This window comes from Chenopodium album, chromosome 3, assembly GCF_948465745.1.
Source record: "Chenopodium album chromosome 3, dcCheAlbu1.1, whole genome shotgun sequence".
Lineage (NCBI taxonomy): Eukaryota > Viridiplantae > Streptophyta > Magnoliopsida > Caryophyllales > Amaranthaceae > Chenopodium > Chenopodium album.
This window is the reverse complement of record NC_137836.1, coordinates 20,962,086-21,034,174: the sequence shown is the minus strand read 5'-3', so window position 1 is coordinate 21,034,174 and position 72,089 is coordinate 20,962,086. Positions and strand designations below refer to the sequence as shown.

At 36.2% G+C, this 72,089-nt stretch overlaps 2 protein-coding genes, 3 long non-coding RNA genes and 1 other non-coding gene across 8 annotated transcripts in view; 4 read left to right on the top strand and 2 right to left on the bottom strand.

Annotated features, from left to right (window-relative positions):
- LOC145624926 (uncharacterized) overlaps nucleotides 1-2,691 on the bottom strand; it is a 2,752-nt gene extending 61 nt beyond the window's left edge. The window contains exons 1-4 of the mRNA XM_081678012.1: nucleotides 2,168-2,691; nucleotides 1,617-2,011; nucleotides 877-1,124; nucleotides 195-822 (exon numbers count right to left, since the gene is read on the bottom strand). Of these exons, the coding sequence (XP_081534138.1) occupies nucleotides 195-822; nucleotides 877-1,124; nucleotides 1,617-2,011; nucleotides 2,168-2,691 (1,795 nt within the window). The remainder of the gene's footprint in view (nucleotides 1-194; nucleotides 823-876; nucleotides 1,125-1,616; nucleotides 2,012-2,167) is intronic.
- LOC145625656 (small nucleolar RNA R71) lies at nucleotides 2,036-2,142 on the top strand. The gene has a single exon (XR_014110566.1). It is a non-coding gene; the product is annotated as a small nucleolar RNA R71 (small nucleolar RNA).
- Nucleotides 2,692-22,959: 20,268 nt separating the features above from the next.
- On the bottom strand, nucleotides 22,960-32,183 carry LOC145623892 (protoporphyrinogen oxidase 1, chloroplastic-like). 3 transcript variants are annotated; one of them, XM_081676793.1, is made up of 11 exons: nucleotides 32,003-32,183; nucleotides 31,006-31,479; nucleotides 30,724-30,909; nucleotides 30,546-30,630; nucleotides 29,847-29,994; nucleotides 29,654-29,734; nucleotides 29,296-29,467; nucleotides 24,103-24,262; nucleotides 23,902-24,005; nucleotides 23,296-23,675; nucleotides 22,960-23,170 (listed from the first exon to the last, which is right to left on the bottom strand). In XM_081676793.1, the coding sequence occupies exons 2-10, from the start codon at nucleotides 31,462-31,464 to the stop codon at nucleotides 23,376-23,378; spliced, it is 1,695 nt and encodes a 564-aa protein (XP_081532919.1). In that variant the 5' UTR covers nucleotides 31,465-31,479; nucleotides 32,003-32,183; the 3' UTR covers nucleotides 22,960-23,170; nucleotides 23,296-23,375. The 3 variants fall into 3 exon arrangements, with proteins under 3 accessions (XP_081532919.1, XP_081532918.1, XP_081532920.1); XM_081676792.1 differs by having other exon boundaries at nucleotides 31,006-31,472; XM_081676794.1 differs by having other exon boundaries at nucleotides 31,006-31,468.
- A 6,630-nt stretch (nucleotides 32,184-38,813) lies between these two features.
- LOC145612553 (uncharacterized) lies at nucleotides 38,814-44,931 on the top strand. Its single transcript, XR_014106641.1, has 6 exons — nucleotides 38,814-39,103; nucleotides 39,413-39,610; nucleotides 42,559-42,913; nucleotides 43,380-43,624; nucleotides 44,456-44,572; nucleotides 44,657-44,931. It is a non-coding gene; the product is annotated as an uncharacterized LOC145612553 (long non-coding RNA).
- Nucleotides 44,932-54,934: 10,003 nt separating this feature from the next.
- Nucleotides 54,935-58,001, top strand: LOC145612545 (uncharacterized). Its single transcript, XR_014106637.1, has 3 exons — nucleotides 54,935-55,844; nucleotides 57,199-57,317; nucleotides 57,511-58,001. It is a non-coding gene; the product is annotated as an uncharacterized LOC145612545 (long non-coding RNA).
- Nucleotides 58,002-61,654: 3,653 nt separating this feature from the next.
- LOC145612537 (uncharacterized) lies at nucleotides 61,655-62,742 on the top strand. Its single transcript, XR_014106635.1, has 2 exons — nucleotides 61,655-61,856; nucleotides 62,380-62,742. It is a non-coding gene; the product is annotated as an uncharacterized LOC145612537 (long non-coding RNA).
- The last annotated feature ends 9,347 nt before the right edge of the window (nucleotides 62,743-72,089 follow it).

The window sequence follows — 72,089 nt, the reverse complement described above, 5'->3', positions numbered from 1 at the left end:
AGAAAAGTTAGTAATAGTAAGAGTGATGGAAATTAAATAATAGTTTGTGAGAGAGAGAGAGAGAGTTGAGAAACTTGGGTTGCCTCCCGGAAGCGCTCTTTTAACGTCACTAGCTTGACGACATTGTGCTATCCATATTTAGGGAGGGTCAAGGCACACCTTTTTTACCCATCTCATTGTTCCCACACACTTGCCTTTTTCCTTAGGCAAAATAATCACATTGCTATCATCACTAGAAATGCAACCAAATAATTTCTCCATCAACTTGATCTTGTTTCTTTTTTTCTTCTTGACCCCCTTTTGCTTTTTCACCTCCGAAGCATGAGTCAATTCTTGTGACTCCTCCATGTCTTCTTTCAAAGTACTAGCCAAAACATCGATCCGATGAACTTGTTTCATTATGGGCTCACTTGAAATTTTCGGAAATGAGAAGAAAATATTTTCATTCCCAACATGCAAGCTAAGTCGTCCCTGTTTCATGTCAATGTTAACACCCGCGGTTTTCAAAAAGGGCTTACCCAATATGAGAGGTACTTTGGAATCCTCATCTATCTCCATGATTACAAAATCGCATTGCACAAGAGCTTTCCCCACTTGAATCGGGATGTCCTTTAAGACTCCCAATGGGATTCTAACCGAGTGGTCGGCTAGTTGGATTGACATTTTGGTGGGACTTATCTCCCCAAGATTCAACCTTGTAGCCATAGAGAGAGGCATAAGGCTAACACTAGCCCCAAGGTCACACAACGCATTTGTTGATTCAAGATCCCCAACCATCACCGGTATAGCAAAACTACCGGGGTCACCAAACTTCTCGAGAAGCTAATTTTTAGGAATATCACTTATCTCCGTTGGAAGGGAGATAGATTCACTCACCTCAAGCCTACTCTTTTTAGAAAGAAAATCCTTCAAAAACTTTGCATATGTAGGCATTTGTGATAAAGCATGAAGAAGTGGAATGTTTGATTGAAGTCCTTCCATTTCATCAAGGAACTTGGAAAGTTTCTCATTTAGCTTCTTCTCTATCATTCGATGAGGGAATGGAATACGAGGCTCATATGCCTTTATTGGAGCTTGGTTTTGCACTTCTCCCTCTTCTCCCTCTTCTCTTGGTTCCTTACTCACTTCATTTTCAAACTCACTTTCATCTACCTAACAATCTCCCTCATCTCCCTTTTTCGTGACCTCTTCTCTCATAATTGGAGCTTCATACCCTCCTTCCAAAATCAAGGTGATTGATTTCGCATGCTCTTTTGGATTTATTACCGTTGTGCTTGGAAATTGACCGTCGGGGTTAGAAGGGCATCCAACTTGATGCGCGATTTGAGATAATTGACTTTCAATCATCTTATTGTGTTCTTGGAGTTGTTGAATTGAGCTACTAACTTCTCCATTGATCTTGATTTGTTGGGTCATGAAGGTTTCTAAAACGGATTCAATGTTAGATTTTTTAGGAGGAGGGGCTTGATTGTATTGGGTTCTTTGTTGGACATTGTCTCTTTGGTTGGGGTGGCGATAGGGAGCTTGTTGTTGTGAATGGGGTTTATTGATATTGTTTTGAGGAGGGGGAGCGTGGTTGGGTTGTTTCCACCCCGTGTTTTGTTGGGGTTTCCAACCTTGATTGTAGGGTTGAGAGTATTGATCGTTTCTTTGCCCAATAGCCGCAGCTTGCTCTTGGTTAGTTGAGTTGCAATAGGAGGACAAGTGATCATTTCCTCCACAAGTTTCACAAGACATGACTTGTTGTGAAGAAGAGCTTGGAGATGTAAGCATGGCTTGATCTAGCTTGTGAGCTAGCATGTCAAACTTCGATGCAATAAGGTCTATCGCAATAAGGTCGTGGATTCCGCCCTTCTTTGCTTGAGGTTGCCGTCTATCACCTCCGTATGCATAGTGCTTTGCCACTTCTTCAATCATCTTGTATGCATCATCCACCGATAGCTTTTTAAGGCTACCACCGGCCCTGTTATCAAGGTTGGCCCTTGAAGTAGGAGTGAGACCATCATAAAAGCTTTGAACAATGATCCATGATGTGAAACCATGGTGTGGGCATTTTCTAGTGTAGTCCTTGAAACGCTCCCAAGCTTCACTTAAGGTTTCATCAATCTCTTGGTTGAAATTGGTGATTTTCCTTCTTAGTTCGGCGGTCTTTTCGGGTGGACAATACTTTCCAAGGAAAGCTCTAGTGACTTCATCCCATGTGGTCAATGATCCCTCTTCTACTGTTCTCAACCAATGCTTTGCTTTGTCACGGAGGGAGAATTGAAACATGTGCATACGGATGAACTCTTCCGTAATGTTGTTTTGCTTGATGGTTGTGCACAATTCGAGAAAGTTGTCCAAATGAGCAAAAGGAAAATCATGAGAACTCCCACCAAATTGATCACTTTGTATCATCCGGATGAGTTGAGGTGAAAGCTCAAAATTATTTGCATTCGTAGTAGGGAGACGTATGCCACTCCGAAGTGTGAAGGCATTGGGGTGGTCATAATCTCGTAACAATGGTGGAGGAGGATTGTTATCACCCATGTTATCTTCTTCGTTGGTTGCAAAGATTTCCTCCGGATCGGAATCCGAATATACAATAGAGAACTCGGGTGTGCCTTGCAAAAGCCTCCTCACGTTTCTCAAAGTCCTATTTAACTCTGGATCAACGGGAATAAGCGGTGATTGCTTACTCTTCCGTGTCATGCAAGGTCAAACAAAGCTAAGAAAAAGTTAGCAATGACTATCACAAGTTGAAAACACAAATATACAAAAATAAATAAGAAAAATTATGATACAAATATACACACTTAGACTCATTCAACAATAATACATTCAATGTGACTTTGCCTCCCCGGCAACGGCGCCAAAATTTGATAGGTCGTCGGCGAGCCTACCAAAGATAAAGTCCTATCTTGGTCTCACTAGCTAATAGCAAGGGTAAGAAAGGGTCGAACCCAAGAGAGGCGTTGAATCAACCACCGATATACTACCGCATAAATAAGCTAAATGAAGTTGAAATTGGTTTGGTTTTATGTAACAAGTACTAGTTCAAGTCAACTAAAGCTAGGGGAAGTTAACAATATTTAGAGAGTTCTAGGGCTTGGGATATACCACTCAATTTTGTCAAAAATCACAATTAGCAAGTAGCAAACAATGGTAATTTGAGGGGATAATATAGGGGAAGTCATCTAAAGCACCCAACTACTCTCTCAAGCTAGAGGGATTACTCGAATTATGAATACAACCTACTCTCGTGGTTACAAAGCATAAAACAAGTATTAAAGCATAATCACGATGACAAAAACATTCCCTTGACTGAAAATTCCTATTCTCATGGCATTTCAAGTCAATTAAGAATAAGGGATCTAACTCAAGTTCATCTCTCGATCCTTCGTTGAGAAAGCTTAGATAATAGTTCTAGCAATGGACATATACAAGAACTAAGCAATTAAACCACTTAAGCTCAACTAATTAACACCCAAAAATTACCAAATTAACACATGCAACAAGTAATTAGTGACTACATTGAGGGTTTTACCCAAACCCTAGAAAATTAGACTACTCACAATCCATAGAGATTAAAGCAATTAAGGATTTCAAGTAACTCATGAACAAGAATTAACTAAAGATTAAGCTAAATTACAATCTAAGCATACAAGAATTAAGCAAGATAATTAACAATCAAAGCAATTAAAATGGAAGAGAAGAGTGAGAAAATGTTACTAGAAGCTTCAACTTGAATATCAATGGTGGAACTTGTCTTCTACAATGATTGAGAATGAAATTTCCAAGCTAATAATTATTATCTAACTAATTATTTGAGAATATTTGTGTTTCTACAATTGCAAACTAAGAGGAAGCACTAAAAACTTAGCTCCCGTACAAATGAGCTCCAAGGGTTATTTATAAAGACCCCCAAATAAAAAGGACGGAGAAAACAAGAGTCGGGCACGGCTACAGGTCAGCACGGACGTGCTGAGGTTGGCACGGACGTGCAGCTATACCTGCACGGGCGTGCTGAGCTTGGCACGGGCGTGCACTGGGAGGCAGAAGGTACTATTTTCGTCAGGGCATCCTGCACGGACGTGCCAAATAAGGCACGGACGTGCAGGCCTTGTTCAGTAGAATCAGTTTTGAAATTAATTTGGGCTGAGCACCTGCACGGACGTGCTGAACTTTGCACGGATGTGCAGGCTTTGAAAGCAGTAGGAAGTAGATTTTGGTCGTGCTGGAACACTTCTGCACGGACGTGCCATACTTTGCACGTCCGTGCAGACTCTTTAAGGCCTTTATCTTCACTTTTCTTCGGTTTTGCTCCATTGTTTCGGCTTCTAACCTGGGTTTATCATCCAAATACCTCAAATGGTCGTCTTTGAACCTAAAAACCCAACAAAAACACTAACAACCCGTGAAGCAAGGGATACACAAAAGTTGAACAAAAATAGGTTAAAAGTGAACCAAAATGCCAATATACCAAGTAAACAAGGTTTGAAATCACTCTAAAATCGTATCAAATAACAAGTGATCAACGGGTGTGTTGGATTTAATGAAAGTGTTAACCAAAGATCAGTAGAAAGTTGTTTATGCTGTTAAATTTCAAAGCTTGCATCACATAAAGCTGGATGAATTTCCAAGGGGGATGCTCTGATGGTTGTGCATGTGTTTTGATCCTTCTATTATAATGTTTGTACTGCCAAGTGGGGATCATATTTATTTAACTGCATCTTATGTACATAATGTTTTTTGAATCCCAATGAGCAAATTAGCTGTTCTAGAGACTGTTGTACATTCAGAGTTGAAGAAGTCTTTGAATATGATTTATGGTGGGGTAAGTCAGAAATTTATTGTGAAGCAGTTGTCTGAAATGTTGACATCTGATCCACAAACGAAATTAGAAAATGATGATTTTAAATAATGTTTTGTGATGTATTTAATGACTACATTGCTAACGCGAACTTCTAATAGATTCAATGTTATGAAGCTTGTTGAAGCTTTAGAAAATATGGACATGATTAGCAAATATAACTAGTGTCAATATTTTCTTGATGATTTGGCTGAAAAATGAAGAATTATAATCCAAAGCAGAAGTATGTTGCTTGGTGTATTTTGTTGCTGCAAATGTGTTATTTCCATAGGCTGCAATTGAGAGGTAATGCTGGTGCTTGTCTCACTTCTCTATCATTGATTAAACACTAGAGTATTGAAGACTTCATAAATAGATTGCTTGCTGAAAATGATAATCATGGTGATGGTGTATTGGATAACACAACATATCCAATTACTGGAGTTGGTTCTGTTCTAGAGCTAGAACCTTTTGTTTATGAGGATCAAGAGGTAGAAGAGGAGAATTGAAAGGAGGAAAAGAAGATTGAGAAGGATCAAGGGTAACAGAGGGGGATAGAAAGGAGGAACAGAAGGTTGAGAAGGATTAACAGAAAAACGGTGAAAAGAAAGAAGAGAATAAGTTAGGAAAGAATAAGAGATAGATGAACAAAGGAGTTGTAGTTGAAAATAAAATTAAAAAAAATTGTTGATGTAAGAAAGAAAAAAGGTGCAAAAGAAGCTTCTGCAGTTTCTGATGTGGAAGGGAAGAAGAAAGGAGAGAAAGTATCTGAAAAGAAAAAAGAGAAGGAAAACTTGCTGATGTTTCAGTACAGAATATAAAATCAACAGTGCGTGAAGTGGCAACATTGCCTGAAGTGGCAATGAATCAAGTTGGTTCTAGAAGGTTTGCCACTTTCGAACTTCTCGAAGAAATTCAATCAAATGAAGAAATCAATCAAGTTGTCAAGAATGTAAGTACAATTCTACTTTATTATTCATTTGTTGTTTCTTGATTTATTTTTCTTGTTTATTTTAGGTTTTTGGTTGTTGAGGTTACTTGTTTTTTTGTTGGGGTTATTTGTTAATTTTTTCCCTGTGGTTACTTGTTTTTTCTTGGGTTACTTTTTTTAGTTTTCACTGGGGTTACTTGCTTCTTTATTAGGGGTTACTTCAATTTATTTTTGTTGGGTTACCCATTTTTTTCCTAGGGTTACAATTTTTTTTTTTTTGGTTACTATTGTTTGTATTCACTAGGGTTACTTGTTTCTTATTAGGGGTTACTTGCTTCTTTATTAGGGGTTACTTCAACTTATTTTTTTGTTGGGGTTACTTATTTTTTTCTTAGGGTTACTTCTTTTTTTTTCTGGTTACTATTGTTTGTATTCACTGGGGTTACTTGTTTCTTACATAGAGGTTTCTTCAATTTCAATATATATTCTATTGGGGTTACTTAATTCCTTATTTTTGTTTATTTATATTGGGGTTACTTAATTTATATTGATCATTTATTTCTTCTTGTTTTTATATTGTTTTATATAGGATGTTGAGGAAAACTATAAGTTGTTGAAGACAAATATGAGATTACTTAGTTATCAATTTGAGAACCATATTGATTCGATTAAGGTGCAGTCAGCTGTTGTAGCAGAAGATTCTAAGTTTCTCAAAAGAGATAGATAACCTGAGCTTTCTCAGTTTGATCCACTATTCAATGTGTTGGGGTTTAGTGAGTCCGACTCACCGCGGAAACAAACCCAAAAATAAGACCGCACTCGCAATAAATTAAACCATAAACATAATTAACTTAATGACAAGATTTAGATAATAAGATTACCTTTGAAGCTCTCTTTGCCCGACCACTTAGGCTCTTACTTGAAAGCTAGCCTCGAAAAGACGAAGGCCTCCAACGATGATCCACCCGCAACACGATCACCAACTAGGTCCAATGTCTTGGGGTTAGAAAGACCCGACCGAAGAACCCAAGTAATTGAGTTCAAAGGCTTTCACAAAGGTGATACCACTATAAGAAAAAAGCAAAAAGGCACCCCCTAATTGCCACCGGTTCAATCCAAACCGGTGGCAAAAATAGGCTAAAAAATGGGCGGGTAAATGAACCAGTTATAATCACACCGGTTCACTTCAAACTTGTGGAAAAAACATATAGCCCACCGATTCAAAGTGAACCGGTGCCATTTATTATTTAAAAAAAAAAACCCGCCCCCTAAATCCCCCCAACCCTAACTCTCTTTCTCTCTCAGCCACTCCTCTTTCTCTCTCCACTCCTCCTCTTTCCTTCTCTTTCTCTCTCCTCTTCCTGCTCACCCCGTCTTTCTCATCTCCTCCTTCTCTTTCTCATCTAGATCTCCTTCTACCACGTCTCCTTCTCCCTCGTTTCCACCACGAAGACCACCATGTCTCCTTCTCTTTCATTCGAAGACCACCACGAACACATGCAACATCGTTCCCCCACCACCAAGATCGTTCTCCTTCGATTTCAATTTCTGGTTTTTTTTTCGAGTTCTGGTTTTTTTTTTCAATTTCAATTTTTTTTTTTTGATTTTGATTTTTTTTTTTCGATTTCTGGTTTTTTTTCCTATTTCAATTCGATTTTAATCGATTTTTTTTTTTGATTTTTTTTTTTCGATTTCAATTTTGATTTTTTTTTCGATTTCTGGTTTTTTATTTGAATTTAATATATATTTTTTTCGATTTCTGTTTTTTTTATTTCAATTTTGATTTTTTTTTCGATTTCAAATTTTTTTTTCGATTTCTGGTTTTTTTTTCGATTTTAATAGATTTGAATTTTTGGTTTTTTCTGGGTTTTTTTCTGTGTTTGAATTTTTGGGATTGAATTTCTAGGTTTTTTTTCGAACCTTATTTATAATAATCGGTTTTTTTTTGCTTTAATTGGTGCAGGTTTATTGATTTAGTTCTTAAATCGAAGAATCAAGATGCAAGAATATTTATTTAGATGTGTATGGGTTTTTTTTATTTATATTGTAATTTTTTTATTTATATTGTAATTTTTTTTTATTTATATGTTGTAATTGAACTATTTTATTGATCTCTATTGTAAATTTTTTTTATTATATATTGTAAATTTTCGATTATATTGATTGATATTCGATTTATATTTTGATGTTCTTATTTATTTTAGTCGATTTAATTTTTAAGTGAAAAAAGACAAAAAAATAAATATAATAATAATAATATTTTGGGCACTTTTGGCACCGGTTAACCGGTGCCAATAACCATTTTTGCCACCGGTTTGAACCGGTGGCTTTTAATGCAAGCAATTGGCACCCCCCAAATTGGCACCGGTTCAAAACTGGTGCCATTGAGGGGTTTTGAACCAGTGCCAATTTCGTTTTTTCACCTAGTGGTATTTCAAGAGTTTCCCGCCAAATGAAATGAATAAAATTAAGGCAACAAAAAGCGTTGCTAAATTTGAGTATGTGGACATGCAAAAGCGTCGCTAAAAAACTACACAAATTTGGGATAATGCGCGAAATAAGTATTTTTCGACACTTTGTATATTTGTTAGGACACATAAAAGCGTCAATATTCTCGACACTTTTTGTGTCCCTCAAAATTCTCGACTCGCATATTCTCGACGATTTTTAGCAGCGTCGAGAAATATTTTTGCGACGCTTTTTAGCGTTGAAAAAAGGCCTAAAAAGCGTCCAAAACACAAGCTTTTTGTAGTAGTTATTTATAGAGAATTCCAAGACACATTCCACTCTCCCATCAATGTGGGAGAAATGGTAAAAATCAATTTCCCATTTTATTTTTAAATCAAAATAAAAGAAAATTTCAACGCAATAATTAATTAACAAGTGACAACAAGGAGGGAGAGGGTAGGTGAGGACCTTAAGGGGAGGGGACCATTTCCTTCCTCCCCAAACTTCCCCAAACCGCCACACTCAAGCCACCCGAGCCAACCACGTGGCGCCCAGCCTTAGGCACCAAGGCACGCCTAGCGGCCTGATACCTGGATGGGCCTGCTGCGTGCGCGTTGTGCGTGCGGGCTGGTCGAAGCCTCAGCCTTGGCTTTTCCATGCACATATGCAGGCTGCTGGTCGTGGCCTGCTGCTAGCTGCTATATGATGCGCACGCTAGTGCTGCTAGCTGCTACGCGTGCTAGCACTAGGTTTGCACGGGGCATTCTGATGCTATGGGTATTTTGGTAATTATTGATTAATTTATTGATTTTTACCGTCTTGTCTCTTATTCATTAGACTCGACTTGCGACGCTTGGTCTAGACGCTCCCAACTCAATTTCTGACGTCAATGTTCATAAAACTGGAGCGACTCATTAATTCCTTCCAAATTAATTCGTTGTGTCGGATCGTTAGTTGTTGGGTGTGACCCGAAGGGTTCAGTCAAGATTAAGTTGTAATATTAATTTTACATTAATATTACTTATCAGAAGAGGCCTCCAACTAGGCATTCCGATCACTTGACCTCACTGAATAATTAGCTTTCTAATAATTACGAACCCTCTATCGGAATAATACACTTGTTCGAAGGACACCATTCCTATCAGTTAAAAATGGTTGGGTCGGATTTTTTACCAAATTTGTCTTGATAAGTTGCTGTGGAAAAAAAAAATTTAATAAAAAATAAAAAAGAAAAAGAAATAATTAGAAGAAAAATTTGTCAAAAATAAGCTAAACCTATGTGCAATTTGCTTAAAATAAGTTACTTTTTGATTAACCGAAACTAAGTTGATCTTTGTAGGATATTTTCACAAATGAGTCATGACTTGTTAGCCTTGGAGGTAACATGTTGCTAAGTTAAGTATTCCCATGTGTTCTAATGTTATTGGTTAATAAAGTTTAAAATCTTTAATCCAAATTAATTTTTTATATTAATTTTTTTAAAAATATTCTTGCCCTCACAGTACCCTACTCCTCACCAGCCGCCGCCGATTCAACCGTCACCAACCGTCGGCCCTTTTCTCTCTTTCCCCCTCCCACCAACACCTCTATTCCTCGCCCATCTGTCTCTTTTTTTAATTTCGGGTTGGATTGATTTGGGGTGTGGATTGGATTTTTTATGGTCAGGAGTGGGTTTCAGTTGATTTCGGTACACATGGGCATTAAGAAAGGAGGCAGAGAAAGTGGTTTATCGGTGTCTATGGAAGAGATCGAAATGGCTTAGGGATAGAAAGAACGGGAAGTTGCGTGCGGCGGTGGTGGGATTCCATACTTCTCTACTATGAGATTCTTTACCAATCCTTTCCAACTTGATAAACCATACACCATTAACAGAATGGATTGTGAACCTTAGGGAGAGGAGTTAGTATGGGGGAGAGTTAGAATCCCTAAATTATGAGATTACATTAATTAAAACCTCAATCAAACAAAAAGGAAAATTTGCAATTATTAATCCCAACTTTGAGCCATTTACTTTCATTAATCCCAAATATCGATTATTCCTGAATAATCCTAACTTTAGGGGTGTTTTCTTTTATTAGGTCCAAATTACCGGTGACCTGAAGAAAAGCTAAACTCTTTTTTTTTGTTTTTTCATATTGCCACATTTCAGCTTTTAAATGGTCAAAATAATAAAAAATCTTTTAACAAATAAATCTTAAAACTACTCCCTCCCTCCCAGCCCGCAAACACCGGCACCGGCACCACCTCTCTTAGCCGGCAACCTACCTCATCCCGATGAACCACCCAACCCAAACCCTTGCCCAAGAACCTGAAACCCCTCCCAACCCGCAACCACCAAGTTAACCCCTTGATATGTCCAATTTATATAGTGTTTTACCCCCGTCCCATGGTCATAATTAGTAGTGTTTTTGGCTCTTTAGGGCCACTTTTATTACTAATTAGTGTTTTCTAGTGTTTTTGTAGTTTTGTAGGAAATTTCACACTTAGAGTGTATTCCGGGTTTTTCACGAAGCAACTACGAGCGTTAGAAGGACACGGCCATCCTTGAAGCCCAGGATCGGTGAGAGCCGATGATTAAGCGCTCGGTATGTGATACCGGGGCAATTGGATCAAGTAATCAAGACCCGATGAGGAAATCCGGATTGGGCCGAGGAATCAAGCCCAATCGAAATCCAAGCCTCGAAGAAGAAGTCGGGCCCGATCGAGCAAGCATACGCCCGATCAGGCGGGCGCGCGCAATGCAGTCTCAAGGAAGAAGTCGCGCCCGATCGGGTGAGCGAAGGCTCGATCGGGCGCAGCATACCAGCAAGGGGCATAGTGAAAAGGCGGGCCCGGTCGGGCAGCCCTTCGCCCGATCGGGCGCGTGTTTTTCTAAGTACCTGATTAGTTTTGTTTTAGTTTTTGTTTTAGGAGTGTTTAAGTACGAATTTTGTACGTAATTTTGGATTACCTTCTCTTTTAGATTTTCTCTCTCTACTTAGGATATTCTCTCTCTTAAATTCTCTCTCAACTTTGTTCTTAATTACATTCATTAATCCAGATTTCTTTTGGTAACAATTTCTTCTGTTTTAATTTCAGTTATTTTATTTAATTCTTTCATTATGTCTTGCTTTATTGATTTGATTAGTTTAGATTTAATTATACTTGATTAGTTTTATTTCTAGGGTTTATGGGGATATAATAAATAATTTAAAGGGGTAAATTTGTGATTGTTGATTATCAATGCTTGGTTAATTTCCTATTGATTGATTTAATGCTATGCAATTAGGTTTGGCCAGATTTAATTGTATGAGTTTAGCAATATTAATTCGAGATTCGACAGATGAGAATTGATGTTTAAGCTTAGTTTCAATAGGCGGACTAATTTATAAATTGTTAAGTCGAGATTCGACATATGAGATTTAATACCGGTAAATTAACTCTGTGATTATAATACGTAGAGAAAGCCCTTTATAATCTGATTAATCAATGCTTGATGATTGCTTATTATGATTTGCCCTGGAATATTGTTTATTAGTGAACCTATGCCCTAGGCCTTTTATATTAAATTTCTCCCTACTTTATTTTCTCTGATCATATTCTCCGTAGTATAGTCTTTAATTACAACAATATTGGTTACCTTGATAATTTAGATTATAATAATTAATTAGGAGTAGAAAGACTTGTTTCCCTGTGGATTCGACCCTACTTTCCTTTCTGCATTAGTTAGAAGACTTATGTAATGCATTAGTTAGAGGACTTAGGTAATACTTTTGAAGAGTAAGTTTGATAAACAATTTGGTAAGTTCTTAGAGGTTGTGAAAAACCTGCAGGTAACAGTTCCTTTCACTAATTTAATCACTCAAGTTCCTGCATATGCTAAATTTATGAAAGACATTCTGACTAGGAAAAGGGCCTTTAATGAAGTAGAAACTGTAGCTTCCACAGAGGAGTGTAGCGCTCTATTGCAAAATAAATCCCCTCCTAAATTAAAGGATGCCGGTAGTTTTTCTACCCCTTGTCATATAGGGAATGTTTTTATTGATAAAGCTTTGTGTGATTTGGGTGCTAGTGTCAGTGTTATGCCATCGTCTGTCTGTGCTAAACTTAATATGGGAGAATTAAAAGTTACTAATATAACTTTGCAAATGGCAGATCGTTATGTAAAATACCCCTTAGGTATTTTAGAGGATGTCCCTGTCAGAGTTGGTAAATTTTTTATTCCTGTTGATTTTGTTGTTTTAGACATGGCAGAGGATACGCAAATACTTATTGTATTAGGTAGGCCTTTTCTACATACTGCAGGAGCCATTATTGATGTGAAAAGTGGCAAACTAACCCTTTCTGTTGGTGATGATAATGTTACTTTTAATCTAGGGAAAGTTTTGAAAGGACCTATGCTAGAGGAAAATTGTTGTTATATTGATATAATGGATGATATTTGTGATGATAGCTTGCCACAGGTTCTTCCAAGGGATACCTTGGAGGAAATTCTTTGCGGGAATTTATCTATAGACAATGCAAGCGTTTGGGGTAATGAGGTACAAGATATTGAAAGAGCTCTTTCCTTAAAAGAGTTAGGCCCCAAGGAAACAATGAAGGTAGTAAATTTAGTTCAAGAATCAAAACCTGCAGAGGTCGAGAAACCTAAACTAAAACCTCTCCCTTCTCATTTAAAATATATTTTTCTAGATGAACAGGAACTATACCCCGTGATCATCAGTACTGCACTTAATGACCTACAAACTTCCCAAATTCTAAGGGTTCTTCAACCCCATAAGAAAGCTATTGGGTACAGTATTGATGATCTCAAGGGTATTAGCCCTGATTTTTGTATGCACAAGATACATCTAGAGGACAACTATAAGCCCTGCATTCAACCCCAAAGAAGATTGAATCCTAACATGCAGGAAGTAGTCAAGAAAGAGGTTATGAAACTACTTGATGCAGGTATTATCTATCCTATTTCAAACTCCAAATGGGTAAGTCATGTGCAGGTAGTGCCTAAAAAAGGTGGGATGACTGTGATAAATAATGAAAAAAATGAATTAATTCCCACTAGAACTGTAACAGGGTGGCGTATGTGCATTGATTATCGTAGACTAAATATCGCCACTAAAAAGGACCACTTCCCTCTTCCCTTTATAGATCAAATGCTTGAGAGGTTAGCTAACCATAAGTTCTTTTGCTATTTGGATGGGTACTCGGGATTTTTCCAAATTCCGATTCACCCTGAAGATCAGGAAAATATAACTTTTACATGCCCTTATGGCACCTTTGCATATCGTAGAATGCCTTTCGGTTTATATAATGCTCCCGCTACCTTTCAACGTTGTATGATGAGCATCTTTTCTGATTTCATAGAGTCTATTATGGAAGTCTTTATGGATGATTTTAGCGTGTATGGTTCTTCATTTGATTCATGTCAAATTAATCTCGCTAAAATTTTAAAACGATGTGAAGAATGCAACTTAGTTCTAAATTGGGAGAAATGTGACTTTATGGTGACAGAGGGAGTAGTTCTAGGTCACATTGTATCTGATAAGGGCATACAAGTAGACAAAGCTAAAATTTCAGTGATTGAGCAATTACCTCCCCCAGTCAATGTTAAGGGAGTTAGAAGTTTCTTGGGTCATGCGGGGTTTTATCGCCACTTTATCAAAGATTTTTCTAAAATTGCTAAACCACTGACTCAGCTTTTGCTCAAGGATGCTCCTTTTATTTTTACTGACGAGTGTCTTAAGGCTTTCAACAGGATCAAGCAGGCTTTGATATCGGCACCCATTATATGTGCTCCCGATTGGAATCTTCCTTTCAAGATCATGTGTGATGCAAGCGACTTTGCACTAGGAGCCGTGCTCGGACAAAGAAAGAACAAGTTTTTGCATGCTATTTATTATGCAAGCAAAAATTTGGATGAATCCCAAGTCAACTATGCCACTACAAAGAAGGAGTTTCTAGCTGTTATATATGCTTTAGAAAAATTTAGATCATATCTTGTTGGTTCTAAAGTCATTGTTTTTACTGACCATGCAGCGTTGAAGTACTTGATAGCTAAGGCGGAATCAAAGCCAAGGCTACTCCGATGGGTTCTTTTTCTCCAAGATTTCAACATCGAAATAAAAGATAAAAAGGGAGCAGAGAACGTAGTGGCAGACCACTTGTCACATATCAGGTATGATGAGGATGGATTATTTCGCAGGTGTGTTCCCGAATGGGAAGTCCACGGTGTGCTTACTAGTTGCCACACCTCACCATATGGAGGACATCATGGCCCCACTAAAACGGTGGCCAAGATTAATGAGTCGGGTTTTTATTGGCCTGCAATGTTTAAGGATGCTAACATTTTTGTGTAGGCTTGTGACTCTTGCCAGAGGACTGGCAACATCTCGCGGCGGCATGAGATGCCTCAAACCGGAATTCTAGAAGTTGAAATTTTTTATGTTTGGGGTATTGATTATATGGGACCGTTCCCTTCTTCAAAAGGGGAACCGCTATATTCTTGTCGCCTTCGACTATGTATCCAAGTGGGTTGAGGCCATCGCTACCCCTACCAATGATGCCAAGGTGGTCCATAGACTTTTCAAGAAGACCATCTTTCCAAGATTTGGCGTACCTAGAGCGATAATCAGTGATGGAGGATCTCACTTTCATGAGCGGAAGTTAGACACCCTCCTCAAAAAGTATGGTGTCTACCATAGGACAGGTTTAGCCTACCACCCCCAAACTAGTGGCCAAGTGGAAGTTTCTAACCGTGAGATCAAGGCCATTCTAGAGAAGGTGGTGGCAAAGTCAAGGAAAGATTGGAGCGATAAGTTGGATGACACCCTTTGGGCGTACAGAACTACATTCAAGACCCCTATAGGTACTACTCCATATAGACTCGTGTACAGTAAAGCATGTCATCTCCTGGTCGAATTAGAATATAAGGCATATTAGGCTATTAAGGAGCTCAATTTGGATGCCAAACTAGCGGGAGAAAAGAGGTTACTTCAACTTAACCAACTCGATGAGTTTAGGTTGACGGCCTATGATAGTGCTCAAGTCTACAAGGAGAAGACAAAGAGGTGGCACGAAAAGATGATCCTTCCGAGAGAATTTGAAGAGGGTGATAAAGTGTTACTGTTCAACTCTCGACTTAAACTATTCCCAGGAAAGTTAAGGTCAAGGTGGTCGAGTCCTTTTATTGTAAAAAGGGCCAATAAATTCGGTTCTGTGGAGGTTTTCGATGAACATGGTAACGAGTTCAAGGTTAATGGCCAAAGACTCAAGCTATATCATGAGGGGGCTACGATTGGTGCAGTTGAATTACTTCACCTAAGCGGTTCCGATTCACTTTGAGCTTCAATGTGGTAAGAGGGTCGTGCGGGACCTAGATAAACCAGCGCTTTGCGGGAGGCAACCCGTATTTCTTGCTTTCTAGACTAATTTTTTTTCGTTATTTTTATTTTTATTTTTTTAGAGAGGTGAGGAGAGTGAAATTTTACCTTTCATGAGTGTTTTGTACAGGTTTTAGATCACAAAGTACGGAGATTTCAAGAGAAAAAGGCGAAGAAAAGAGAAGCTCCATGATTGGGTACAGGCCCGATCGGGCGAGGCTCGCCCGATCGGGCGCGCACCTAAGGGTCAGAATTGAGAATTATTTTGCCCGATCGGGCAAGGAGTCCCGATCGGGCGCGAAATATGGATTTTATTGGAGCATATAATCACCCGATCGGGCGAAGCACGCCCGATCGGGCGCGCAAGTGAGGAAGAAAATCAAGGGAATCTTCGCCCAATCGGGCGAGGCCGCCCGATCGGGCGGAAATTTGGAGAAATCGAGTGCCACAAAAAGAAATATCGGGCGAGCAATTTGGCGATTTTGAGGTTCGTGTTCGTGCCCGATCGGGCGGAGGTCGCCCGATCGGGCGCGCACTTCACAATCCAGAAGGAACTACCTTCGCCCGATCGGGCGCGCCTATTTTTCCGGAGGTTTTAATCCTCCTTCTCCCCTTTTCTTTTCTTTTTCTTTCTTACTTCCTCTTCCTTATTCACACTTTCTCTCTCTAAAACCTCCATTTTCAAACCTTCAACCTCACCTTCTTTCCAAGATCTCCTCAAATTCACCCATCAAAACCTTAAAATTTTTACATATTCTTAATCCTCACACCTTCCTCTACATTTTCCACCCACTTTCTCCCACTTTCTCTCTTAATTTCTTAAAACCCTTAGAGAAAGAAAGCTTCAATACCCAAATTTCCACCTACATATGGCTTCCAAACGTTCTATATAACAAAGGGGTGAAAGTTTGAGGCAACAACAACCAATGGTCGACCCGGAGCTTAAAATACCGGGATGGGAGGAGGTTTTTATCACCTCGGCGGAACAACGGGCAAGGACGCTCAATCTCATCGAGAGGCAGGTAATCTCAACCCGTTTTGTTCATCATCCTACATTATCTAGATTAGGTCTTGATAAATAAGTAGAGAAACTATTTAGGGGTATAGGCATGAGTGGTTTCTTCCAAATGCATCATGATACTTATGATTACTTAACATTAGAATTTATTTCTAGTTTTAATGTTATTAAAATGAATGCTTTGATCACTCATGTACAATTCCGGTTGCTAAACTACGATGTGCGATTAACTCTAAAAGAATTTGGGAAGTTGTTTGAATTAAAATCGGATAAACCTATCGAACCCTCCCAAGACCACATTGTCGTGGTCTACAAGAGACTCACTGGGGAGGGTTTGGCTAACCTCCAACACGCCAAAGGGACGTGGATTCAACATCCCGTCCCAAAGTTTTGGCAAAGGTTTTCCGGCCTCACAATTTTTGGGAGGCATGAACCGGCAAACGTGAGGAGGGATGAATTAGAATTGTTGGCATCCTATATAATCCCTAATGCTGAAAAATTAAACATACCTCATATGATTGCCAATCACTTTCAAAGGGCGGCCAATGCGGCCGAAACGGGTAGGTCTAGGGCGCCTATCTATTTTGGGGGGTTAGTGACCCACATTGCTATCAAACACCTATGATGGAACCCAAATGGGCATAGGAAAGTAGTGGGCTCAACCCTCATGGACCTAGCTTATTTAGGGAGCCTAAACTGGGTGCAACCCATGGGAGGTGAGACTTGGTGGATAGTCCACCGGCAATCGGGTAGGAGAGACCAAGCCTTTACCTTACCCAACCCCGCCTTGACCAAATTTTAGAAGGGGAATCCTTCTTACACATTCGAGATGAACGGTCAAGGCGAGGTTCAAGAACCTCACCTTTCACCACAACCCCACCAATCACCCCCAGACCATTCCCCCCAACACCATTCACCACACTACCCCCCACCCCCCCCCCTTTACCTATGGCATACCCACCTCCTAAGTCGATTATAACATCGACCCCAATGCCCCTTATGACTTTTTGGCTTTTAGGAGCCAACTAGACCGTATAGAGATGGGGCAAGGGAGAGTAGAGGGCATGGTGCAAAACCTAGATTCTAGGTTAAGCACTTTGGATAGTCGGGTGGGTCATATAGAGAGGAACCTTGGGAGGGGTCTATACCCGATGTACGATGACTATGCACGCCGAGGGGCTATTCCCCCCGAGGCATTAGTTCCCGACTGGTTCCAATACCCCCAGGGAGGGTATTCCACCCCCGGAGCATTTGGTACTTATGTGGACTACTCTTTAGTCCATGGATATGGGGGTGATGCTCCTTTTGGGGGTATGGGGGGAAATGTGAACCCTAACTAATTTGCAGGTGGTTCGGGTTATGGTGGTGCTGGAACGAGCCAGGGTGGTGCCGGCTCAAGCCATGGAGGAGGGTACGAGAGGATGGATGATGATGAGGAGTAGCTTCTCCTAGCTACCTTCCCAAGTCAATGAGGGCATTGCTTGATTTGGATTGGGGGGATATTTCTTGTATATATGGTAACTCTCTTTCTCTTTTCTCTATTTATTGCTTTCCTAGTGTAGTTTTTATTGCTTTCCTTTATGAAAATAATACAAAAAAAATTTAAACACAAAAAAATTCAAAAATACATTCCAATGAATTGTAAATCATGCTTCCCTGTGTCCCATACTTAGAAAATATTGTTTTGATTCTTGGTATATGATAATGAGCTTTGTGAATTTGTTGATCATGATTTGAAGTTTAATTGTTTGGATTCCTAAACATGCGTCAATTTTGCCAACTATTTGTGAATATAGTGCTTGACTAGTTGATTTGGTTAGGAATGTGTTTTAGTTCCTGGTGTGTCAATGAATTTGAGTATTGGTTTGCAACTATTAGTAATGTTTATATAGCTCAATATTATGCACATTGAGGACGACGAAGGCATTTGTTCTTTTAGGAAGCCTTCAGACGATATTAGATACATTTGTTCCCTTCTTGTTACCCATGTTGTTTCTTGTGCCCTTCTATTGTTTATTTAGCCACATTACAAACCTATATGAGCCTCATTGGTTACTAGTCCCAAGCTTGGCTTGGGGGAGCTATTAGTTGGTGAGGTGAGGGATTTGTGGTGTGCATATCATTTGCACAATGTGGGAATAAAAGAAGAGTGATTGTTCTTTGATATTATGATTGGAAAATATTGATGTTTTGTGTTACAAAGTTGAAAATTTCCAATATGAGGTAAAAAAGAAAAAAAAAAGAGCAAAGGAAAAAAAAAGTTGTTACATATGTTCAAATGTTCTATTTGAAGGTTGCTCAAGAGAAAAAAAAAAGAAAAAAAAAATCAAAAGAAAAAAAAAATTGAAAAAAAAGAAAGAAAAAAGAATTAGTTCAAAGTTGTTTTAATTCACTCTATTTCATATTATCATATTTTGTGAGTGAATATGTAAGTGTTGGGATTGTGTTGTATATATGATTGTTTGGTGAACTTTTGTGGAGTTGAGTTGTGATTGGAGATGTTTTGGTCATCACTTGTTGTGACCTTGGGTTTTATTAGGATATGGCTCCCTTAAGCATGGCTTTACTCTCACATTTTCCTAAATTTATCCTACCCTTTACCCTAGCCTTACATTACAAGCTTTAAAGACCTTCCGACCTTTGTGCATAAGAGTTATATGAATGTGAAAGTGTTGTTTATCAATGCAAGTTATGATTTGACATATTTCGAGTCGACTAGTAGGTTGAGCGTTCATTGTTTTAAACACACGAGAGTGTGAGTTGGGAGGGCATTGTTCACAAATAAAGGGGTTGGTTAGAGAGCGATCGAGTACATCTTTTACTCGCCACATAAATGAGAGTTGAGTGTGTGAGCACTAGTCTTGAATTATATATGCTCATGTGGTTTGCTTTACTTGACAATTGTTGGGGATGAAGGATGACTAAATGAATGAGATTGATTGACATTGAAGCATGTTCATTAGATTTATCTTGAATCGTTTGTGCTTGATTTTGTTTATTGGGATGAGGCATGTTTTATATGTTCATTGATGAGCTCTTTGCTTAGGGACAAGCAAAGGTTTGGCTTGGGGGAGTTTGATATGTCCAATTTATATAGTGTTTTACCCCCGTCCCATGGTCATAATTAGTAGTGTTTTTGGCTCTTTAGGACCACTTTTATTACTAATTAGTGTTTTCTAGTGTTTTTGTAGTTTTGCTTGAGTTTTGTAGGAAATTGCACACTTGGAGCGTTTTCCGGGTTTTTCACGAAGCAACTACGAGCGTTAGAAGGACACGGCCATCCTTGAAGCCCAGGATCGGTGAGAGCGGGTGATTAAGGGCTTGGTATGTGATACCGGGGCAATTGGATCAAGTAATCAAGACCCGATGAGGAAATCCGGATTGGGCCGAGGAATCGAGCCCAATCGAAATCCAAGCCTCGAAGAAGAAGTCGGGCCCGATCGGGCAAGCATACGCCCGATCGGGCAGGTGCGCGCAATGCAGTCTCAAGGAAGAAGCCGCGCCCGATCGGGTGAGCGTAGGCTCGATCGGGCGCAGCATACCAGCAAGGGGCATAGTAAAAAGGCAGGCCCGATCGGGCGGCCCTTCGCCCGATCGGGCGCGTGTTTTTCTAAGTACCTGATTAGTTTTGTTTTAGTTTTTTTTTTAGGAGTGTTTAAGTACGCATTTTGTACGTAATTTTGGATTACCTTCTCTTTTAGATTTTCTCTCTCTACTTAGGATATTCTCTCTCTTAAATTCTCTCTCAACTTTGTTCTTAATTACATTCATTAATCCAGATTTCTTTTGGTAACAATTTCTTCTGTTTTAATTTCAGTTATTTTATTTAATTCTTTCATTATGTCTTGCTTTATTGATTTGATTAGTTTAGATTTAATTATGCTTGAGAAGTTTTATTTCTAGGGTTTATGGGGATCTAATAAATAATATAAAGGGGTAAATTTGTGATTGTTGATTATCAATGCTTGGTTAATTTCCTATTGATTGATTTAATGTTATGCAATTAGGTTTGGCCAGATTAAATTGTATGAGTTTAGCAATATTAATTCGAGATTCGATAGATGAGAATTGATGTTTAAGCTTAGTTTCAATAGACGGACTAATTTATAAATGGTTAAGTTGAGATTCGACAGATGAGATTTAATACTGGTAAATTAACTCTGTGATTATAATACGTAACGAAAGCCCTTTATAATCTGATTAATCAATGCTTGATGATTGCTTATTATGATTTGCCCTGGAATATTGTTTATTAGTGAACCTATGCCCTATCCCTTTTATATTAAATTTCTCCCTACTTTATTTTCTCTGATCATATTCTCCGTAGTATAGTCTTTAATTACAACAATATTGGTTACCTTGATAATTTAGATTATAATAATTATTTAGGAGTAGAAAGACTTGTTTCCCTGTGGATTCGACCCTACTTTCCTATCTGCATTAGTTAGAGGACTTAGGTAATACTTTTGATTAGGGGATACGACTTTACCCTGTCACCCCTCCCAACCACCAACCCGCATACTTTCGCAACCGCCAATGTTGAACCTTCTTCTTCTTCAGCTTAATTTTTCAGCAGTTTGGATTTTCTAGGGTTAGAAATGATTGAATTGAAATGGGGTTGAATTGAATTGAATTGAATTGGGTTGGTTTTAATTTGGAGGAGAATTGAAATGGGGTTGAACTGGTGATTGGTGCGGGCTGGTGGTGATTGGAGGTGAAATGCGGGAACAGGGGAATTAATTGGTGGGCTGCAGTTTGTTGTGGATTGGAGCTGGTTGGTTTGAGGTGTTGGCAGCAGTGCTGCAGATGGTGTTATCGGTGGTGATGGCTGCGGGTTTTGTGGGGTGAAGATATGCGTGTGAGGTGGGGTGGTGGCAGGGAGTAGGGGAGTTGTTGTTTTGGTGTGGGCTGCTCTAGGTGAGTTGGTGGTGGGAAATCGGTGAAAGGGGGGGAGGCAGCCTTCCGGCGTCAAAGCTTGGGTGGCACCGTGGTAGTCTGGCAGATCGGTGGTTGGGGGGTGTTTGGCTGGGTTTATTTTAATTTTTTTTAACCTATAGAATGTTGGCACGTGGCAAATGACTTGCTATTACAGGTTTGGTAACCTGTAAGGCCTGATAAAAGTCAATACCCCCTAAAGTTGGGATTATTCAGGAATAATCGATAGTTGGGATTAATGAAAGTAAATGGCGTAAAGTTGGGATTAATAATTACAATTTTTCCAAACAAAAAAGGGTTATTCTATGTAATAATCCTGTTAATTTCAATTTCTACATTGTGCCGCGACATATATCACTTTCTACACTGTAACCCCAAGATAGATTTCGTTTCCATACGGTAACCTTGTTGTTATCCCACCGTTAAAAATTCCGTTAGTGGGGGCCCACTATCAATTTATTAATATTTTTTATCATGTTTGTTGGAAAATGTTCGGTTTAAGGTTTTGGGGGCTATTTTGGACCATAAGGAACCAAATTGAACTCAGATTTCACAAAAAAAAAATGTAAATGCCTCGTTTTGAGTATTAAAACGTGAACACGTAAAATGAGACATTTTCTAATAAGCAAAACGAGGCATTTAAATTATTTTTTGCCACTGAGCTCAATTTGGGCCTTTAAGGTCTCAAATAACCCCCAAAACCTTAAACGATATAATTTTCAACATGTAAATCAATAATAAAAATAATAATAAATGGAGAGTGGATTACAGTGTGGAAAGTGATATATGTTGGGATATCACGTAGAAAAGTGAAATTAACAGGGTTACTATATAGAAAAGCCCAACAAAAAAACTAAATAGAATTGATTCTAACTTAATTCCAACCCATTCCAAATGATCCAACCAAACAACCCCTTATTAAAGTATGAAATCCATTTTAACAATAAAACCAAACAGCTTTGAGTTAGTATGGGCTTTAAAATCCATACCTTTTCAGTATGAGCTTTCACACCAATCCATCCCAATTTGAAGAACCAAACACCCCCTTAGAGTCCTAAAGAATAGTGCCCTTGTGATCCCCACACACCAGGTTGAATATAAACTAAAATTGAGGTCATCTATTGTTGTCACATCTAATACTTTGTATAAACATAATATCAGGAGCTTATATTAAATTATTAATATCATGATTTAACAAAGGAAGATTTATTTTTAATAATTTCAACTTTGTGCTATTTTCTACCAATAAAAACAATTTTTTGATTATTTTGGAATAACTTTAGGGTGCATTGTCTTTTGTTAGAACCAACTAGTTAACAACTTATCAATAACCTATTAAACTAGGTTACCTAGACATGTGCCAACACGTGATTGGTCCGAAAAAAGATAATTACAATAATAATACGTGTTTTTTTTTTTTTTTTTTTTTTTTTTTGTGGGGGGGGGGGTTCAATCTAAAACAAATGAAGTAGAAACAAATTCTTAAATGTTCCCGAGCACACCAATAGCTTGGTGTACCTATGTAGGCGAGAACCCGGGAAAAAGGCAGGGTGCTCCCAATGCGTGCTAATGTCTGGCAAATTTACAAATCTCATGGGGTTTGGCTACCAACCATGAGTCCATTGTGCTTGAAATAATGTATTCTAAACCTGAAAAAGATGGTAATTCTAAACCAATTAGTTATCAAATGTAGGTTCATTTAGTTGAGAAATAAGGAATATAAAACAATTTAAGATTCCAATTTACCAAAACTAGAAAAATCAATTAAACATACCCTCAAAAGAAAATTTTCACTGCAATCTTTGTAGCCTTCTTGTTAGCAAAATACTCGGACAACTAATCCTAGCAACAGCGCTATTTGTTTGAGTATTGTGAGAGGTAATCCACTACCTCAGCTGCAGATTCATAAGCACCCTCTATACATCGCCCCAATGCAACACCTGAAACATAGTTGCCACCAAGAAACAATCCCTTGAACCCAGCATCAGTTAGAGCAGCTTTTGCAGCATCAAGCAGATCAAAGTGGCCAATCAAAAATTGTGGAATTGCTTGGGGCCATACTCTCACGCCCAATACCCGGGGATCTTTTGCATTAGGATTTATGAGAATGTTTCTCAAGTCCTTGTCAACTGCCCCAGCAAGTTCATCTTGCGTCTGCATGGTTAGAAATTTTACAAGAAAAATTAATATAAAAGCTCAATAGAGCAAACACATCAACAAATCAAAAAGCAAATCCAGCTTGTGTAAGCTTATTAGTGAGCTCAAGGAACCAAAATAATGCCATCGCCTAAGTTGTGATGCTTTACCCAAGGCAATTATCATATTTCTATAATTCTGGATTAGAACCATACGAGACAGTAGTTCCTGATAAATTACTTGCCTTGTGTAATATACTAGGGTTTGTAGAACCTCCAATGTAACTCAAAATTAAGGTCCTACCAGGTGGTGCTCGACCAGGGAAAAGCGATGAACTATAAATTGATCCTGTCAAGTCATATCAAAATTAAATGTTACGTTAGTGATGCAATCCTACAAAAAGAATCACTCAACAAATAAAATGCAGTTGAATAGGAGTATATACCCAAGGTTTCAACACCCTGACTGCGGGGATGCAATTGCCCAAATCCTTGAAGTTTACCATCAACCAAACACTCTGATCTAATTGCTTCATTAGGATAAGAAAGTGACACAGCTGCAACTGGTGGATAGTAGAACTTTGCAAGTGATTCTGCAGCAACATCCTGTGCAAAAAATGTAGTGCTATTGATTGAATTCAGTGATCAATACACCAAATTAAAGAACAAATGCAAGAAATATAACAGCACACAAATGCAGTAGCAGCTACCATTACCTGTTCCCATCTGAAGACATCTCTATCGAGTATATTTACAGGAATGAGACGTAAAATGTACCATGGTTTTCAGAATTTAGAGTTCACCATATTAATTAGCGAGATTGCTATGGGAGATCAGAGTAGTGAAGAGTATTTTTTTTTTTACCCCATCTCCCCAATCGAGTGAAATTGCCCATAGTAAACTCGTATTTTCTTCAAAAAATTTGAGGCTTCAGTTTGCGGCCGATCGGGCAACTTTTCCTTGGTGAGTTGATGGGGTTGGGTGATGGCTTGGTTACAAATTTCTCCAATGTTCCTCGTGATTAATAAAATTAATCTTGACTATTCAATTGTAATTCAAGGGCAGTTAGCAAGAGTTATCTATTGTAGTACTAGCCAGCTATAAAAGTAATAGCAAATTTTGCCTACGTTTATATTATGAAACTCTCTAACTAGCATCTTTGTGAGCTTCTCTTATATATCTTTATGACAATGCAATATTCAATTTAACTTCGTGTATAAACTGAAGATTAAGGACCTTAATTCAATAAGCTTTGTAATAATTAAATCATGTTTTTATCTATTGTCTATGGTTTCTTTGACTGTTCATACAACAAACACCCCCCCCCCCTCTTTCCCCCAAAACACCAGCAGGTGGGAAATTCCTGGAAAGTCTGTTATTTCGAGAAGATTTCTCATCAAGTTAACCTTCACAAAAAGGTAAGCAAAGATAATTACCAAGATCTATGTAGCCTTGGCTTGGGAAGAAATGCGCGATGTAGGTAAAGATCTGAGTGTCCAATATGGTAATTCCAAAGAATTGGGGACACAGGGACTCTATACTGATACAAATGTATGAAAATATGGCCAGTGACAACCTTATTATTAGGTGGGTTGTTTGAAAAGTTAACTTAAATTCATTAGTAGACATTAAAATTAATTCAGTCAATTTAAAGATTTATTAGGAGTGATAATGGAGATAATGTAATAGACTACTAATCTGACTTGTATTTCTGATTTAACTAGGCTAATAAATAAAGATTAAAGCGTGAGTCTTTGATTGATAATGGAAAATTTTTGGATACAAAAGGATAGGTTAATTTGAGGCTATTACTCTCTTGATAACTTTAGGTTATCACTCTCTTAGTAATTTGAGGCTACTACTCTCAACATATTTCCTCACAATTCACATAATCGCCTACTGCCTTCACTACTACACTATATATACTTAAGCCACATTACAAATCATAAACCTAATATTAATTGTTCTTGTCCTCTACTGCTGCAATACAGAACCAGGAATCAGTCCCATGCTCCCCTTCTCCTTAGTGCTTTCTTAATTGCTTTTGTCCTCTAGTGTTGTGTGCTACTGTGTTCCTTATTAGCTCAGTGGTGGTAGACACCGGGTCTATAACAGATAACTATTTTGTTCTTTAGTAATCTAATCATGCAAGATTAGAATGGGAATTTGAAGAGTTTAATTTGATTTTAATAAGAAAAAATGCTATCTACGCTCACGAGGGATTGGGTAATGGGGAAGGAGTTTCCTTTTTATATGGTTTTCAAAAACATTTTGGGGCCCTGTAGGTCTGGACCACCAAATAGCCTAGGAGACAATACCTTAGATTGTGAAGAGATTGGAATGAGGTTGTACAAGAGATATAAAAGTGATTCATAGGACTTTGTACACGGAAAATCCTTAAGATAAGGGAGCATCTTTATCAGTCAAAGTGTACTAAGGATATGGTTTGTTTTACAATTAGCAATGGAGGTAGTTGCACTAATGTAGCTTCAACTCTTCAAGGGATATGGTAAAGAAATTGGGATTGCCCACTCAAACTAATCCTTTACAGTTGACGTTTTCTATAGGGAGGTTCACATACATTCACCTTTGTGACACTGTCCCAATGGATGCATGCAAATTGTTACTTTGAAGAACATGACAGTTTTACAAAAATAAGGTTATACATTACAGGGAATTTAATACATACCAATTTGAGAAGATTAGGTTAGATCCAATAACACCTCAAGATATGACGAGACAAAGAAAACCAGCTGAATCTGACACGTAGTTATATCGTTCTATTAAGAAAACTTTCAAGAAGCACAAGACATAAATGGCTTTTAGGACACATATGCCTCATGTTTGTTTGAGGTCCAACTTGGATCAGTGGAAAAATCAACCACGAAGAAGAATTTGATATGGAATTATAAAGGTCATTTAGGGTATCTTAATATTTAGTTTATTTTTATCAAATATATGTGAATCCAAATTATAAGTGACGTAGGATTTTATTTCAAGTAGGATATTTGTAGGAAAGTTGCATGGTTTTATTTATTTTTAAGAGTAGAATTTACATGTGACAAATATACTATATTTATAGCAATGATTTATTTGGGAGTTTCAAGTTGTCATAAAATCTTGAGTAAATTTGTGAGATGCATGTTCATAAGAATAAAAGAGATTATTTTCATCCCAAATTTATAGCAAGAGTAATTTGGTTTTCAAGTTTTAGTTGACTTAGAGATTCTTATCCATAAAAGCAATAAATGTAGAATGTTGCCTACTTCAATAGTTTTCTACATGATTTTTGGGAATGGGTTGACTATGAAATTATAATTACTTAAAAATATTTTACCGGGGATTATACTTCTTAGAATTTATATTACATATTTCCTCTAATCTATAAATATTGCAAAAACTACCATTTTAGGAAGTTTAACAAATATTTCAACATTGACCTATTTACACATGTTTTCTCTCTTTTTCTCTCCTTATCACACGGGTCCCTATCTTTATTCTCTCTATCTCTCTCCTCTTCTTAAAACTTGTATGCCATTCCCATGTTGCAACATTTGGGGAACAAAGGAAGTATTTTTTTTACCTTATCTAATAAGTTAATAGCTTAGCTTAACTATACCATTTGTATGAGTGACATGCTTAATAGCCTCAGCTAACATCACTTTTAATACTTACATTTCTTTATTTATTTCTACTTTGTAAATTAGAAAGGGCGGTAGACATATATTAACCTTTCACTTCTTTTACTAAAATTTCAAACTATCACTTGAATATTACCTAGCAAAATGGAATATTATTGTTGCACAACTTAGTATTATATACAAGAAACTTTATTTAAATAGGTCAGTTTCTTTCTGTGCCTAGTAAGATGGTTTTGTGTAGTTGATAATAGACAACTAACACTTGTAGCACATACAAGAATTTTTTTGTATATCCTTTCTTATTTTCCTGAATCAAACCTCTAAATATCCAAATTTTATAATAGCAATCTTCATTTGAAAGGCAAAGGTCCCTCTTAGGCAAGATCATTTATATGCTCTTTAGAAAAGTTTAGAATTGGCCATCTCAACTAAAAATTATTTGTTTTTTCATTCTCATAGCAACTCACATTCATGTGTTTCCATCACTATGAAATGGATTGTTACTTGAGGAAATGATTTTTGTTAGGTAAAGAGAATTGGGTTTCTTTGTTAAATACACGATGGCAACCTTTGGAAGTACATGGCTGAGCCAAAACATTTAGGGCTTTCAAAGATTAATCAAATAGGGATAGATTGGCCAAAATATTAAATTCGTCCATATTTACCTAGTTAATACATTCGTATATATCTACCTAGTCAGTACACTCATCAACATCTACCTAGTGAGGGCAATCACATTGTCCTGATGAAACTAAAGCAATAATATAAATAAATAAATAAAATCCTATATAAACATACGAGGAAAGCTCAAGTCAATGTTCTAAACAATTCTAAGTGGTGGAAAATTTTTCATTTGATTTTCTTTAGTGACCTATTTAAATTGTTTTATTTATAATTATTTTAAAAAAATTATAATAAAATGGATAAAGGAAAGAAGAGCTGGAATAAATGGTGATTTTAAATAAGGACTTAAAAAAGGAATGCAAGAAACAACATATTAAGCGGTGGAAGCAGAGAATCTATACTTCGGAAAGAGAAGTACTAAGCAAAATGGCAGATAAGGGAAAGCCCAAAACAATTTATTCTAAAAAAATATAGTCCTAAATTTTTAAAAAAAAAAATAATTGACGGTATACTTTTAATGGTTTAGCAAAATAATGGCACAATAGTGGACTAAACAATAAAAAAAAGAGTTATTAATAGATTGATTTTATTTAATAAAAATGGTAAAAACACCAACTTTGCCCGATTTAAGATCCCAACTTTGGATTATTGTGTAATATGTAGCAAAGGTGTAAATGAGCCGAGCCGAGTACTACCTTGTTCATGTTCAGTTCATTTAACTTAGGTGAGTCCGAGCACGATCCCGAGCTTTCAAGCGAGCTCAAAAACTTGTTCAAGCTCGGCTCAATTAGTACAATGTTCATGAACAACTCGTTTATAAAACGAGTTCATAAATGAGTGATTAATGAACGAGCTTAATAATAAACGAGCTTTTATAATAAACGAGCTTCGTACTTTTGACATTTGAAAATCTCAAAAGTAGCATAATAATTAAAATCTTAATCACACCGTATAAACGTAAGAATTAAATTAAAAAGTGTGAATAAATCAATAATTCATGAACATAAATAAACCAGTAGTTCGGGAAAATAAAAAATAAGTTCATGAATATATCTGAACGAGCATCAACCGAGCTCGTACCCGAGTAGTTTATTGATCAGCTAAGTTCATTTAAACCCCTAAGCTAACTGAACTTTTGGAGTATTCGCTTTCTTTGGGCCTACTGATAACCAACTTAATAGGAAAACTTGCTACGTGTCACTCTATAATCTCAACATATTTGTTCAAGGCTTCAGGCTTTTTCAGAGACAAATATTCCTATCCTTTTAGACATAATAATCTAAAGAGTAAGACACTTACTAAGTACACGGCCAAGTGAGACTATCACGTCAAACAATCTGAAAAGCAATGTCAACACAAAACTATAATACTTACTGAAAGTGGATGAAGGAGGCTACTTGCAATATGTGATGGGACAGTCATCACAACACTTTTGGTCCGTACAGAAACCAGCCCATCTGGTGTTTCATAAGTCAGATTATATTCTCCATTTGGCAACTTAACAATACTAGAAAGGGTCCATGATAATTTCACTTTGCTGCCAAGCCTGCAAAGAAATATAAAGTTAAAATGTCAAGCAAAAATTTGAGCACAAGAAAAAAAATCCAAACATAAAAGCAGAGACTGTCGCATATGCAGTATCCTTCCTGACTGCCAATTTAAGTACTTCGTGTCTTAGTGAACACATTTCAAGGTATAAAAAAAAAAAAAAAAAAAAAAAAAAAAAAAAAACCTTTCGGAAATGGCTGTAGGCAACATAGTGAGTCCTTTCCTAAAGGATCCAACTGTCTGGCCCTTTGGGTTAGGGAGGCGCCTGCAATATGATGTGACTTTGGATGATGAGAGGCACCACTATTGGAAAAAGAGACTCACACCTTAAAGGTCTATGAGCCAGGACAAGAGGAGAAAAAAAGAAGCGTCATTACGGGTCTCGAGGTGGCTTTGGAGTGTTCTTTCTTTCCTGGATTGTTTTGAGGGTACCGCCAATGATACTACCACCCTTTTGCTCCAAGATCCAAACTTTGCCAAAAGCAGCTTTCATACTCAACTTGGAAGGATCGCCAGCATACACGCCTGAGCAAATAAAAACAGGAGTCAGTGACAGAGCAAACACCTATCAAAGCTTCTTGAGGTTAGTGTCAAATATCTGAACTTACATCCTATCATTCATTACAGAAACTGAAAAGAAAATTAAGTGTTTCACATCAAAATTAATGATACATTTATGAAAAAATTATTTCATGTATAACAACATGAATAAAGTGTATGGTTGCCTCAATAAAATCTTTCGTGAAGAGTTTACATGAGATTAAAATGATACTTTTCTACCTCCATGTATTACTTTTTCCAACAAGTTAAAATATGGTCGATTAAATACCTATGGCACTAGTAAGCAAGGATTTCTTGTAAAAATTAAAACTGGATCTATCATGTATTCAGCTAACTCTTTCTTCTGTGCAACTGTTTAACCAAGGTCATAATAACATTGTTTCACACTCACTTAAAGTGTAATAATTCCTCTACCCCTTCCTCCTCCGTTGTCCCTTCTTTTTCTCTTATCACCAATTAAATCTATAGAGTGAGCGAATAAGAGTTTACAAGAAAGAGAAAAGCAAGACATGAACCTGAACAAAAGGGTTCAATCAAGCGTTCAAATACTTCATCACCCAGATTACGACGGACAAAATCTTCAACAGATTCCTCGTGAGCCTGTCAATTTTTCACAAAGGGTAGAAGTTGAATAAGAATTCAAAAGGACTGGTACAAAAAATGTGGAAATTACAGTAAAGAGGAGGACAAAACTGGAGGAGAAGGACGTAAGCCAAGAGCACCGAGTGCAGCCCTAATCTTGCCAGGGAAGCTCATAAGGTCAAAGAAAGGGAGGTCAGTGGGCTTGGACGGTACAGGCCTCAATTTGCCATTCCACAACACAAAACGAGGGGCGTTAGGATCTCCAAACACCAATTCATCTTTCAATCCACTGTCAACCTGTTCCCATTGATTTAATCAAGCAACCAATTTATAATTAGTAATACTAACATTTACAGAATGGAGAGAGATAACCCAAAAAATACACAGACTTACAGCCATGGTGAGCACTGCATCAGATGGCTGGAAGCTGTTAGGTCCCTCTTCCCAGATATAGCCATCGGCCTCCACAGTAGTGATGTTTCCACCAACTCGATCTTTAGCCTCCGTGACAATGAAATTTGGGGAGCGGGAGGAGTATTTTGTAGAGAGAGCTTGTGCAATGCCAAGACCACTGATTCCACCACCCACAATCACACAGTCAAGTACTTCAGCGCCATCGATTCCAACAGTAGCAGTGTTTGTGTTCTGGTAATTGACTGCTGAATTTGAGGTCGAGACTGTGGAGCAACAGATAATGGTGTTGGTAGCATTATTCTGTGAATTTCCACGTCGACTTCGAAATGAGAAAGATGAAATTGGAATAGTGATGCGGTTGTTCCTACTATAAGATAAAGACATAGCGGATTGAGGCAGACAGTGGGCAATGGTGCTCGAAAACATCATTCCGGTCATCTCTCTGCCTAAAATCTGATCAGATATTTATATTACAAAGTAATGTAACAATACATTATGAAAAAAAAAAAAAAGGTTCTGCAACACATTAGCAACCAAATTCGATTCAATTATCAAATTAAGCTCGAAAAAAATCACATAATGTTAGGGAAAAAGGCACGTTTGATTCAATTATCAAATTAACCTCATATTTTAGAAACCAAATTCGATTCAATCATCAAATTAAGCTCGAAAAATCACGTAATGTTGGGAAAAAGGCACGTTTGATTCAAGTATCAAATTAACCTCATATTTTAACAACCAAATTCGATTCAATTATCATATTAAGCTCGAAAAATCACATAATTCTAGGGAGAAAAGGCACGTTTGATTCAAATATCTAATTAGGCTTATATTTTTCTTCTCTAGCAACAAAATTGCTCGTTTTGACCTTTCATAACATTAGCAATTATAGACAATAGTTCAACTTACCATTAAATTAAATTAAATTAGATGAACTGAACTTGATATGCGATGATTACAAAAAGAAACAACTTACCTCAGAAGCTGCTTTAATGAGGGATATAAATAAAAAAAAAAAAATATTTCAGAATGCGGCTCAATGGAGAACGTGGAATGCGCTTTAATGGAGAACGTGGAGTGCGCAACAATGGGAAACTGGGGGAGATAGGGAGGAGGAGAACAGATAGGTCTGCCTAAGATAAGATTCAATTACGTTGTACATGAATATAATGAGCATCCACGTAATATTTCATTCTTCGTAAAAAACCTTACCAGAAACCCAATCTGGGACAAAACCATGGTAAGGAAAAAAGAGTGCAGCGCGTATTTTCTCCCCCTAATAAATACATAACGTATTAACGTGAAATCTTTTAGTGTAAAAATCCGACGCGATATGGTTGAGTAACTTCTTCCATGTAGCAGAACATCATTTCTTGATGATTGATCCTTTCAAATTGAACTTGAACCTTCAAATCTTCACATGGACTTATTGAGCCATCTTCATTTCTTCATACTTGTGAAAAAATAAAAGTGTTTACCACTATTTCATTCAATTCGGTAGTTTTGTTTCGAATTATCATAATAATTAGATGTATGCCTTCTTCTAGAGGTCATGTACACTACAAAATGATGATCAATAATTGATCACATTATCCAAACATAATTTCATGGTAACACTTGATATCATATATATTTCATTTTCCAATATCATATGAATTAAGAAATCAAACTAATTACATATATTGTTCATGGCTCTTCTAGACCATAAGATTATTATTCTCACTTGATGGTATCTCAATCTTTATTCTTTAATTAGACATTTCATGTTTTGTATGAGAGTTCGTCAATGAATACATAGACTTGTTGAATCTCACATACTCAAACTTCAGGTTGAGATATCGATGATGTAGTCATATTGATTTTTCATTACTTTGATAATAATTGCAATATTCAAGATATAAAATATGTAGGGCTGGGTATTTAAATGCGTCGTATATAAGTTCTTCAAGAACTCTTCTCACATGAATCATAACAAGTTATTATTAAAACGACGTCATCAATAATTTCCTCACTAGTGTAAGCCCATTGAAATATAAATATTTCTTTGTAAGTTCCCATCAATATTGTATTTACGACTTACTATACATTGGACAGACATTCACACATACCACAATTATTATATAGAAACTAGCTAGTGCATGAAATATGAGATATATGAATCATGATAAGATATTGAACAAACTTTACAATAAGTAATGCATCTAACAACTTCCTAAACATGCAATAAATAATCCATTAACCTATGACTAACGCATGCACATGGACATAAGATTCAAATTAATGCAAGACAATGTACAATGTGGATTTAAAAACTCATATTTCATTGGACTTCTGGTCCATGATAAACTTTTGATCATTATCATTGTGTCGACATAAAAATGGACATATATTTCAGATTCCTTATTCACTAGTCCATTCTATCATGCATATGCATATTATTCGTCGGTTCCATTGTGTGCCGGTATCATAAAATTTATTTAATGTATATTCTGCATGCTGTTTTGCAGTGATATCTGAATAAATTTTCAATTGGTACCATTATGACTTTCTCATATCCTAGGCCATCTATTTAGTTCAGATATCTATACCACTTCTATCTGGGGTATTTCTCACACTATGGTATTAATATACTATCACACTATTAAAAGTGTCAACTGCACTATCTTGCCATATATCACATCTTTATTTTGGAACCGATTATACAATCTACACTTCACGTGTAATGAATCAAGTATATACAATTGGCAAGCTTTATCTCAATGTGCAACATATCTTAATAACATATAGACGAAAGTTGGCTAGAATACATTTCAAATTACCATTATATATAGGGATCATCAATTTAATTAATTTTTGCCAACTTACTCCAATTCTCCCCCTAAGTTGGTAAAATATCTCATATATAGGGGCATCACAATTCTTCACCAACTTAGTATACAAATTTGCGATATAATTCATTTTGTGGGAGGATCATAATCAACAAAATTTATCTCTCAGAAGAATTATATTAAACAAGCTTTTATCTCTTCTAGAGAGTAATTTTAAATCATTTCTTCATTATACATTGCATAACACATATGTATTTATTATTAACTCTTTCATAATTTGTTCTCTTCAGGGGATCAATAATTCAACATCAATGGGTTCTTTTCTATTTCTTATGTGCTGACATGTAATAGCCCCAATCAATAGAATTGTTATACAAGCATATATCACATGCTTGTAATTCTACTAGGTGGTGATCTTTTGGATCTATAAAGACTTAAATAGTGTATTTGATGAGTTTCTGGTCACTTAATAGTTGACAATAATATATAAGTTATTTTAGTGAACTTCTGGTCATCCATTACTGTATGGAATATTTCAAGCATTAATCCCTAGCTTGAACCCCACTGTGATCATACACTAAAGTACGGTGGCGTCCAAAGGGAAATAAGATAGAGAAAAAGAGTCGCCAACAAGTTTTAGGAACTTGTAAACCGTTCATAGGGTGAAGGTTACACCCCTTAACGATCCAAGAGATCGTCAACTCCAATAGGTATGGAACCATGACTGGTAGTTCGGGGATGAAGGTACAAATCCAACCTAAAAGAGATTGAACCTGCCCAAATAATAAGCCTCTTCTTTATTCTGATCGTATTCATGTGCGCTTTTTGACTAACATGCAATCAATAGGTTTAACCCTAAACCTGTTTATCTATGTTGGTTGAATATTAATGTACAAACAAAACTATTATTGGCGATCACTTGAATTATAATCATATTAACCCTAAAAAAGATTATTAAATATCTTATTAAGCGTGATTACAAGTACCAATTCCCTTTAAACATGCATAAAAGGTGTGATCAAGCAATAACAATAAATATAATCAAGCAACATAATAAATCATAATAATAATCATCATAATAATAATAATTACAATCATAATATTCATGTTAAAGCATAATAATAGCAAGATCCTAGGCATGATACTAACAAGATTAATAACAAACCCTAGCATGTCACTAAACAATAAAAATCAAATCTTTAACCCTAACATGATACTAACAATCATAAATATTAGGAAGAACATAAAATGCATCATACTTTTAATCATACTTGATATTAAAGTTACCTTAGACATAATACTAGGAATCATTGTTGTCATTCAAAATATCAAGCATCCTAACATGATACTAGGAATCATAATAACAATCTAAGCATGATTTCTATATAATAATAACAATAAAAACCACTAAAGCACTTACTTGGAAACCTCGTACCTCTTTCTAATAACAAAATACACACGTTAGTAACTTCAAGGAAAATAATAAACAACAATTAAATTAGATAATAATTGAAAGAGAGATTTCGGACCAAACCCTCAGAAATTAAAACCTTTCACGTCTAGGGCGAAGGCAACTTCGAACTTGGCTAGGTGTGTCTAGGTCTTGTGAATGCGGAATTTTGTAAGAAAGGTAGGTTTAGAAAAGAGAGAGAGAAGCTTTAGCTTAGAGAGAGTTGATGGTAATAGATGTAGATTGTAGATGAATGAAAACGAAGTTTTTAGGAGGCTATTTATAGAGAAAACCAGCCAAAAAGATAGAAAATCGAACCAGAGTTCTGACGCGAAAAAACAAGGTTAGCGTCAGGCGCTAATGCTGGCGCTAGGCGCCAAGCTTAGCGCCAGGCGTTAATGCTGGCGTTTGGCGCTAATTAAATTATTGACGCGTTTTCTAAAATCAGATAGAAATTAACCGTACAGGAGGATAAAATCGTATTTTTCTCAAAAACATTCTTTTATTCTGATTAAAACTCTAAAAAGTCAACAAAAGTCAATTTATCAATGCTAATTGAATTAGGAATGAAAAGAACCTTCTAGAAGAATCTAGAAGACTAAACCCATTCCTAATTGCATTTGGTATGATAAATCCATATTAGGCCCTCCTCTAGATCATTGGGCCGCATATAAGGCTCAAACCGGGCCCAGTTTAGTAATCTGACCATAACTTCCTCAATATTCATCGGAATTGGGCTTATAATATAACGTTGGAAAGCTCTTTTCAAGCCCTATCCAACTACACTACTATTGGACCCATATCATGGACCAACCAAACTGGATTGACTGTTTTCTTAAAATAGGCTTTCAAAAACAAAGAGAAGAGAAAAGAAATTAAAATTATCCGCAACACTAGACTTTCTACACTTTCACTTCATTCGATTATGATTCGACGTGAAAGGTACTCATCACCGGGTTTGGTTTTGGGGAGACACAAATAGGTGTCTACAATTACTCTTTTATATAAGAAATCAAAACCTATTAACTCTTGAAAATTTCATCAATACAAATGGTTATGAATCACAATCCAAATATAGCTCAATATTAATGTTATGTCTTGTCATTCAACTCATTTCATATATCTAAAATTTGAGAGAGCGTCAACACATTATCAAATGAAACTTCAAGTTTCAATAACGGGTAATTATTCAACCCGGATGGCCTAATTTAATTATCACATCTAATCACTTCTCTAAATTGAAGTCTGGTCAGTTTTCCAATACTAGTGATCACTTTATTAATTTTATGTTATGCATGGCCATGAATTTGATGTGATATTTGAACACCAACATGTGTTTCTTTATACAATTGGCAAGACAATCAACAAATATTTTATCCAATAATTTACTCATACTCTGCTAGAGTTTTGACTATAATCTTGATACATGTTAATCTTGTTGGATATTTCATACTCTTCTAGAGTCTTTTAATTATATAATCATGAAACATATAAATTTTACTAAAAGTGATTTCTTCTAGAAATGTAATGGGATTTATCATTTCCTCAAATTTGTCATTGTCAATAGTTGCTCCATTCCTTTTCCGAAGGTTGTTATATTTTAACTCTATTGGACTACAACGCTTCAGACGTGCTTTAGGTTCATTAGTAACCGATGTTGTCCTTCTGGGACAATTATTTTAATAGGAGCATTTATAATTAGTATATGATCAATGACATTTATATCCATCTTCAAGATGATATCATTTCAAAATATTTAAATAACATGTGGCCACTTCTATTAAATAAATCGTTAATATTTAAGTTAATGTATGTATCAAACTGACCATCAAAATCTTTTATTATTTATGTGCAGGGATAAAATAATGGAATAATTAATACACTCTCCCCTAATCCTTGCACATAGGAAATGAAATGAATCCAACAACATTTAAATCTCATCCACAAGGCATAAATTTTTTAGCAATACATGTATCATGTTATTCTTACAAACTAATTCTTACTCGTAACTCTTGCCCAATTATATTAATTTTTTTAGAAGTATGGGCATGATAACTATATTTTTACAAGTAAGTTTCCCACAATGTCATCTATCTCTTGCTCAAATAAATATTGTGCAATCATGTTTAATTTGCAGATCGTATAATTTTGCATGAATTATATTCATCACAAAAACATGCATGTATCATCTTAATCATACAATTATTTCTCATTTATTTTAGGGAGTGAGTATATCTAGTAATATATGATTTACCAATTCACACCCACACAGGGTTCAGTGTCGTCAGAATACTATTTAAAGTCTAGCCTTTTATATATTCTTTCTCATGGCGTCAAGGAAAGAATAAACTTAGAGTTAAAGTCTTGCTCATATGTAACAAATATTAATCGTGGTCATGTGTATAGACTCGCGATCTCATCTCGTTTATAAAATCAAACCACTTGAATGTATGAGCATCAAACAAGTTAAGATGATAGCATTTAAATAACAATTATTAGTCACTCCAAATATATCGGTCCAAACGAGAAGGTTAAACAGGTTTCATGCATGTCCTATATTTTGCAAAATTGCAAAAAATATCTTTATCTATACTTGGATATAATGTGAATCATTAAAAGGTGAAAAAAAATATAGAAATGTTCCAATACAAGACTATTATCACATATGAGCTTTTATATGCTAGTATATAAAATCATATATACATAGATCACTAGAATATATGAGAAGTAGTAAACGAAACTTTAACTACAATAACGAATGGATCCCAACTCACAAGGAAGCATTATGTTATATGGTGAGGGTGTATATATATATATATATATATATATATATATATATATATATATATATACACTACCACACATAATGCAAGAAAAGGATGTAGAATATCCTAGCTCTTCATATTACAATCATAATAATTATAATACTAGCGGCTAATTAGAAACAAAACCTAATGCAAAAAATATTCCAATATCAAAATGTAACCAATGTTGGGATAACGATAATCATCAAATAAACATTTATATTATTAATGTGATAAAATATTGTAATCAAAATAAGCAAAGCAGACTATTACCTTAATGGCGGATTGGAGCAACATAAGGTATAAGAGGGAGACATAAGGTATACTTGTATCCTATATTAATTAATTAGACATCATATTATTGTAGTTCACATTCTAAAATTTATATAAAAAAAGCTACATAGGAGAAAATCACAAAGTGAATGTAGCTACCCCTACTCAAAACAAAACTAGAATGTAAAGTTTCAAGATTAAAATATAATTAGACCAAAGCATATAAAGTCCTCGTTGAAGTACTCTGTATAACTTATTTGAGATTATTGCAAAATGAAACACCTTTAACAATACATCACCACATATCTAAAACCCTTTAAAAAATGAGAAGTGCTACTGTAGCTTATCTACAGTGATATTCCAAGAATGCCCTCTGCTTGTGATTATTTCTACTTCCCTTGCCCCAAAGAAATCCCCTTTTCCCATTTTTCCTCTCTTCCACTCACTCACTCAACTCCTCCCCTCTCCGTTCTCCAACCTCTCTTTCCTCTCTCTCTCCCCTCTATCTAAGCATACTCTGAGCTTCCCATTGAAGCGTCCACCGGGCTTTCTCTATTTTTTTTTTCTTTTTGCATTGAAGAATCTGCAGATTACTGGAAGCATCAAAAGAATTTTTGGGGAAAGCAGCATTGGATCTTTTTAATTGCATGGTTGATACTAATTACAATGAAGAGAATTGTCGTAAATTTTTGCAATCTCTTCGCCAATGTGTCTTCTCCAAGGTTTTCTCAATCTATTTTTTTTCTTAAAAAATTAATTAATCAACTTATTTGCTTTTATCAACCCCAGTCTAAAACCAAAAAAAAAAAACGCTTAAATTCAATTGTTTCACATATAGAAACATAGAAAAATCACTGAAAATCAAAATTAGAGATCATAAATTACGATGTTGAATTCATCATGCAACGTTAGTAAGTGATAAATTTCAATCTTTTACTCAATGCAGTTTATGGGGTTCTCCCAAAGTCCTCCCTAACTTGAATCCTCTCCGAAACTTTCATACTCAAAACGGCCTGATATGTGTGTTTCAGTTTCAACGACGACTAACAATGGGCTTACCCAAACTGAAACGGGTCGGGTTCGATCGGGTTGGCGGGTCGGCTGTGGTTGGGGAGCTTGACGGGAGATGGGTTATCTTATTAGGAGAATTTTATTGTGAGAAATTATGAAGTTGGGATTAATAAGATTGCTACTGTTGAAAGTTTGAAATCATTGCTAATCTTTTACAGGTATTTCACTTTTATCATGCTGGAAATTTTTTGTTTTGATTGGTTTTTTGTTTAAGTTTTAATTTTGAGTGGTGATTAGTATATTTTGAATTATGGGTTTGATTTGGTTTTTGGTTTTGAGTTGTAATTTGGTATTTTTTTAATAATGGGTACGATTTCATTAATAGGTGGATTTGTAGTAATGGGTTTGGTTTAGTTTTGGTTTATGAGTGTCAATTGGTGAGATTTTGATTATGGGTGAAGATTATGTTTTGATTTTGAAGTGGAAAGTATGAATTTGGAATAATGGATTTGATTAAGTGTTGGTTTATCAGTGTTTAAATGGTGAAAATAAGATTAATTAGCGTTATAAAAGTTTGCAATATAAGTAGTAATTTGTTGATTTTTTATTAACGTTTTTGATTAAATTTGGTTTGTGAGTGTTAAATTAGCTCATTTGGACTAATAATTTTTTGGGGTTTATGAGTAGTAATCTGGTGAATTTGGAATCTTAGGTTTGATTGATTTTGGCTTTTTAGTGGTGAATTTGGTGTAATAAGCTTACTAAATTTTGGTTTAGAGTAGTAATCTGGTGAATTGGAAGTATGGGTTTGGTTAATTTTGTCTTTTCAGTGGTGAATTTAGTATAATGAAGCATATTTGATTTTGGTTTGTCCATGGATAATTGATAAATTTTGCATAATGGGTTTGATCAAGTTTATGAGTGGTAGTATGTTGAGTTTTGGATTGCTGGATTTGATGAAGTTTTGGTTTACAAATTGCAGTAGAAACTAGATTAATGGGTTTGTCTAACTTTTGGCTTTTTACATGTTTATTGGTAAATTTGCATTATTGGGCTGTTAAAAATTATTTGTGGTAATTGTTGAATATAAATTATAAAGTTTGAGCGATTCGGAGTATGAATTAGTGTCAGTTATTTGTTGTTTGGGTATCACTCAGGATTTATAGATGTTGGAATTCTCTCAAATTTAAGATTAAGACCCTCTCTAATGGTGAGACTCAAGTGAGTATTTTTTGGAGGGAGAGTATTTTTTGCAATCTATACCAATAAGGTGGTATTTAAACTTAGCAACTCCAAAAGAAAGTTGCTAAGTTTAGATACTCAACTTTGAGTCTCATTTGACAAAAAGTGTGGACCCCTTATTAATATTCTAATATATTTTGTAATTTATTTAAGTTTTACATTTTTTTAATCTTACAATATTTGATAATTAAAAAGAAATGGATTTGGGAGCCATAAATTGAAAGTGACATTTGTATATTCTAGAGAGTCTCGCCATTGGGAAATTAGGCTTCACATGAGTTGCTAAATTGAGAAGTAAGTATGGTATCACCATTGGAAGTAAAAAATAACTCATTTTGTATTTCAATACTCAAATTTGAGTCTCACCATTGGAGATGGTCTAATATATCATATGGAACAACCTTCTTAGTTTATGATTACTTAAGAGCCTCTCCGACTAGAGACTACTTAAGAGCCTCTCCAACGTAGCGGCAAAGGCTGCTGTTGTTTGGATGGGGGCATAGAAGAAGTCATTCGAAGGAAAGTGTTTCAATTGAGGCAAAAATTAAGAAATTTGATGAGGAATTAATGGGAAAAGCTAAAAAAAAGCCCCCAAATTTGGCGTTAGAAAGAAGCTCCTCACTTCCAAAACCCTCGAACAATACTAATTCTCTCTCTTCCTCTCTATTTCTTTCTTTATATTATACTCTGCAGGATACTTTTTTCCTTCCATTTTCTGCATGATGTGGGCTTGCAAATCTGAATGTCGAATCAAAGAAGTTTAAGTTGTACTGATTTTGAGTTCTCTAGATTGGTGGAATCCGGATTGACTTTATCTTGTAAATAATGTGTTCTCTATTCAACTCCATTCAAATCAAAGCCTCCAAGGAAAGTATACATTCTTGTTTTCTTGCCTCTATTTCGCTCAAAAGTCCAAAACCTTCGTCTTCATCAGCTTTAAAGGCACTGCTGGTTGAGAAAAATGTGAAAATCTAGAAGGTATGCTTTCTTAGCTTGTTAAAAACTTTACACACCAAGACTTTTGTTGCTCAAACAGAACCATTTTAGCCTTTAGCATGCGTTCAGAATCTTGAAATAGATTAAATTTGTTCTTCTACTTATTAAGCAAAAGTTTGAAGCACAGATAAACTCATCTTGTCCCCATGGTGCCCACCCTTTAAAAATATAAGAGAGTGAGGGGAAATGAGATTGCTTTCTAATCATACTAACTGACTAAAGTCTTGTTATTATGTACGGTTGGAGAGGGAAATGGGAGAGATTAAGTGGCAAAGAGACCTTGCACAGTCTCAACTTGAACTAGAAAGAAGTGCACACAAGGAAAATAAGGTAAATTGTGAATATTGACCCTCCATTTCTAACACTTTCCAGTAAATTGTGTTACAATTGATAGTTGTTTGTAGTAGAATCATCTTGATTTACAACGATTTAGTTTTCAAGGGCTAATTGAAGATATATATGTTGTTATATAATAGAGCAAGCTATTTGGAATTGCCTTAGGTATATACCGCACAGGCAAGTAGTATGCTTTGCGTTCTGTTTTAGGAAACCATATTACAATTTTGATCCTCAAATAGTTATATTAGAGGCAAGGAATGTAATTACCAGGTTATGCGATTTGAGGCTTTGTTCTTTTCATTTGAATGATAATCAATTTAAACTTAATTTAGTTGTGAAATTGAACTTACTAGCCCTTTTCCGGACTTAGTGTTCATGTAAAAGTAAACAGAACAAAAAAACTAAGTCTAAAGCCAGCTGAAAATAGGATCTTGCTTTAGGTTGTCACCCTTGATTGGAACTGATATAACTGATTTCAGACTTGATTGAAGAGTTTGAAGACCATGCCTATTAGGGTTAGTAAGTTCTTGTGATGATGATATATCTGTTAAACATTGGCTGAGGAATTATTCATGTTTATGGTTTTCAGGTACAAGGCCATGGGCATTAGGAAGAACACTGCATATAAGCTATATTGCACAAAACAAAGTTCTGCTATACAATTCAATGCCAACCTTCCCCGATTTAGCAAGTCACAAAGGTTGGCATAGTCTTTTTTTTCTTATCAATCACAAAGGCAGGGTTGCGACTACTTAAGAGCCTCTCCGATCAGAATGTAGCGGAGGAGGCTTCTGTTGATTTGAATGGGGGGCATAGAAGAAGTCATTTCGAGGAAAATGTTTCAATTGATTAAGAAATGTGATGACTTATTAATGGGAAAAGCTAAAAAAAAGCCACAAATTTGGCGTCTGGAAGAAGCTTTTCACTTCCAAAACTCTCAAACAGTACTAATTCTCTCTCTTCCTCTCTATTTCTTTTTAATTTAAATAAAGGCTCAATCATTTTTATAATTTTTGGTTCCTTTAATTTGGAAATTTGACCCTTGTTGATTTTGTGCTTTATTTGGGACCTTTTTGCTTAATTTTATTGATGATATTTAATTTGGATTACTTGGGTTTTGCATATTGCTTTTTATGAATTATTAGTGATTAGATTAATTTGTGAATTTTAGAGTAATGGGTTAGTTAAACTATGGGATGTCAAAGAGCTGATTTGTTTGATTTGCCCTTGACATTGGTCGGGGAATGCAATTTCATCATTCTCAGGAAATACTTTGATGTGATTTGAAATCAGAAATCTTCTTCTCGGAAATTACATGTGTAAAAGTAGACGTCCTAGATGATTTTTGTATCTCTTGCTTAAAGACTAAAATAGGCAGTGCAATATGATTCACTTGGTACCTATTGCTAGATGTCTCCGGAGATGATAGCAAATAAGCACCATACAAAGAAAGGTGATGTTTATTTTTTGGCATCGTCTTGTGGGAGATCTTGACCGTATTGATGCCCTGCGTTGTATTTAAGATTGATGAGAAGAAGAAGAAAGAGCTTGTAGATGAGAAGATTGGCAATTCAGCCGAAAGCTATGATGATTTTTGGCTCCCTTACTGGAAAGTGACTGTGGATATGCATCTCTGTCTATGATTTTGACATCTGGTAATTGCCAAATTAGCAAGATTTACTTTGCACAGTTAGCTCTTTGTCTAATTTCTTTTTTCCATTTGCTCATTCCCTCCAATTATTCAATTACTGAATCTGCATCTTTGAATCAATTTTACGAAATGTATATCAACTTTTGATTAGTCCAATTATGGAGATACTAAGATCATTTCCCTGGTCATGGTGATTCTTTTTTATACTTTGGATGTCAAGTATATATGTTGCATTGTTTCTGCTATTATATGTTTACACAATTACACATGAATTGTGGATCTGGATTGATTTATGAATATCTGGTTTATTTGTGCTAGCAAATTCTTGGTGTGTAGTGTTAGACTATTAAACTAGAAAATTGAGTCGATGGTTGAACCCCGTGACTTCCATAAGTTCGCAACTTAGGCCATCTTGGGTCAAAGGTTGTTATTTACACCTGGGTGGATATAACAATTCAGTCCAAGTTTCAACGCTCGTTTCCCTCACTGAACAATTTTTCTCGGTAGGCACCTTCCACAGACCACCTTGAGGTAGGGCTTTACCAAGGGGGTAATTGTGCACCTGTCCTGGCAAAATAGTGTTAAGCTATCACTCTATTAGACACTGCATAATTTGTTTAAGTGTACTGATTTTCCTACGTATTATTGATTTGGCTAGCAAAAACTTTGTTAGTACCCACTCTACCCAGCAGCTTTATCAGAATCATGAAAACTATTCTTCTAATTTTGAATTTTTATGCTCAAGCTTTGCTATTACATATATTGCCATTTCTTTTAGAAATTATCTATTTGCCAAACCAGTTTGGTAAGTTTACTGACAAACTTTTTTCCCCAGAATACTTTGAAATAGGAAAAGCAACGGCAAAGGGGATGTTTATAGCTTCGACGTCGTGATGTTGGTGCTTTTGACTGGAAAAAAGCCCTTGAGGAGGGAACAAGGCTGGTCACCTGGGTAATTCTTCAATTCTATTTTTGCTTTGGTCTAATTCACTCCAAAATTAAGTAAGCTAAGTAACTAACCAGAAGCTCCCTTTAGGTGCCCTTTTGCGTAGGCTTCACCGAATTGGTACTATCCTGACCTTATTCAATACATTAGTGTCAGGTTCTATATTATTTCTCCCTGCACAAAGAGCTTCTACCTGCATTACTTCGGCCAGGTTTGCTTTTGAACTTCTTAGCCTATTTAGAATGTGTTTCTTTAGCCCTTCTATAGCACATGCACAAGTTTACTTGTAGACACCCATTTGTGTCTCCCCAAAACCAAACCCAGTGATGAGTACCTTTCGTGTCGAATCATAATCGAATGAAGCGAAAGTGTGGAAAGTCTAGTGTTGCGGATAGTTTTAATTTCTTTTCTCTTCTCTCTGTTTTTGAAAACTTATTTTAAGAAAACAGCCAATCCAGTTTGGTTGGTCCATGATATGGGTCTAATAGTAGTGCAGTTGGATGGGGCTTGCAAAGAGCTTTCCAACGATATATTATAAGCCCAATTCCGATAAATATTGAGGAAATTATGGTCAATTTACCAAACTGGGCCCGTTTTGAGCCTTAAATGCGGCCCAATGATCTTGGGGAGGGCCTAATATGATTTATCATTCCTAATGCAATTAGGAACGGTTTTAGTCTTCTAGATTCTTCTAGAAGGTTCTTTTCATTCCTAATTCATTTAGCATTGATAAATTGACTTTTGTTGACTTTTCAGAGTTTTAATTAAAATCAAAAAGCATCTTCGAGGAAAGATACGATTTTATCCTCCTGTACGGCAAACTTATCTGATTTTCGAAAACGCGTCCAAAACAGGCCTGGCGTCTGACTCCAGGCATTGGCGCCTGGAACTAGGCCTGGCGCCAGCCATTGGCGCCTGGTGCTAGTCATTGGCGCCTGGCGCCAATTAGCTGGTTCTGGCGCCAGCTCTGTTTTGCGTGCGCCAACCTCGTTTTGCGTGCGCCAAGTGCTCTGTTTTGATATTTTATCTTTTTAGCTGATTTCTCTATAAATAACGTATTAAAAACTCCGTTTTCAGGCACCTACAATCAGTTTTCATTCGCAATCATTAATTCTCTAATTCTCTCTTAATCATTCACCAATTCTCACGAACAATCATCAATAATCAGTTTTAATTAATCAACAATCAGTTTTCAATTCTCATTCTTTTCTAATTCATTCATCTCTCTCTCTTTCTCTTTTTCTAAAATTGCTTCACATACAAAATTCCGCATTCGCAAGATCTAGAAATACCTAGCCATATTTGAAGTTGCCTTCGCCCTAGACGTGAAAGGTTTAATTTCTGAGGGTTTGGTCCCAAATCTCTATTTCAATTATTTAATTTAATTGTTGTTTTATTATTTTCCATGAAGTTACTAATGCGTGTATTTTGTTATTAGAAAGAGGTACGAGGCATCAAAGTAAGTGCTTTAATGGTTTTTTATTGATATTATGATGTAGAAATCATGTTTATATTGTTATTATGATATTCCTAGTATCATGTCTACGGTAATTTTGATATTCAATATGATTGTTATGATGCTTCCTATGTTCTTCCTAATATTTATGATTGTTAGTATCATGTTAGGGTTAAAGATTTGATTTTTATTGCTTAGTGACATGCTAGGGTTTGTTATTAATCTTGTTAGTATCATGCCTAGGATCTTGCTATTATTATGCTTTAATATTAACATGGACATGATTATGATTATAATTGTTATAATTTATGATGATTATGAATATTATATTATTGTTATTTTGATGATGATTATTATTATTGTTATTTTTATGATGATTATAATTATGATGAATATAATTTTATTATCATGATGATGATTATTATTATGTTGCTTGATATTTATTGTTATTGCTTGGTCACGCCTTTTATGCGTGTTTAAAGGGAATTTGGTATTTGTAATCACGCTTAATAAGATAATTAATAATCTTGTTTAGGGTTAATTTGATTATAATTCAAGTGATCGCCAATAATAGTTTTGTTTGTACATTATATTCAACCAACATAGATAAACAGGTTTAGGGTTAATCCTATTGATTGCATGTTAATCAGAAAGCGCACATGAATACGATCTGAATAAAGTAGAGGCTTATTATTAGGGCAGGTTCAATCTCTTTTAGGTTGGATTTGTACCTTCATCCCCGAACCCTTATTTGGTTCTAGACCTTATGGAGTTGACGATCTCTTGGATCGTTAAGGGGTGTAACCTTCACCTCGTGAACGGTTTACAAGTTCCTAAAACTTGTTGGCGACTCTTTTGCTCTATCTTTTTCCCTTTTGGACGCCACCGTACTTTAGTGTATGATCACAGTGGGGTTCAAGCTAGGGGTTTAACGCTTGAATTTATTCCCTACAGTTTTTGGCGACTCCACTGGGGAGGATTTCTATTTTAATTCCTGAATTTGTTTCGGCAATGATTTAGAATGAGTGGATGAGACTCGAAACGTTCTAAGTATTTCATGTGCGTAATTTTGATTAACATTATTGTCATATGCATAAAAAAGATCTCATTGGAAAGACCATCCGTAATGAGTTAAAAACATAGGATTTTACACGTAGGAAATTTGAGAAATATCTTTCACAACTAGGACCGAAATAACACCGCGCAAAACTGGAAAATTTTATCGAGCACAGAAAGCTGCTGAGGCATGTGGGAAGTAGCGCCAATGACCAGAGCATTGGCGCCAACATTTTAGCCATAGCGCCAGACGCCAGTCAGGCGCTACTGTTAAAAGCTGGCGCCAGTCTCTGATTGCTGGCGCCAATTTCCCCTAATACTGAGCCAGAAATATGCGTTCTAATTTCGACCGATTTTTCGTATTGTTTGCTCGATCCTACTTCCTGATTGAATTTTTTTTTCTCACTTTTCTGAAACCCATATGTGCTCTACATATGGACATAACCCTCTGGGAATTCATACTCCATCTACCCGATTGAACGCTCCGTGCAACAAAGGGTACATCCGAGATTGTTGAATTCACCAAACCATGGAAGCGAGTTTTTTCTAAAACTCGCGGTGTCCCATCCACTCGCGCCAACCCTTCACGGTTAGGCTTCCGCGCGGTGCATCCGGACAATTAACCATGGACCCTATATTGACTAAACCATATCCCGAACTTTAGAGAACTAGAGCCATGGTTAGGTTGCAAACTCATTGCATCATATTGTGCCTACTTGACTAATTGTGCATTATTTGTTGTGCATGCTCTATGTGATTTTTCCTAACCGTTTGTTTGACTTGTGTTAAGACTAAATAAACTAATTAATGACTAAAGGACTTTGCCTAATTAATTAATTAATTAATTAATTTGAGCTAATAAATAAATATAAAATCGAGTCATAGTTCCTTTAAGTCAACCCGGATTTTTATTCCCGTATACTGCACAAACGTCAACTTGTTTTGGTCATAGCTGGAGTTCTAGAAAGAACTACGAGTCGTACAACCTATGGATCTGTAGCCCCGAGTTTTTTCTTTAATTTGGCGTTGATTTCATCCAAATCAGAGTCATATATAAAAAGTTATGACTAAAATACCACAGTCTATCCAGTTTAATGCATATACGTGAAGTCTTAACTTAGTTTTTGCTTGAGTCTAGTCACATAGTCTAGCCACATGGTCATGACACGAGTATTAACATGTCACCTACACTCACTAGTCTTAGCACACACTTCGTACATACTCTTTTCACACCATGACCATGTCTTAGGTTCATGCATGAGTCGGTCTTTTCCGTCATTTTGAGTTGGGGGGTACATTCTATTCCTAATTCTTCATATCCCTCCATCTACATCATTTTTCCTCCATATTCTATTCCATTTTTCTTCAATTCCTCCATCCATTGCATGTTGAATGAAGTTTGAGTCAAATAATTAACAATAAATATCCCCAAATTCCTTTTCCACAGTACTTGGTCGAGGAAAGAAGGGCGATTAATCAAGGACTACCTCTTTATTCAAGTCTCACTTTTTGATAAACCGATTCGTCAAAAGAGGAAGGCCAAAAGGATATTGGCAAGTCAAGAAGAAGTCAATGAGCTTAGGAACCAATTGGTTACCGTGACTGAGACACTGAAGCTACTCACACTCAAGATCGATGATCCCGTGAAGCAACAACAAATGAACCTCATGCAAGAAAGCTTGAGCAAGCTATCTAGTGACTACAAATTTCAGGGCATGAGTTCACAAGGGGTCTCGCTGGACAAGGAACTTCTTCCGCATAAGTTCAACGCCACTGACATCCCTAAATTCAAGGCAACAGATAACCCTTACTTCCATCTAAGAGCTTTCGAAACCATAATGAGTATTAAGGGTATCGATAAGAAGGTTTTCCCCTCTCTGTTCCTACTATCCCTTGAAACCGTTTGTCAACAATGGTTCTTCTCCCTTGACAAGGAGAAGACCTCTACCTGGGAATCGATAGTAAATGCTTTCGTTGATAGGTACAAGTGCAATATTCAAGTTGAAACCGATCATAGACAACTTGAGATGCTAAGACAAAAAGAGAATGAAGGTTTTACTTCTTTCTTTAATAAATGGAGGTGAACTTCCGCTAAGATGATTGAGGTCCCCACCGAAAAAGGAGTCTGTGAGGATGTTTATCAAGAATCTCCAAGAGAAGTATTCAAAGCATTTAAAATATCAACACAATCTGAATACTTTCAAGGCCGTTTATGACATCGGAATTGAAATCGAAGATGACCTCGCAAAGCAAAAAGCTACTAACAATAATAACCACGGTGGCTGGAAAGGAAAGAAGAACGACAATCCTTCTTTTTCCGAAAACGCCCACTCTAATAACAATGTTAATACCTTTGATCTCAGTGAAGTTTTAGCCATGAATAACCAAGGATCTAAGAAGCAATTAAGGAAAGACTTCACCCCCATTGGGATGAGCTACGATACTGCCTTTGATCGACTCCATGCCAAAGGACTCATTACTCCCATTGGACCTATTCAAGATCCCATACCTGAAAAGAGATTGCCTAGTTGGAATCCAGACCAACACTTCAAGTACCATCAAGGTAGGGGTCATACTACTGAGAGCTGTTGGAAGCTAAAGGAGGCTATCCAACATTTGATTGATAATAACAAGCTTCCCATGCCTCCAGTTAACAAGAAGAGCGAGTGATGATAAAGGAAATAACACAAGACAGAGGCGAGCTTCAACGACAAGATTTCATGACCTTTTTTTTTCTTTTTCATTTTTTCCTTTCCCCAATAAGTCTAGCATAGGCACCTTTTTATTCTCCTTAGATTTATTTTTTAGGATCATTATTTTTTTTTCTTTTAATAAAAATGAGCATTTATTTCCTTGCATATGATCATTTCATTATATTGCATAAAAAAAAAAATTCCATGTCGAATTAAGCACAAGGTATACCAATGATTTGAGGCACCCCTTGTAGCCACTCATATCTCCTTTCACTTTTCAAATTTACAATCCTTTCTTCATAAACCACTTTGAGCCTCGTCTAACGATAGACCTTTCTTTTTTCAACCTACATCTACCTAACCTTGGGATGGGATGGTGTGCAACTTATGCAATTCTAAAAAGGCATAAGTGATTTCAAAAGATCAAAATAAAAATTAAAAACAAAAAAATAAATAAAGTGTACAAAAGGGCAAGTGTTCCAATGTCTTTGATATGAAAATGTCTTTGATAAGAACACGTCTCAGATTGCGTGCTCGGTACCATGCCTGAGAAACATGAATGCCAAGTGAGTGATAGACCGCATGATCGGGATTGCCCACACTTATAAAAATGAAATAAAATAGAGCTAAAAAAGAGTAGAAACTCAAGCATAAAAATATAAAGATTCAAAAGCGAGGTTGCACACCTTGAGGGCTTATCTAGGGTCTTGAGCCTTTTTCCCCTTCTTCTATAACCTTTAGCCTAACCATGTTACAACCCTTAAAAGACCTTTTTGAGGTATACACACTTGTGCGAGGTTCGACTAGAGCTACGTTCGGCCTGATTCCTAACGGATACGTAGGCAACCTCACGTCGAGGTGCGGCCGTAATAAACATGCATTCATATTCACATTCACACACTTACACCATGATTATATTAAGAGATATCCTATGCTCATCCCTATTCACTTAGAGCTAGAATTGGGGGCTTGATCCCTACATCATTAGCTTACATAGCCTAAGAGTCACCACCATTTGACTCTTTTCAAATAATATTTTTCCACACTTAGCTCTGCAACCTAACTTTAGTGTCACTTTCACACACCGCACAGATACATGACCAAATATATTTCCCTTAGGAACCCTTTGTCATGAAATCTTAACACAACGCTGAAGCATGCCTTGTCATATCAACATCACTCGTCAGTCATAATTGTCATTGCATCACGAAGTATGAAGTGCTTAGCCTCCGTGCCAAAGTTACCCAAATACTTTCATCATGGAGTCACCAGTTGAGATAGCCTAGGATGGATTAATCCATGCACCTTGAGAGATAGTATCAAACGACATTTGACTAAGCTCATTCAACATGCATCTTCAAACTTCGATTCTTTTTCGCGTCTTTCTTTTTCGGGAGAAAGTCGGTACCCTCCACAAAAATGACGGAAATTTTTTGCTTTTTGCATTTTTGAGTCACATTGAGTCAACACTATGCACACACGGGTCATGAGTCACACGTGTCATTTTACTTCGAGTCGAGTCAACCTCGAGTCAGTCAATCACAGAGAGTCAAGTTTATACCTTGAGTCGTGTCAAGTCGATGAGTCAAGCAATTCTAAACCTTAGGTCAACCCTAAGATAATTGAAGAGATTGGCAAAATTCTATAGTCAAAAATAAATACAGGTGCAGCAGAATAGGGGAGACCCTACTCCAATTCCTGGCGCTAGAGATATCTCAGCAGCGACAGAACATCGATTTCGGGTTCCTTGGTACCCCAGTTAGCCCCTATAAGCAATTTGACATGATTGAGTAGTCGATTTGATTACAACCGCAAATAAGTGATCGACCTGACGAAAGATCGTCTCACTTAGCTTAAAGCGCCTAAGAATTGGCTCATCACGGAAACGCCGACGTACTGGCATAGCGGAAGCAAAGTTCAGGCGAGCTTTAGAGATCGACAAATGTTGGTCTTCGGAAATTTTTTCAGAATATTATCGCAACAAACGTTCAAGTATCGAAGCTCTTTTGTTCAGAGACGCGTGAACATTTCCATCATGATCTATTGCTCAGAGACGCGTGGACATAACAAAAAAAAAGGAAGCTCTTTGTTCAGAGACGAGTGAACATCGAAATAGCAAGACGACATTCACTAAGATTGTGGGAGTTGTCACCAAAGATTTGAGAAGATAGCACGGGATGGGCGGTCTTCGACGGCATTCGCTAAGATTGTGGAGGTTGTCACCCAAGATTTGAGAAGGTAGCACGAGATGGGCGGTCTTCGACGGCATTCGCTTAGATTGTGGAGGTTGTCACCCAAGATTTGAGAAGATAGCACGAGATTGGCGATCTTCGACGACGTTCGCTAGGATTGTGGAAGTTGTCACCCAAGATTTGAGAAGATAGCACGAGATGGGCGGTCTTCGACGACTTTTGCTATGATTAGAAAGGTTGTCACTATGATTCAAGAAAAGGCTAGAGATGTAGCAACATTGATCGACGGCGTTCCCTAGATTTCGGAAGATCGTTAAAGCAAGCAGCAAGATGGCGTTCCATAGATTGTAGAAAGTTGTCAAAAAGCAACTAAAGGTGATTTCAAGAGAAATAATCTTCGATAGTATTCCCTTGGACGTGGAATATTATCAATGCGGATGAGGATTGTTTCGAGAGAAATAATCTTCGATAGTATTCCCCTGGCTTGTGGAATAGTATCATAGCAGAGGAGGATCGTTTCAGGCGAAGCAATCTTCCAATTTGGAAGCAGTTACAGGCGTAGCGATTTTCAAGCGGGATGGCATTCTCTAGCTTGCAGGAGGTCATCAAAACAACAGGATATAGCAAATCGGTTACTTTCAGAGACGTGTGCTCGACGATGCAAGATACGCGTTTCTTAACTCTTTTATCTGTTTAACTAACGTTAGTTTGCAGGTATCGGCGTTACAAGAGTGATTTAGGATCGCAGAACGTTTTGAATCATTCTCCGTCCCTATCGCTACTTTGACTTTTGTTTTCGAAACTTGCGTTTCTCCAAACTCAGTCAAAGTGGGGGCTTCTGTAGACACCCATTTGTGTCTCCCCAAAACCAAACCCAGTGATGAGTACCTTTCGTGTCGAATCATAATCGAATGAAGCGAAAGTGTGGAAAGTCTAGTGTTGCGGATAGTTTTAATTTCTTTTCTCTTCTCTCTGTTTTTTAAAACTTATTTTAAGAAAACATCCAATCCAGTTTGGTTGGTCCATGATATGGGTCCAATAGTATTTTAGTTGGATGGGGCTTGCAAAGAGCTTTCCAACGATATATTATAAGCCCAATTCCGATGAATATTGAGGAAGTTATGACCAATTTACCAAACTAGGCCCGTTTTGAGCCTTAAATGCGGCCCAATGATCTTGGGGAGGGCCTAATATGATTTATCATTCCTAATGCAATTAGGAATGATTTTAGTCTTCTAGATTCTTCTAGAAGGTTCTTTTCATTCCTAATTCAATTAGCATTGATAAATTGACTTTTGTTGACTTTTCAGAGTTTTAATTAAAATCAAAAAGCATCTTCGAGGAAAGATACGATTTTATCCTCCTGTACGGCAAACTTATCTGATTTTCGAAAACGCGTCCAAAACAGGCCTGGCGCCTGACTCCAGGCATTGGCGCCTGGAACCAGGCCTGGCGCCAGCCATTGGCGCCTGGTGCTAGCCATTAGCGCCTGGCGCCAATTAGTTGGTTTTGGCGCCAACTCTGTTTTGTGTGCGCCAACCTCGTTTTGCGTGCGCCAAGTGCTCTGTTTTGATATTTTATCTTTTTGGTTGATTTCTCTATAAATAACGTATTAAAAACTCCGTTTTCAGGCACCTACAATCAGTTTTCATTCGCAATCATTAATTCTCTAATTCTCTCTTAATCATTCACCAATTCTCACGAACAATCATCAATAATCAGTTTTAATTAATCAACAATCAGTTTTCAATTCTCATTCTTTTCTAATTCATTCATCTCTCTCTCTTTCTCTTTTTCTAAAATTGCTTTTCACATACAAAATTCCGCATTCGCAAGATCTAGAAATACCTAGCCATATTTGAAGTTGCCTTCGCCCTAGACGTGAAAGGTTTAATTTCTGAGGGTTTGGTCCCAAATCTCTATTTCAATTATTTAATTTAATTGTTGTTTTATTATTTTCCATGAAGTTACTAATGCGTGTATTTTGTTATTAGAAAGAGGTACGAGGCATCAAAGTAAGTGCTTTAATGGTTTTTTATTGATATTATGATGTAGAAATCATGTTTATATTGTTATTATGATATTCCTAGTATCATGTCTACGGTAATTTTGATATTCAATATAATTGTTATGATGCTTCCTATGTTCTTCCTAATATTTATGATTGTTAGTATCATGTTAGGGTTAAAGATTTGATTTTTATTGCTTAGTGACATGCTAGGGTTTGTTATTAATCTTGTTAGTATCATGCCTAGGATCTTGCTATTATTATGCTTTAATATTAACATGGACATGATTATGATTATAATTGTTATAATTTATGATGATTATGAATATTATATTATTGTTATTTTGATGATGATTATTATTATTGTTATTTTTATGATGATTATAATTATGATGAATATAATTTTATTATCATGATGATGATTATTATTATGTTGCTTGATATTTATTGTTATTGCTTGGTCACGCCTTTTATGCGTGTTTAAAGGGAATTTGGTATTTGTAATCACGCTTAATAAGATAATTAATAATCTTGTTTAGGGTTAATTTGATTATAATTCAAGTGATCGCCAATAATAGTTTTGTTTGTACATTATATTCAACCAACATAGATAAACAGGTTTAGGGTTAAACCTATTGATTGCATGTTAATCAGAAAGCGCACATGAATACGATCTGAATAAAGTAGAGGCCTATTATTAGGGCACGTTCAATCTCTTTTAGGTTGGATTTGTATCTTCATCCCCGAACCCTTATTTGGTTTTAGACCTTATGGAGTTGACGATCTCTTGGATCTTTAAGGGGTGTAACCTTCACCTCGTGAACGGTTTACAAGTTCCTAAAACTTGTTGGCGACTCTTTTGCTCTATCTTCTTCCCTTTTGGACGCCACCGTACTTTAGTGTATGATCACAGTGGGGTTCAAGCTAGGGGTTTAACGCTTGAATTTATTCCCTACATTACTATAATTATTTTAAACTCTTGCATAATGTCTACGGGTTAATAAATTATTTGACGATGGAAATGTTATGATTTAAACTCAGTTTTTTGAGAATGGGTACTGTAAAGCATCAGCAGATGGATAATTTTTTTATACTGATCTTCTTCATTTCAATAAAGCAGATTGCTTTTAACTTTGTTTTTCCTCTTAATTGATTTGAATAATTTGAAACTCGAATGGTTGGACAGTTGGAGAGGACCTTTAATTTTGATGGGAGAAGAGGTGATTTTAAATAAGCAACTTGCTCCTTGTATATTATGGTGTTTTAATCTTATACTAACAACTTGCTCCTTGTGTATTATGGTGTTTATTCTATACTAAACAACTTGCTCCTTTCAAAGTTACCTCTCAGACATATTTCTGTGTATGATTTTAAAAAGCTTGTGTTGAGCATAGTGTTGAGAAATTTTTATAAATTCTATGTATGCCACATAATCCGAGCAGAGTTTTGAGCAAGTTTTACAATATACTTCTATGTATGCCACATAATCCGAGCAGAGTGTTGAGCAAGTTTTATAAATTCGCAGAAGAATTTATATGAAAGCTTCATTAGCTATCATTGAGTTGTAATATTCATGTAGATTCTGGTTTCTGCTTTATTGCATTGATCTTGAACATACATTATTTTTCTTGTTCACCAGGCCTTGTAGATTTCTGATTTTTGTGGCTTGTTTTCGTTGTAAATTTACAATGCTTTATTTATTATTATAACTGTCTTGATAGATAATGTCCAGCTTGCTTTGGGTAACTTGATGCAATAAACTATTAAATTCTGTCTTCAAATATGTTATTCGAGTAGCATTCATACTGTGATTTTACTTATTACTCTTGAACTTGCAGGTCCTAGGAGTCATCACAATTCTTGAGATTACCAGGTAGATATATATAGCTAACCTTCATTAGAAATATGATGTTTAAGCGACTACATATTTTGACCCCACAGTTTGCATATATATTAAACTGTCAGTATCCTGCAACTTCATGTTTAAGGTTGATGCATGATATCAAGCTAATTAATGCTCTGTGATTAATTTATGATTGGAAAAGTAAATAATCAAATGTCAACACATCACACTTGATTAGTGTCAAGCTCCTCACTAAATAGAAAGTATTTAATAGTAATCATACATAATTCTGGTCCCTTGTCCCTCACGAGTCATTCTACTTTGAGATGTTGGCAGAGTTACTTATTGAGCTCCAAGCTATATGTCTGCATCTATTTGGTATTCCCCTTTGAATTGATGAAGTTTGTGAACATTTTCATTTGACTATTATTGCTCTATGCAGGCTCTTTGTCTAGACCATAATAATCCAAACAACATGACTTGTGAAATTTGGCATCTATCCTCCCCCTTTTCTCCTTTTATGGAATCTTTGTACAATTCATGCATATTTTGGCTGTTGTGATATCTAGAGTAGACAACCGTAGAACGGTTCCTTTCCCTTATCTAGATGACCACTATAACTATACACGAACAATTACACTTGGTACTTTGTCATGAAACATGAAATTGTTTTAAGCTTGTGTCAGTTAATATTTAAGACCTGTTAGGTGGATGACTTCAAATTTGCCCTAGGCTACGGGATTTGAATGAGTAACATAAATATTCAGATTTCATAAAATTGCAGATAAATCGCCTTGTGGAGATTCCATGCCTTTTATTAAAGTGGGGTTTATAGAGTGTAAAAAGCTTATAGTTTGCTGCTTCTGCAGGCTTGCCTTAGCCTATACCGAGAGGATATACGAGTGTAAACTTGGTGTTATCATATGACTGTTGTACTCTCGAACTGCATTTTAGGTGATAGTAATTAATAAGCTGGTCATTAGTTAAAGTAATGCTCGATAATCCCGATTAATTTGATGCTTTTTTTAATAATTATGAGGTTCAGTATAAAGAATTTTATCTGAGGTAGTTATTATCAAAATAACTCCATGACTTTGTAACATTTTGCACCATTGTATTGATTTCTCTCTCAACACTAAAATTAAACTGAGGAATATAGCGGTTTAATACTGCATGATTTACGAATAGATTTTATTAATCTCTTATCAAAAACTTCATATTCCCATATCACTTCTCTTCGGATGGATAATTTTTGCTACTATAGAATGACAATTGAAAGTCAGTGCATATGTTTAATATTACCTCTAGACGGTAATGGTGTCCTTCCCAATTTCCTTTTATATCAAAATTTGATGATTTTGTCACTCTCCTTTTGCTTATGCAGGAATTATGTGGGTGAGGTATTTGGAATGCATAGTCGTGGTCTTCCTAAGAGCAGATTTCCCTGCTTCCAATCTCGAAGTTTAAATGTCGTTTCTTAAGAAAAAGGTGCCGAACTAAATGGTAATAATGCAGTATCTTGTATACTCAAGTTTCATTTTTGTTTTTTTTAGTTATTAATTTGCTGTAATTGTTCTCTGGGGCGCAATATGCTGTCAAGTTATTTTGATGAACTGTAATGCCATCTTCCACTGCTAATCTACTTTGTCTGAAAATTATTCAGCATTATCTGAAAATTTATCTAAATAATATGCAGTTCCTCCATCTGCAAGATGGACATTGTACCGGAAATGTAGAAACTCACTTGCAACAACTAAAAATGATGAAAAAATGAACAGACAAAGTGAGAGTGCTTTCAGCAGTAAGATGGAACCCTAAGCATGTGATTGGTGGCAGAATAATTTACAATTGGTCTAGATGGTAAATTTGTACTCTATTCATTTACTGGATTGATCAACTGGTCTTCTTATTGCTTTTAATAATTGATGAAGTTTGATACTTATGTTATTATATTGTCATTATAACAATAAGGGGCATCTAAGTTGTTGATTATTATTTAAGTGGAGGTAGAGGACTAGAGGCTTAGGTTTGTTTTTTTTTCCTTCCTTGGGTAACGTACAATGATTATATTGGCTTAAACATGAGTCGTTTTGGGTTGTTAGCATATGTTTGCCAATGTGACTAAAATAGATTACAACCTGCTCAAAATTGAGTGAAGCAATTCCTCTTAATTTGCTGATTCCTTAAATCAATTGCGAATAGCATGTACATTATTCATGAAAGTTATTTGGTTGATTTGATGAGGATTTATATTAAAAAAAATAAGGTGTTGCGTTAGAATTTAAGGAGGACCTCTCTACATATACATATGAAATGACAAATATCTTGAGGGAAGGGGTGGTTCATGGGTCAACTAGGAAAGGGTTTCTGACCTTTTCACTAGCCTCGTTTTGCTTTCTAGGAAAATAGAAAATTACCTTTGCAGATTTTTATGTTTATTTTTTGTTTCAAGAAATATATCTTTCTGTCTAAAATAGTTTAACTTCAATGGTTTAATATTAATATGACATGAGCATGTGTATTATAAATTATTTTCATGAAATTACTAGATTCTTTATGAGGACGAGTTTTTTCTTGTGATGCACTATGTTGGTATTTGATTTTTTTTTTTTTTTTTTTTTTTTTTTTTTTTTTTTTTTTTTTTGTGATTATGATTTAATTGATATGACTTGAGATAGGATGATTGCACATAAATATTGCATACATTTTCTTTGTTACTGTTTTCTTTATTACTATGGAATGTTATGAAAATTGATTGTTTTGGGATAGTTGGATATCAAAAATTACATTATACTGATTCATGTGAATTGGAAGGCTATTAGCTTAGTTGGTAGAGCAATGTGCTATCCTGCACTGTATGTGGGTTCGACTCCCACATAGCCTGATATATTTATGTTGATTGATGAATTTTGGTCATGGCTAATATTTCTTTTTTTCAAAAAAAAAGTGCTACATTTTGACTAGCACGTTTGTAGATACACTACTTTGATTGTAATTTTTATAATTATATATTAGTAAAAAATTTAAAATGTTCATATTATGAGAATATACAATATAATTTCAACAATATTTTACTTGATAGCATAAGCTTTCAAGTTTCAAAAAATTAGTAAAAATATGTAGTCAAATAAGGTTTATTAATAGTGCAAAACTGGAAGTGTTGCAATTATTTTGAAACAAGGTAATATAATCATGATTTTACACTAAGAACTTGTGATGCTATTGAAGATATTTACTTCACTTTGCTATTATCAAGCAAAATGAAGTTAAGAGTTCCATCAATGATCATGAACATAATCCTATTAAAAGTTACTTTATAATCACGTAAAAGGAAAGACCTATAGGTAGGAGGGAGAGTACGTGTGTGTAATTAAAGGAGAGGGGATCCAATAATTGCTTAACGAATACAACAATCTGTTCATTAAATCAGAATTATCATGTATTAAATTGTCTTTTTTTTTCCTATAGCTAGAAAGAGAGAGATAGAGACAGGGACTTATGGAGCAAGGAGAAGGAGAAGGAGAAGGAGAAGGAGAAGGAAATTGAGTCCGAGAAAAAGGAGAGTTTGGGGAAATAAATGGAGGGGGATACTTTTTAGACTGTAATAAAAAATACTTTAAGAGTGTGGGGAATATGAATGTATATCAATTAAACAAAATCTTAAGAAGGAGAGATGAGATGAGGGAGTAGAAGGAAGGAAGAAGGAACAAGAAATGAGGATAAGGAGAGGATTAGAGGAGTAAGGAGAAATGAAATAAGTAAAAGGAAGGAATATGAAAGAGAGGATACACGGCAATTTTTAATCATTCTTCCTTTAACCATGTTTGTCCCTAAAGCCGAGCTACCTATACGAGTTACAGTATATATTACTAACCTGTTTTCACGTCCTTACTTAACATACTTTCTACACCGGACTATATTATGGTTGATTTATCTTTTGGAATAAATGTGTTGTGTATACATAAATAATAACTATGCTAGAGAAGACCGTGTCATCGCCAAAGTTGCTTACGAGTATAATAGTCTTTTTCATGTTTTTTTTCTCATAATTTCATCATTTAATCTATTTAATTCATTCATTCGCCGATTTAATATGTTTATACCGTCTTCTATTTTAAGCAATTTGTTATTGAAAGTGAACCTTTTTGTTATATAACCGAAAACAATTTAAAGTTGTTTTTGCCTTTTGTTGGACTAAGAAAGATTGATGGAAAGAGTACATTATATCATGAGATTGAGATAGATATGTTTTCTCATACTTGTGAAACTATATGGAAGTAGAAATCTGCAAACAAAAAAAAAAAAAAAAGAACATTGTCTTGCATTCCATGTACTTTTAGAATAGCATATTTAACTAACTAGCTAGGTCAAATATCAGTTTAGTCTATTTGTAAGTCCCTTAAGGCTTTTTTTGGTTCAATATTAGTAAAGGAAATATAGGGAAAGAAAGGGAATGGAAAATTAAGGAAGAGAAGGGAAAGGAAATGAATGAAAGAAACTATATCATCCAATGTTTAGTTTGATATTAGTAGAATAAGGAAATTGAGAGGAATCTATTGTTGGGTATGACATTAATAAAGGGAGGAAAGGGAAGGAAAAACTAATTTTAAGTTTAATGGATTTAAATTCTTTCTTTCCTCCCAAATTCCTTTAATTTTGGGAAGAAATGAAAGGGAAGATTATAAATAGAGTTTTCCTTTATTTTCCCTCATTTCCTATCAAATCCAATTTGATTTTTAAAACCAAACATCAGAATCTATATTTTTCCTTTCTTTACTTTTCCTCCCAATACCTCCCAACCAAAAAGGGCCTAAAGTTCTTTCGTAAAATTATCCAAGAACAACCTATTTATGATTTTATGTTAGTTAAAAATTAATCTTGAAGTCTAAATAACAAAACCTCTATCATAATCCCCTTGTATAACAAATCATACGATGCATCAAATTAAGGAATAAAAATACACGTGCTCTTGAATTACCCAAAGAAATAAAGGCCCATGAAAAGAAATCCTAACAACAATCTATCACATAGAATTCGTGAGTATCAGAGGAGTATGTAAAAAAAAAAACTAAACCTAACTTTCCAAAACTCATTACGGCTACGTGGCAACCACAATAAATTACATCACCAATTTTAACAACATGGATCATATAATTAACATAATTTTGCTCCAAATAAAAAAAAACAACATATCAAGAATCAAATAATTGAAATCAATAAACCGTCTCAAATTGTTACCGAATAAGCAAATAAAACGATAAGTACTTATCTCAATGTTGTGTAGACCAAACTTGCCGCGTCATGGTGAATCACTGACCTAAAAGACGATTCCTAGCCAGAGGTAGAGTTTGGTGCTGATAACGTGTTATGAAATAAAGGGAATATGAGAGGAATTGAGGAGAGAATAGATCAATCTATCATTCCATTGAGTAAGGGATATATATATATATATATATATATATATATATATATACACACACACACACACAATAGCTAGGGTTTTCTTAGGGAACATTAAACCCTAAACCTAGAATATTCTATATGGTACATGAATATAATGGGGATCCACATAATATTTCATAACATATTTTATTTTTTATTTTTATTTATTTTCATAAAAAATAATTTTATAAAAAAAATTAAAAAAAAAATCCAAGATTATCTCTGACATATCTATATCTATAATCTATAACCCTTATAAAATTGCAAAACGAAATACTGTTCTTGTGAATAGTTCTTTTTGGTACTATTACAGCCTTACCCCTAACATTAATAAATTGTCAATTCTGCCCCTTATTCGTATTTGTTGATGCCTGCTGCTCTCCCACCGACTTACTTGGCCTTTGCTCTCTCACCGACTTCCTCACCTTATTCCCCTTTGTCTTTTCATCTCAGAAGGAAAAAGGGTTAGAGTATTTAGGGGAAACGAGGAGAGAGAACCTAGAGAGAGAAACTTCAGCAAATCAACACCAACGACATCCCTTTCGACGATGGTGCTTCGATTCTTGTGGAAGATGATTTTCCGATCGTCACATTCGTCAGGTTCGATCTCGTTTCTCTTTCTCGATTTAATTTCAAATTTTTAGGCTTTACTTGTTCAATTGTCATGGATTTTTTGCATATATGTTCATGTTGTTTTTGATATGTTTTCGAGTTTTTTGGGTTGAATCTTTGTGGGTGTATTTGTGCGAAATCGCTTCGTTTAAATGGGGTTTATTTGATCGATTTGTTTTCAATTTTTTGGGTTTATTTGTTCGATTGTTTTTTGATTTTTTAAGGGTTTATTTGTTCTATTTATTTTTCGTTTATTTGGTTGAATTTTAATGTTTTCTTTGACTGTGTGGTGGTTTTATTTGGGTTAAATTTGAGTGATTTATCTTTTTTTGGGTTGATTTTTTATATTGTCAATAACATTATTGTCTGATTTGTAAAAGAATTGTTGATCTTCAGGTACAATTCTATCTCCCTTTTCTCTTTCTTGTTCTAATTAGTTCAATTTTCATCTATGCTTTTTCATTTAATTTTTTTTTCATCATCCAGTTTCTCTGTTTTCTTTCTAAAATAGGCGGAAGGAGTAAGACGGAGCAAGATTTGGTGGATTCGAGTTTGAGGTGAAGAAACTCAGATATTATTGCATGGTCGATATGTTATTCATTTGTTTATTTAATTTCTAAAATGTAATGATTTATTTATGATCTTTGCTGTGATTTGTATGTTGTTGTTGATGTTTGTTTGTGTTTTGTGGAATTGATGGAATTTTAATTTGATTGATTGAGAAACAAGCTCAGTTGATGTTAGGATATTTTTTTGTCAAATATGAGGTGCTTTCAGTAAATTGGTAAATAAATTGGTGAGAGTTTTGAGTGGTAATTTTACACATTTATGAAGTGTTTTGTTGTTCAAGAATCAATAATAATCAATTTGTGGATTTTTTTTTTGCATTGTTCAATTTCAGATTTCTATTATTTGGTTTCTCTTGTAGGTTTTGTCTTGGTTCATCCTTTGTGATGGGAAGCTATTTGCTTAAATCAATTGCCGAAGAATAATATGGGCTTATTCGACTGATTTTTCTGCTTGATTTCTTGAATAATCTTGCCTGGTTTGTTGTTTCAGGGTTGCTATAGTAAATACAGAGGTTTGTTTATGTGGATTATACATGACAAAATATATGTTTAAGAGAATTCTTAATGGTTAAAGCCTTAGCAACCAGTAATAGTTAAGAATTGGGTGGTAAGTGATCCCATCCATCTCTAATTTTTGTTCTAATATTCAACTACTTGATGTAATTAATTGGTGTAGTAGCTTATTTTGTCAAAGCACTTGCTTAAAGGGGAGCAAGGTTGGCTTGCAAAACAAGGTTAAAAAAAATCTTTTGACAAAGAATATTGATATGTGTAGACATCTACTTTTGGCCTCCTGTCCCGACAGGAAGTGCAATGACGATAAATAAAGCCATCTTCGTGTTGGATCAAAGTGAAGAATACTTATGGATAACTGGTTAAGCCATAAAACACAAAAGACTAGCCCGAATAAAAGAACAAGGCCAATACAAGGTCCAAATAACTAAACTCGATCATATTAGGGCTTAAGCCCGTGCTTAAGACCCAATAATGACAGATTCAGGAGCGTCTAGGTTAAAATTTAAGCTGCAGCGAAAAATGTCGGGCGCATCTCACAAAGTCACGCTCAACTTTTGCGCGCAACTTATTCAGTTGCGCGCAGCACTCCGCGCAACTTCTGGAGATGCGCTCGCAAAAGATTCAGAATGTCAAAATATTGGAAAATCGAATCTTACCATAAAGCTGCGCGCAAGACAAATAAATGCGCGCATCATCTGCGCGCGACTTATTCACTTGCGCGTGACAGCCGTGCGCTACTCATCCAGTTGCGCTCGAAACCTGCTGCGGCAGAATGCTCTTAACCCTAAACCTAATCATTCCATATAAATAAGACCCTAATCCGAGGCTAAAAGACAGAGAAAATAACCTAAAACGCTGGCAGAATACTTGTGAACTTATGCTTCCTAACCCTCTTATCCTAAACACTCACCTCTTTGATACTTTTTTACTACGGTGGAGGTTCCCCAACAAGAAGGAATCCATAAGTGTTCTAAACGGAGATCTAGCAAAGAGAAGTGGTAAATTCCTGAGCACTTAGTTAAATCACGTTTATTTTCTTGTTTAAAAGAACCTTAATTAATTAATTAGTGTTGTTTGATCACCTTTAAAATAATTAATTAATCAATTCCATATAGCATCTTTCGTTATAAAGATTAGAATTGAATAAAACAATTGTTGGTTGATCACTTAAGCGAAGGCGAATATTGTTTATTTTCTTGTTCTTTTCACGAATTTAATTAAATAAGAATAACGACCTTACGATGTAATTCCTACGTGAATTGATGTAAGTAAATAAAATCAATTAACATAGTTTTAGGTATCACGTTGCATATATTGTTTGGTGATGAAATTGTGCAAAAGGAAGAGCTAGTAGAGGCCGCACTAGGGCTAGGATCGTGATTCCCCTCTAAAGGGAACGTTATCTTAGTACCCTCGCTCCCGAACTCATTTCTGGTTTATGTAGACCAATTTGGGCATGGGTAAACTTATGATTCATGCTAAATATCCTTTGAACTCTACTTGGGAGAAAGGCATGAACGAGGTTTATGGGTTTTCCTCAAACTCATTGGCGACTCCTACTTGTTCCTTACAAAAAAGTGTGTATGATAGAATCATTTCTAATCAAGGTCCCCCAAACAGTCAGGAACTCAAATCCTAATACACCCTAACAAGTGTAAAGTCCTAGGCTTTTAAGGGGCCATGGACATTTAAGGAGAGTACCCCTTACGATGGGATCACCCTCCTCACAGTGGCGACTCCACTGGGGACTTTACATGATTAGTTCGTAGTTATGGTCCAAGGTTTCCAACACCAGGTTGCCTATGGGTTGTAACGAGAGCTAACTTGGATAATCTCTAGTTAGAGAGCGAGACTTGAACGCATTATATCTTCCTTTTGCACAAAAATAAAAACCAAACAAGCAACATTGCATCATGCATAAGTATAGCACACTTAAACATTGGGGATTGGCTCATTGACTAGGGGTTGCCAACACTAGGATTCTATCCCGAAATCAATAACAATCATCCCACCCATATCGCCAACAAAATGTTGGGAGGACGATGTCATAGGTCAACTCGTTGAGTGATTGATTTGTGCGTCGTTTCTTAAGATATGGTACCTTGGACACCCAAGCCTTTTGACCTTAGAATGGCAATACGTGAATCTTGACTTGTGGCATGCTTATGTGATTATGTGACTATATGAAACGTGTTAGGATAGTCTTCTTTTTTTAGTTTTGTCTAGGTTCCCAATTACGAAGTCGTCTCTTTGTGATTTAGAGTCATATTCGAAGGGTAACATAAAAAAAAACAACAAAAAGAACAATGCAAAAAAAAAAAAGGAAAACAAAAAAAGGGCTCGAATTAAAAAAAAATCATACGAGAAGGTGGCGCGCGCAACTCATTGAGTTGTGCGACCCCTCCTAGCGCAAGTCATTTCGTTGCGCGCGACATCCGCGCGCAACTGAATCACTTGCGCGCGCCCACTATACGAATCAATTTTAATTTTTCAAAAAACGAATTGACTCGTCAAAACGATATCTTTATTCAAGAATTGTTAAGGGCGATGTTATCCGTTCGAATATATCTTGCATCATTTTCTTTTTCTTTCTTCCCCTTCTAAACAAGCGTATCGGTTTACTTATTCTTTCGTACTTCTTTTTGGGCCGGTTTCCAATCTTGGGAAAGAAGACTCCTAGGCACTCGCCTTCTACGTTTACCATCCAAAGATCAATCCCTTTCAAACCATTTTTCTTCAACAACTAGTCCTAGTCCAACAACAATGTCAACATTGAAGAACTTCAAGAGGAGATTCTTCGTTTGAGAGAGTAAAAGGCTCAAGAAGCCGAGGAGAAAAGAATTAAGAAAATTGAAAAGGCTAATAAGAAAAATGCTGAAGCCTTAGCCTTGCAAGAAAAGATGGAACAATTATCCATCAAAGAAAAGTCGTAGGAGAAGCTAGTTCTTCGTTCTATAATGGGGAACAAGTACTTCGACACAGAAAAGTTTGCTCCTCCCGCAGGACTTGCTTTACCAGAAAAGTTCGTAGCTACGGACTTGCCAATATTTAAGGTGACCAATAATCCACAAAATAATTTAATGTGTTTCACTGGCACCATGGCATTAAAGGGAGTTGATCCTAAGCTTTATGCTTTAACTTTCCCTTTATCTCTAGACCTAACCGTAAGAGAGTGGTACTATGGGCTAGATCCAAAATTCAAGGCAACATGGGAAGATGTAGTTTCGGATTTCATTACCCAATATGAGAGTAACGTAGTTCAAATCCACTTTATGTGAACTCGAAATGCTAAAGCAAGGCGACGATGAAGGTTTCCTTGCTTTCTATGGTAGATGGCGAGTAAAGGCAGCCCACCTTGCCCAAAGGCCACCCGAAATCAAATTGGTACATAAATTCATTGACAACTGTCATGAAAAGTACAACAAACATCTACATTACCTTGGTTTAGACACTTTTCAAAAGGTATATTCAGTGGCTACTAGGATTGAAGATGATCTTGCTAAAGAAAAAGCAAATAAACTCCATCATCCTCATCAACCTAAAAATAACTACAAGAAGGGGAATGATAGCACATCATCCTTTATTGACGTATTTGTGACCTCCACGCAATACAATAACACGAATCAATATAATGATCCTAGCTAGGAAAAGATCAATATGTCTCTAAGTATGCCGCCGTCCCACCTCCATCTTGTTTACAAAATGAAACAAATGGAGCGCTTGATTGAGATCATTTCTTGGGGAAGTCACAAGACTTATCAAATCTCTCCTTGGATGAACAATGACATCAAGCTCAACTCATGGAACATCTTGAAATGGAGGCATGCTCAAAGCCTCTAGAAGAAAGTTGGTTTATGAGCCCTACAACTAATCCAAATGAGATAGATCATCTAACTCGTTCTGGGCGAGTTTTCCAAGCACCACCACCAAATGGATCTTCGACCACACAAAATCAAATTCAAGGTCAAATGAAAAATACAATACCACCTCTACTTGAGGTGGAAGATCCATTGGTCAAACAACTTCGCCAATCCAAGGCAAATGTTAGCATTTGGGAACTCTTAAGTACTTCTAAAGAACATAGGAATTCCCTTATGAATGCTCTGACGGCTTTGTCTGTAAGCACATACACAACCCCTCAAGATCTCGTTAGCTTGCTTACTAGCGAGAAATCTGACAAATCAATCATTTTCACTAATGATGATTTGCCTTCAAAAGACACTACCCACAACAACGCATTATATTTAACCGTGGGGTGCAAGGGATACAACATCCCTTTAACTTTGGTAGACAATGGGTCAGCTGTAAACGTGTGCCCATTGCGAACTGCAAAATACTTAGGCCTTAATCCAGAAAAAGATTTTTGATCAACAACACAAAGCATTAGGGCCTATTACAATTCAAGAAGATCGGTGTGTGGAACTGTTAAGCTACCAATTACCACAGACCCAATACAAAAGATGTTTGAATTCCACGTTATGGACATAAAACCTACATTCAACCTTCTACTTGGACGTCCTTGGATACATGAGATTGGTGCAATACCATCCTCACTTCATCAAATGATTAGGTTGAACTATCAAGGGCTTCCTATGACTATACATGCTTCTCCACTTAAAATAGCTATAAATGATCAATCACTCTTAGAAATAAACCACGATAATGATGAAGAGGACATGTGAGGCTTTGCCGCGGAGCCAATCTACACAATAGAAATGGAAGAAGACTTGGAAGAACCTTTCAAGCTTGATCCATATTCCACCCGGATAGTAAACACCATCTTACTCAAGAGTAGTTACTTTCCTGGGATGCCTTTAGGAATAGGAATGAAGAAATCTTCTTAATTCCTATCCCAAAGAAATTAAAAGCTTCTCTTTTGGATTGGGATATAAACCAACCAAAGAAGAATTGAAGTCTCACGATGCGAAAAACAAAGCACGTAAGGACAACAACAAGAAAGGGATAGTCACTTTACTCCCATACTACCAACAAACCCTTAATGGACAATTCATTAGGGATGGAGAAGACTACCCATGCTATGACTTTCCAGAACCACTAGTTTTGGAAGGAATCAAGAAGCCTAAATTCAAAATATTTCACGATTGCTACTTCTTGGATGACGATTTTAGTATTGTCAAATCAAAATACCCAATTCCAGGGTGCTTTGATAGGCAAGCATTTAACTTGCTATTTGGACTAGAACAAAATCATGTCGCTGCAATGACCAATAAAAATGCCATCCAAGATGAAGCTTTTGACCCAACTTCATTGATCACCCCTTCTAATGAAAACTTGGAGCATGGGTGGAGGAAATATTTCAAGTGGACTAATCACAAAGGCGATAAGCTGGAAATCGTCACAAGCGAAGGGAAGATGTTTGAAGAATCGGACAACGAATCTATTATAGACTCTAGGGAAGCTGAGAATCTAGGCCTTGTGGCCATTACTGAGTCTTGACTTTCTAGTTCTAAGGACGAAGATCCCAAAAAGGATTCTTCTCTTAATGTACTTTCTTTTGATTCTAATAATATGAGCTCTATTTCCGAGTATATGCCTTCTATTGAATCTTTCAAATGCTATAACAATCAATCTAATGAAGATATCAATAAGTTGGTTGAACTAATGAATGAACGAGAATAAAAGAATCCTATCATTGAAGAAACTGAAACAATCAATGTAGGAACTAATGAAAACAAAAGAGAAGTCAAAATTGGCTTAGCTCTGAATCCGGAAGAGCGATCGACCCTCATATCGACGCTCAAAGAATTCGAAGACGTGTTTGCTTGGTCATACAAGGACATGCCTGGAATAGATAGGGAAATTGCGGAACATACCATTCCCTTGAACCCTATATCTAAACCAGTAAAACAAAAACTTCGACGAATGAAACCCGACGTCCCGTTAAAAATAAAAGAAGAAGTACAAAAACAATTGGACGCAGGTTTCATTCGCGTATGTAATTATCCAGAATAGGTAGCGAACATCGTCCCAGTCCATAAAAAGGATGGACAAGTTCGCATGTGTGTCGACTTTAGGGACCTTAATAAGGCTAGCCCTAAAGACGTTTTTCCTTTACCACATATTGATATATTGGTAGATAACGCGGCTGAACATGCGATGTTATCCTTTATGGATGGATACGCAGGTTACAACCAAATTTTAATGGCAAAAGAAGACAAAGAAAAGACATGTTTTATCACCCCTTGGGGTACGTATTGCTATACAGTCATGCCATTTGGTTTAAAAAATGCAGGAGCTACGTACCTAAGAACGGCTACGACTCTCTTTCATGATATGATGCATAAAGAAATAGAAGTGTATGTGGATGATATGATTGTAAAGTCCAAAGATAGAATGGGACATATAAAAGCTTACGCAAATTTTTCACTCGCATAAAAAAATACAACATGCGATTAAATGCACAAAAAATGCGCCTTCGGAGTAACTTCCTGATAAGTGACTTTTATGACACTTTTAGGGGTGCTTATTGAATACTTTTCCAGCTTATTTCAATAATTAAGCTCATTTTATCCTTTATTTCTATTATTTTGCTTATTCTCGTCTTTTATCTTTTTATTTGAGTATTTTGTAGTTTTTAGTTTAATTTAGATTAACTTGGTTTTATTAATTCCTAGTTTCTCTCTTTTTATTTATTTTTCTTTTAGTTTCTAGTTTGTTTTCTTTATTTTATGTTATTTCATTTAATTTTATTATTTATTTAGTTTTAGCATTTTATTTTACTTTATTTATCTTATTTTATTTTACTTTATTTATCTCATTTTATTTTATTTTATCTTTAAAAAAATCCCCTCGTGTTGTTTTTGTTTGTAGGTGTTTTCAGGTACTTGGTCGATCGGGTTCATTGTCCGAGGTTCGAGGCAAAAAATTGAACCAAGCTCCACCACTGCTGCCCACCAACACCAACACCAACAGCAGCCACCAGCTCCACCACTGCTGCCCCCTTCACCTTACATCACCACTCTCACCATCCACCAAAATCACAACCACCTCTAGCCACCAATCCGCCAGCAACAACCGCATTCAGCCACCCTTAACACCATTCCCCTGCTCCCTGCTTTCCCCTAACAACACCAACACCAACACCAACAGCCGCACCACCACCATCACCCACCAATACCGCAACAACCAGCCCTCTGCTCCCTCACTCAACTCAGCGCAACCAACCCTCTGCTCCCTCACAACAACCCAGCCACACCTCCCATTTCGCCACCAAAACCGCCAGCAATTACCTCCTTTAATTTGACTCCAGCAGCCACCACTCACCTTCAATCTACCACCAAAAACCACCCCAACAATTACTATAGCCAACACCCCACAACACCAATTAAACCAAAACTCACCACCCACAACCAACCACCTCACGCAACCACTTGCGAACCACCACCTGAACCACGCAACTCCCCTGATTTCCCTCTCCTCTTCTCACTGACCCGCAACACTAATCAACCAACCAAACCAGCCCCAGCAACCCACCACCAATCTGCAGCCAACACCCCCTATCAGCCCACCACAACCGCACCAGCACTCCACTCCAACTAAGACCACCGTCAGCCACCAAAACAACAACAACAATTGCTGCCGCAATTCGCCCAACACCCAAACTCACAGAGCTACCAATTCGCGGCCGCGCAGCTCTGTTAGAAAGCGCACAAAATGGAGTCTAAAATCAGAGTTGAGGCAGTAAGTTTGCGTGACCTGTGCGCGACTTCTGTGCGGGCGCGCAATTGTGGGTCAATCACGAGCATTTCACGTGATTTTAATGAAAATCGGACGGCCGCGATTTAGTTTTGCTTGATGAAGATTTTCGATGAAGGGTGAAGATGCATGCGACTTCTGAGTAAGGGAATTGAGGATGAGAATCAGAGCAACCACGAGAAAGGGGGAATTGGGGGGTATGATGATTCGTGGGTTTTGGTGGGAATTGTGGGAATTTTGGGGCTTCTTTTTCCTTTTCATTTTCTTTTATTTTATTTTATTGTAGTTTTGTTTTTTTTGGTTTTTAGTTTAGTTATTTTAATTGTTTTATTTTTATTTCTTTTTTATTTTTCTTACTTTATTTTATTTAACTTGTATTATAAATACCCCCTTTGGGGTTATTTTCTAAGAACTTTCAATCAACATTTTATTCTACCTAGATTAGATTAGTTTAGCCTAATTTTATTTTCTCTCTCTTAGGGTTAGTTTAGGAGTAGTGTAGAGAGAGAAAGCTTGGATTTCCATGGAGTTTTTGAGAGGTTGAAGAAGCAACTTTGTGGAACTTCTTCTCATCTATTCAATGAGCATTTTCTAACTTTCTCTCATCTTTATTTCTTTGCTTAATTATTAGTTTTTTGCTTTTTGTTTGTTGATTTGAGTAGATTAATTAGTTTGTTTGTTTAATCTTGTTTTTATTCTTATTTTACCTTGTTTTCCATGTCTTTCTAACTAATCGATTCTATGCTCTTAATTGTGCTTTCAATCAATTGTGCGAGAGTGAGTTGGTTGAGAACCCTAAATTCTTCCATACCTTTGCTAGGCTAGTTGCACGAGAGTGAATTAGTTTAGTAGGATAATTAACATGCTTAATTGTGCGAGAGTGAGTTAAATGTGTTGATGTTCCTAATCAAGGTCATTCTCATCTATTTGTATGATGTTGTTTAATACATTGATGTGATTGGATTCCACTTTCCCTAGTTTTAGTTGTTTGTTCTTAGTCGTGTTTAGTTTAACCTCTATCTATCTCACGACCTTTCCTAGTAGTCTAGTTGGCACAAATTAATACACTTCGTCCTTTTGGGTTCGACCCTTTACTTTCCACTAACTAGTTTAGTGTAAGTTTAGGTATTATAAATTTCTAATTTGGTTAGGGTTAGTAGTCCCAACGACCTACTTCCATCCTCGATCACTTCCGCCAAGTTACTCGGATACGTAGTAAGCACACGCGGTATTGAGATCGATCCCTCCAAAATAAAGGCAATTGTTGACATGCCTCCCCCTCAAACAGAAAAAGAAATTAGGGGGTTCCTTGGCAAACTGCAATACATTAGTCGATTTATCAACAAATTGACTATGACCTGTGAGCCAATATTTAAAAAATTAAAAAAAAGAGGAAAAACATGAATGGGACGATCAATGC

Excerpts from the sequence above, each read along its gene's own strand:
- LOC145623892 (XM_081676793.1), bottom strand. The coding sequence starts at position 31,464 with ATGACCGGAATGATGTTTTCGAGCACCATTGCCCACTGTCTGCCTCAA. Across the intron at positions 29,995-30,545 it reads GATTGAACCCTTTTGTTCAG|GCGTGTATGCTGGCGATCCT; the intron begins GTTCATGTCTTG and ends TTATTTGCTCAG. Across the intron at positions 29,468-29,653 it reads CCTACAGCCATTTCCGAAAG|GCTTGGCAGCAAAGTGAAAT; the intron begins GTTTTTTTTTTT and ends ATTTCTTTGCAG.